Here is a 71848-nt window from a genome sequence, read left to right as displayed (position 1 = left end):
TTTCGGGTCGAAGTTATGCCTATGAATTTTCCGGACTTTCTATCAGGAAACTCTGTAAGTTAAGCTGCACTTATTTTTATTTCAAGTGTAACTTATATTTATATTCGTAGTTGTTATTATGAATCTATAAATAATATTTATCATTGATTCCATGTCATAATAGTGATTGATTTACTAGCGTGGTGATGTTTAGGCTAAGATTTAGTGAGGTTTTTAAAATGAGATTTCTAAAATTTATACTTTGTATATCAAATGGACCCTACCTCTGATATGAGCTTACCTGGTTATTCCTTGATAGATCTTGATGTAGATATTAGGATTGTTGAGAAATCTAAACTATCATTATTCACAACGAATATAAGGCTAATACTTATTGGTATTCGTACCTAGGTCATATCAAAGGAAAAGTTATGGTGTTAGGCGAAGCTTAATCCAAATCACAAGTCATCTACTTTTAACAAGTTAGTGCATAGTTACTTTCATCTTACACATAGATATGAAATATCTAGACAATTAAATGCAATGTGTCCCTATTATATGCGATTAGGACGTTCCATATTAGATGAAACAATGTGGCATGATTCACTTGATTAAATCGTATATGTATTTTATCGTATTTATAAAACACTGGGTAGAAAAGGGTTGAGAAATAAATAAAACAATGGTGTGAGACCAAGCCATAGATAAAATAATGGTGAGAGACTATGCCCAACTTTGTACTACTATACTATTGAGAGCAATCATCTAGTAGAGTATTGATGGCGACCACAGACTCTTCTAGACAGTTCAATGGAACGCTAGCAGACTCGCAATTTGTAAATGTTAATGGACTATGCTATCCGAAAGTATGGATTTTTTGTTCATATGAATACTCTATCCCCCTCATGGTTGCTTATTAACAAGTATTGCTAAGGAATCCCCGAGACAGAATAGAGATCCTTTAGGATAGGTCCCTTAAGATCATCATTTAAGATCAAATAGTGGGAATAAAGGAAATGAGTAATATGGTTAATTGTTTGTTATGAAATATATATTTAAAAAATATACTAATAATAATATTGTGGTTTGAAAACCCTCTACGTGCTCACAAGGCTCTCAAGTCTGACCCACTCAGTTTCTTTGTATCACAGGTAGCAATATGAAGGTACAAGGAAAGCGATATTTGAATATGTTGAGAGACTTAACGAGTTTTATGGCTACCGAATAAATTTATGTAATATATGTAAGGATTTAGTTTATGCTTATATTTTTGTATTAGTTATTACATCCAAAGCTTCTAAACATGAATGAAATACGTTTCTTCAGAAATACTCTTGATATTGATATCATTTCACATTAATAATGTTTTGAGACAAATTCTGCAATAATAAAAGAATATTATGTTTTAAATAAGCACAAAAAAAGTTTTTAATTGACCGTAAAATTAGGGATGTCACAAAAGAGAATGATATGATATGACTGAATGATTCTTGATTGAAAGATCAATGAGTGAACAAGGTTTGGGAATTACATGGGGTGATGGTCATATGTACACTATCCTAGGACCAATCACAGAAAGGAAACACTTGTACTAAAAGTTAAGTACAGATCAACCACCTGACATATCGTTGTGGTTGGCCTTGTTTCTTACATGTGTGACATTCAATAAGACAAAATACAAAATGACAAAATAGTACTAATCTCGGATCACTCAGTCCTCACTTCATCTCGAAATCTCTAACAACTTGGATAACTTCAGCCTTCACTACTTCGGATCTACAACCATCTTGGAATCTTGGTAATTCGGATTGCCTAAGGATCACTTGTCTTAAACTAACAATATTCTTACAAGAATTCTTTTGTTTTTCATTAATCTAATGGCCATGATTCATTTACACATTGACACAATAGATGTCATTTATATTTGAACACACACACACACACACACACACACATATATATATATATATATATATATATATATATAGAGAGAGAGAGAGAGAGAGAGAGAGAGAGAGATTTCTTTTAGATTCTAAAATAATTAGAGATCTTCAAGTTTCCAGCATACCGATGCAATGAGATATGCCTAATCTCATAAATGATTATATGGAGAAGAGGTATAATCATATATGCTTATACATGTTTATAAATATATTTCTAACCATAAATGATTATCGATATATACATGTTCATGAAGTGATTAATCATATATGATTATGGTGGTTGGTGGAGAGAGATGGTGATGGGTAATGTGGCGGTGGTAGATGTGACGAAGGTAGAAGTGGTGGGGTCTATTGTTTGTGAAGGTGGTGGTGGTGGAGGTGACGGTGACGGTTGTGGTGTTGGGGGAAAAAGGAATGGGTGGCGCCGTGTAATCTCTATTTTGTTTAGAATCTCAATGGAACATCTCTCTCTCTCTCTATCTCTCTCTCTCTCTCTCTCTCTCTCTCTATATATATATATATATATATATATATATATATATATATATATATATATATATATATATATATATATATATAGGCTTAGGTTATTTTGTTTTTACTAAGTATTGTGTGCCAGAATGCATAGATCTGGACCACCGGATGAAATTAATCAATGGACATGATTTGAGAGTGTATGATATTACAATGGGGTAACATGTACCATATAATCATACAATTTTTAGCAAAAGGGTATTTTGGACAATTAACTACATTTATAAAAGAAAATTTTCGGATTTTTAGGGATGATTAATTCTCCTAATTTAAAAAAATCTGAATCTTTTAATTAATTCAATTTTAATTCTAATGTAATTTGTAAACATAACTGATTTTATTCTGTCAGAATATTTTTTGTTAGAATGATGCTCTTTTAGAATTTTATTCTAATACAATATTATTAAAGAAAAACAAAATTCTTGAATCAGATATTGAAAAATAACAAACATTCTAATATATTCTTATACATTCGAACTTAAATACAAATTCATACGTATTCTTACAGACTAAAATCCTTATATATTTTAATATAATTATACATATTCTAAAAGAATATCAACAAAAATGATTAAAATTCTTAAAAAATAACAACATTCTTAAATTGTGAGTATGATCAAACTTTATTCATTCTTCAAGTTATTCCTATTAGGTCTTCAACGCCTTCTTCCAGCCATTTCTATCACAAATACAACAAAAACTAATAATTGTTAAAAACATGCTACTTGCAACTAACTATCAATTAATATATTCTAGTATAGTACATAGAATATGACAGAATACATATAATACATTCTGGCAGAATACATCGATTTTATTATGGTAGAATATATTCTGATAGAATACATAGAATACAATTGTAACATCCCATGTTCGAAGGACTACAACTCAGCCAATATTAATCCAATTAAAATGACATTGGAACCTAACTTGTAGCTAACACAAAGGAGAATATGCAGAAAAAAATTTCAGATCATTCCAAACTAGTATGAGAGAGATATGATAGTTCAAAGATTACAAAAAAATTGGCTGAAATATCTTATTCAAACATTTTAATAAACATTTGGCGGGCAAAATCAGATGCTCATATCTTTATACTCCATTTGATGAAACATACAACATATGTAATTAACAAATACATGAATATGACTAAATTTACAAAAAAAAAGTGTATACCTTCAAATACTAACAAGTAATTTCAGATTCCATGCCATAAAATCGAGATTCCATTATGACAGAATTAAATTTTGATCTTCCATTCCGATAGAATTGCTGTCAGATACGCTCATAATCAAAATTTTGTGGTAATTACCAAATCGAGACCATTTCTCTGTACATAAAAATTACACTGTTAATTTTTCGAAGTTCTGGTTGGAGCAAATTGTTTCCTTAATTGCAGGGATTTTATTAAATGACCCCATTAATTAAAAATGCAAAAAACCCGAAATACCATTTTTGATTTAATTATTTATTTATTTAATTATTTGCTAATTTCTTATTGGTGCATACATGCACATAATAATTGCTAAAAACATTTGAACCTAGCTCTCTCTCTCTCTCTCTCTCTCTCTCTCTCTATATATATATATATATATATATATATATATATATATATATATATATATGCACACACACACACTCTAATAAATAAAAATCTTTTTAGCATATGTCACATTGTCATCGATTTAACCAAATGTCTTTTTTATCGTTATTTTCAATTAAAATTTTTCCACATGTCATTTTTGTGGTTTTTTTTTTCCATTTTATTAAATTCCACAAAATATTTAATGTAACAATTGCAATAAATATAATAATAAATGCATGTTAATTTCATTAATTGACTTCCCTTCTAATTTCTAATTTTATAAATTAAAGCATTATTATTTTCTTTGTTTATTAACCTAAATTATTTGTTTAAATTTAAAAGAGAAAAAACACTTTAATTTTAATAATTTAATATTTTTATATTTTTTCTTATAAATTCAAACTTCTCAAATGTATAGAATTTCATATATATATATATATATATATATATATATATATATATATATATATATATATATATATATATATATATATATATATATATATATATATATATATATATATGGAGATGATCAAATAAGAACATCTAAAATGTTGAGATTACGAGAACAGTTCTGAACCAATCATTTTATAAGGATATATTAGTAATTTTATATTTATATTAAATTGTAACATAAATATTAATTAATGATTTCCTAAAATCTAGGGATAATAATTTTAATTACCTACAAAAATTAATAGTTCTTTTTAGTTAATGGAATATATATATATATATATATATATATATATATATATATATATATATATATATATATATATATATATATAAATATATTTTTTATATTTATCTAAAAAAAATAATTTATGATCTTTTCTTTTTTTTAAAAAAATAAAGGAAATCAATACAACTCAAATCACAAATGAAGCCACTTTTATTTATGATGATTTTTTTCAAAAACTAATACAACTTCATCCCATTTTAATACACTTCTATTCACAATCACAAATGAATATGCACTGTTATTCACAAATATCACAAATTGATATTGTTTTAATCACAAATGAATATAACATTTCAACATCTAAAAGAAAAAGATTAACACGAATATATGTTCATTCTCATTTATTTAGCCAAGATATAAACACCTCTAATCAATATTGAATGCATTTCAATCACAAACGAAATATACTTCTAATCAAAAATGAAATTACAATACATAAGTTAGTTGTTTTTCTATCAGCATAAAAGAATACATATATGAAACATCAAGCTCCCTTTTCTTGAAAATTTGTTTCCAATTGGTTTTTTGATTCCTTATTTCTTCTCAATGGACCTAAGACAAAAATCACTAGATTAATTCATCAGTTTCAACCTTTAATCAACGACCATTATCTATGAAGTGTGAAATTTTTTTAAATAGATATGATCTTACTTGTACTGTTAGTAGAAATTGGTGAGATTGAAAACCATATCTTTGAGTAGTCCTGCTAGTTCTTTTATCTTCTTTAGTATCCAAAACCTACATCAAGTCTTATAATCATTAATGATTACAACTCAACACTTACCTCTTGATCATCGGATCTCTAGTAATCATTAACAATTAATGAGACTCAGCCATCGATTTCAATCCAAAACAGAAAAGAAAAAAAGAAATTCATTGTTCTTCTCTTCTTCTTCTTCTTCTTCTTCAATTTTTGTTAAAATCAAACAAAAAAACGGAGAGCAACCTAAATCACTACAAGAAAAAAGGCCTTTTACGATGCTCATTGCGCGTCGTAAAACGCTCGGACGACGCGCAAATGCGTGTCAAGGAAGGCCCTGTCATAAAGAGAGACGACACGCTTTTGCGCGTCGTCTATAGACGATGCGCATTTACGACGCGCATTTACGACGCGCGGTTACGACACGCAATGCGTATCAAGGAAGGCCCTGTCATAAAGGAAGACGACACGCATTCGCATGTCGTAACCTTACGACGCGCGTGTTAATGACACGCAATGCGTATCAAGAAAGCCCCTGTCAAGAAAGGCCATGTCATAAATGAAGATGACATACATTTTTGCGTATCGTAAATTTAAATGTTTAAAAAAAAAAATTTATATATTTATTAATTTTTAAATTAAATTTTCATTTAATTTTTATAATAGAAATAAAATACCATATACAAAAAATACAATCCATTGCATAATATAAAATAAATTGCACAAATTATAATGTCATACAAAGAATCATTCAAATGTTAAACAAAAATAATACATTGCTAACATGTGTTATACATTCCTATAAAACTAACAAATAATCATACAACTCTGTTTCTTACTGGAAAGGAATGCCAAACATGATTACAAGTCTCCCTTAATCTTGATTATAATCAAATGTATCTTTAATTCTTTATATAAATGAAGCTTAAATGATGTCTTTAAATAATGAACACAATAAATGTTATAAACCTTTTGAGGCCCCATAACATCAGGATCTGAGTTTTCTATTTCAACTGCAGGACTACCGTTAGTTTAAGGATCACTTTTTGGACGCTTTTTCTTCTGCATACATTAACAAACATGTTAACTTTCAAGAAATATATTTAGTTTTTAGGCTCATAGTGGCATGCATATAGCTAAGGTGAGAGAAAGGTATACATACAGCTAGTAAGACATCCAGACTATCCATAACAGGTGGTTTCAAATTTTCATAATCAACTGCATTGTAAGATAACATGAACATAAGAAAGGTAATCAAAGGTTAAAATATTACATATTTACATGTTAAAAGTGTAAAGAAAAGATGATGTGGTTACACAGCTTACCATCAGAATTTAAGAGGTCGCTACTTAATGTGTGTCCTACTTGTGCCATAGAAATCAACTACAATCACCACACACACCGAAAAGGGTCATGTATACAGAAATGGTGGATAGAAGAGAAAGAAGATAAAGCTAAAAAACTACCTGCATTGTAGTAATAAACTCTTTGAAGCCAAGAAAGCCTTGTCGTCTAGAATCTGCAATTGCCCATACCTTAAGAAGTAGTATGAACAGGCGTAGAGAAATAGTTAGGGCAGATTGGGATTAAAAGAGTAGAAAAGCAGAAAGAGAACTATAAGCTAACTTCTGTGCCCTTATGAGCACACTTAGCAATCAAATTAATGATCAAAACTTGAGGAGGTAAAACACTATCTAAAAAATAAATAATCATTTATTTAGAGAGTTAAATGCAAAAAATAGTAACATACTCTTATTGATTTGTTCTAAAATAAAGAAATTCCTATGGTTTTGGTCCTAAGAAAGTTGAAATGACTATTTTTCCCTTTTACTTTTAATTAATAAAATATTAAAACAAATATGAAAAAACATAAAAAAATAAATTAAAAGGGCAAAACAGTCATTTCAAATCATTCAGGGACCAAAACCAATTTTGTAGTTTTGTCAAAAACACTTAACCTCTATTCAGCATCACTTCTAGGTAGAAGGGTAAAATGGTCATTTATTCAATAAATAACCAGTCTATATGTTCATTCATTACTTTCAAGAGACAGATATCATTTATCCATCCAGAAATTTAACAGAAAAAAATTAAAAAAAGAAAAAAAAAAAAAGGAAGAAAGCTCTTACCTGTTATGCAAAGGACCATACCATTAAGCAACAACCATCCCTCATGGCCATTCCTTGAGAAGAATTGATAGATATAATGTGGAGATATTGCCTTGAAAATAGAAGGGTAATGATATATGATGTTGTAAATTCCAATAAAAGGAGTAGTCAATGTCCATGCACCCATAATAGGTGAGAACAAAAAGCTCGCTCTTGCAGTTCCAAATTTTTGAACCAAAAAACAGAACAACAAGAACTAATGCAGACAGAGCTTCCACTAGAGCTGAAAAGTAAAAAAAAACATAAAAAAATATGACAAGATCTTTATAAATGTAGTTGAATAAACAAAAATCAGAGGAATGATGCACAGATGATGATGAAGCAGAGACAAATAAGAAAGTAGATTCAAAGAAGAAAGGATGGTTTTCATCCATGTTCCAAAGGTTAGTTTATAACTCGTATTTTTTTTTTCATTTTTAGCATTTTTAATGGTCATTTAGTCTCGTTTAGATGGTCTATTCAGTCTAGAAAGGCAACACTCCTTATGTTGTAACAGAGTTGGAAAGTCAATAAATCTTGCCAAGGTATAAAAAAATATTAAAAATTGAATCTTGGCATACAAAAAACAAAAAAAATAATATGTGAAATGTTGTGTGCATAATCTGGTAAATATATGTTGGATTAGTGTCTAAGTCCATAACTGTTTTGGTATGTACTTGACCCGATTATGAGCATGGTCCTTTTGGGTTGCCTTCACTATAGCAATATGTAGGATGATTTAAGGAGAGAAAGGTTTAAATATGATTTATTAATATATTATGAGAATAATATATTAAAGGAGAAATCATATTGTTTAATTAATATTAGTCAAGAATTAATTGTTAATTAATTTTGTAGCTAAAAGAGATTAATTAAACTTAGGGGACTGAAGTTGTAATTATAAGATAATTATAATTGGGCTATGGATCACCAAATAATATATAGGTTGGACGAATTCTATGGGTAGCCCATTAGAAATCGTCCAAGGGATATGTTTAAGGAGTCCATGGGCTGCTTAGGGCCTAAGCAGTCAAATTAGGGTTTCCTAGTTGTAAACCCTAATAGCCTACATGTATATAAAGGGCCCCTATGCCCCAAAAACGTGAACAAGTCTTCCATTAGGGTTTCCAGCCGTTTTTGGTGCCTCCCTTTCTTCTCCTCTTCATCCAAGTTGCATATGGTGTTTGTGACTCCATTAGAGGTACTACACTTGTGGTACTTGCTTTCAAGAGCTAAGGAAATTCAAGGAACTAGTTGTTATTGCTATATAACAACAAAAGGTATGTATTCTAGCTTTATATATGAATTTCGAAAATTATAGTAGCATGCCAGGTTTCTTTTTGTGTTCATAAAGCTGTATAACTAATAGTGAAAACATAGATCCAATACTAGGGTTGCATGCACACATAGGATTGTTTGTATTAAACCCATCAGTGGTATCAGAGCCATTGGTTTTTGTTTTCAATTAGCTTTTATTCAAATTTATGAACTTGACATATTAGGGTTTATGGCTAATGAACCCTAAAGGCTAGGTATTTTTCGCAATTAGGGTTGCTAAACCCTAGATGGCGATTTTTGCTAGGGTTTCCCAAATCCTTTCCTTAGCCTCCAAGATTTTGAAATCTAGGGTTTTCCAACCCATGGATTTCGAAATTACCTCCTTCCCCAAGGTTAGATCCTAAATTTTAGGGATTTGGATAATCCCATATCTTGTAATTATCTTTTAATTGTTAAATATGGTAATTAAAGATCTTGAATTATCCCATCCCTTATTTTCGAGATTTAGAGAGGGATTCAAGGGATTTGGATATCTTAGATGTATAATTGGTAATTATCCTCATGATCTAGATAATCCCTTGTGATTTAATAATTTAAATTAATTGTTTAATTTATGGTAATTATTAAATCAACAGTTTTAATATTTAAAATTTTAATTTAAATGTCTCAAATTCAAAATTTTAAGTGAGATTAAAACCTAATTGTTTTGAAGAGTTTCAAAACTTGCCCTCAAGTTTTGGAATTTAAATTGTTGATTAAAAGTTAATTTTGAAAGTCTAAAATCCAAAACCCTGATTTTGAAAAGTTCAAATTAAACCCTTATGGTTTTATTAAATTAATTAAGTGTATAATTAAAAGAGAGTTAATAAATCCATAATGATTTTGGTTAATTAAAAGTATAATATAAACCACCTAGTATTTTAAAAGTGTAAAATACACCCTATACTATATATGACATTAAAAGTCTAATATTATATATGTATGAGTAAACAGTCAGTCTTACCGTTAGTAGGCCTCATTCACGAAGCTGGTCTATAAGGGGTGTTTAAGGAAATTGCCTATAAAATGGCGATTGAATGGGTATCCACTCTTACCCACCGCACTCTTGACTAGTGGAGGGTCGTTAGCCGAACGGGTAGGATAGGACAGAAACCTTCCATTATAAGTATAATGAAGTACAAAGTAACTAAATGCTTTTTCAAATTCCCAAATCATAGTTACTTTAGAAAAAATGTGAAATTGTATGCTAACCCATGGAATTACACTTCGTACCCTTGTCAAACGTTAGTGGAGCGTGTGTGGTTAACCGGCACACTAATTTGGGGATGACATTGGTAGCGCAGGGTGACTCGATGTTTGTCATACATCAATGGAGCGTGTGTGGCTAACCGGCACATTGATTAGGTGATTGTAGCATTGGGTGCACCACGTGATTCGTATGGTTATTCACACCTTGTTTGTGATCCTCGGCATCCCAGTCACAAATAGTAGGGCATAATCGAGATTAAACATGCCATTGAAAAGTTCAATGAATCTCAAAAGATCTAGGAGTTTCAATTCATTTAAAACTTAATCTTCCTTTTCGTTTTTCATGGTGGAAATTGGTAAATCGTCATTTACCTACCTTCAAATATTCTGCAACTAGATTACGGCATCCCTCTTCTAGGTTGTAGAGTATTGTGTTGGATCCTAGCTTGGTGTTTCATTTGGGTGTTACATCAAGAATTCTAATCAACATAACTTGAATTTTCTCCCGTTTTGTAGATGTCTGAATCTTACAATGGTCTTCCCAAATCCTTTGGAACAAGCTTTCCAAATGAAGATGACGTTCCGAGATACGATCAAGGAAATGAGAGTCATGCTTCACTTCCTCCACCTCCTCCAATTGTTCTCCCTGACCCACAAGTTCAAAGGCTTGAAAAGTTCAAGCTCACTCAAGCCCTTTTGGCGAGTAAACACGAAGATGGGAAACCTGTGTGTGCACACGTCTTAGAGATGAAGTCACACATTGATAGGTTAAGCATGTTGGGTGTCAAGATTTCAAGCGAGTTGGCTGCTGACTGGGTTCTTCAGTCACTTCCTGAATCATATAGTGAGTTCGTTAGAGAGTACTATATGATGGATCACGACGTGACCCTTATTGATCTCACCTATTTGCTTATAGCTGCTGAATCATCAATGATTTGGCGTGCTAATCAAGCAAACTTGTCTGGTGAATCAAACTCCCAAACTTCAATGGACACTGGCAACATTGGAAGTGCAGAAAGAACTAAGTCTGTGATTGTCCGATGTGCTGTGCCAAAGGAGTCCATTTGCTTTTATTGCCAAGAGAAGGGGCATTGGAAACGAAGCTGCCCTAATTATCTGAGAGATCTAAGAGATGGGAGAGTCAAGACGTATGACTCTGCTTCAGGTAAAATCCATTAACTAACTCTTTTAAGTTCCTATTCTAGATTCTTAATACATGATGTGATAAGATTACATTTTGATGTTTTGTAGGATCGAAGAAAAGAGAGGAAGCTTGAGAAAAGAAGTGAGCTGAATCTGATCATGAAGAAATGGATTTCGATCGTATTACTTGAAGAATGGATTCTTGAGCTACTACTTGGAGTTAGAATAGATTGTTAAGAAATATGTAATAACATAGTTTTTCAATTGAGTTGAATTGTAAGGACAAAATTTTTTCCGCAATAAAATGAATTTTGACTTTATCTTATTTATTTATCCTTGCAATGGCATGTATGAAAGAATTGATGTTTAAATGTTTCTATTATTAGCAATAATGGATTTGATTCTTAATTGTGTTATTTGTGGAAATGTCAAAATTTTACCAAATAGGGAGAGTTTCTCATCACCCAAGTTTCAATTGGACAGAAACTTGGAATCATGCAATGTGCATTGTATGATGAATGAAAAACTTTCACATTTGGGAACCTTAGACTAATTCTTTGGCAAAGTGTCAATTGAAGGACTAGGAGATCGAGTACACTAGGTCGTACGTTGATCAAGTCTACCACAAGAGTGACAAAGATATTCGTCATGATTTACTAAAGTTTAGTAAATATGGTTATACTTATAAGATTAAGTATAATTCTAAGTTGATTGAAAGAGTTTCAATGAATAGTAGAACGAATAAAGAAGAATCAAGTAGGCAGAAAGATAAAAGTTTCTCTATTCTAAGAAGAAGGGAGAGTACCTTTTATTGTGTTTTATGATAAGTCTTTATGATTAAGAACCATGTCTCAATTGATCCTCTAAGTGAGTCTTAGTGCGATTGCATGTCTAAGAAGAGGAATTGAGAATTGTAGAAATGGTTAAATCAAAGAGTCAATCATACTTCGTTCTAATATCAAGTCTTAGAGTCAAGATTGTGACATTGAGTGAAAAGTCTTAAGTAGGTTTATAACACTCATCAAATGTGGAATTTGGAAAAGTTTTCTTATTCTTGCACATTTGAAATTGGTAAGTTGTGCTGTCTTGGATAAGACAAAGACCAACTAGGACCAATTGTGTGAAGTGTTTTGTCTTGATAAATGCTTCACTAACTATTGAATATTTGTTTGTCAAGAAATGTTTCTTGACAAGAGAATCTTATATGTCAAGAATTCAGTGGGAGTCTTAATGGTCTTGAAAAGGTTTCAAGAACAAATCAAGAATAAACCTTATCGATCATCACTAGCACACGACTTGAGGTTTACAACCTATCGTGCTGACATTGTTTTGTTTCTGTGTCATTCCAATTGAGTTAATTGTGTATATGAGTCCTATGAGTTCTCATGGAAAGTAAATTGATATGTAAGGACAAGTTACTAAACTACTTGGAAGGCGTGGTGGGCACTCGTGTTACCATAGGGCAAGAAATCAAGATTAAGAAAGTTCAGTCCATATGAGTTTGGATTTGTCGCAAACCTTGTTTTTGGCAAATTCACATGGATAGGAACTCATACACCATAAAATCTAAGTGTCATAAGATTCCCTCCTTCATGAAAATGACTGTGAGGAAATGCTTTCACTAAGAGAGATTTTAAGAAGATAGCAATTGTGAAAATTGTATTCTCAAATTCGATTATGGTTACGGCATCCCTTTCCATAGTTCGAATTGTGAGATTTGGCAATTAGTTTCAACATTTGGAACTTAGTAACATAAGTTATGAATTGTTTAAACACACATATGAGCTATCTAAGGCAAAGGTGTATAAGGTTAAGAAGCTTAGATAAAGGCTTATCGAAGCATCTGGTATTAGAAATATGGATTTCAGAGATTCAATAGGCATTGTTTTCTGAAAGTTCATTTGTTTTCTGAATACATGTCAAAGCTAGTGGGAGCATAAATGTTATGCTTATATGATAATCATCATGATAGTGGGAGCATAAGTGTTATGCTTGTATGATTGTTATGGCGAGTATTGCAAGTTAGCAATATTAATTATAGAAAAACAAAGATTCCATTTGCAAAGTTGCATGGGTTGAAAAGTTGTTTTGCTATAATTAAGGGAGAGAATATTATACTTCGTTTCAAAATCTAAAGCTTAGATTAAGAAATTTTAATATCTTCAGTCAAAGGATACATTGTGTGTTCTCAAATTTCGATTATGATTACGGCATCCCTCTTCATAGTTCGAATTGTGAGAACATGACACATAAAATATTATGACAAAAGATTGGTAAAGTATCATATCTTTATGTAAGACATTATGCATCGTGTCCCATACGCTTCGGGTATAGGATCGATTGTAAATGCTATAGTATTTTACCATTCTAAAATTTTCCAAATGTCTAGCGCATTAAGAGGGAAAAAGGAATAGAATTGGTTTTGACTGAAAGAATTTAACAACTATCAAATGATGATCCAAAGTTCGCTGAGGATTGATCGCTTGTAAGTAGTTGAAAGTATGGTATTGGATGGACCATATCGACATTATTATGAATAGATAAGATTCTATTAAGAATGAGTTGTCATATGGCAAATGTGGAAATGTTTCCATATTGGGAGTTGGATATTGAGAGTCTATGCCTAGATTAGAAACTTTTATGCAAGAAGGATGTTCAAAGGAATGTACTTTGAATGTGAGACTTCACATCTATGGAATTGTCTTGTAACAATTTCTAAGAAAGCACTTTGTAATTTCATTAGCCAAGTCTTGGTGATTTTTGTGCTATGACTTTACGAAAGGATCGTTGCGTAAAATGTTAGAATCTAGCATATTCTAGTAGTGGCAAGAACCTTGTGTTCCTACACTAATAATTAGGATTAAGGAATTGTGAAATGAGCATCATTAGAAAAGTTTTCAGGTGATCTATTTCACAAAGCATGGACCATAGGAAACAAAGTGTGCATGTTTAGAGCATGGGACAATTGTTGGTATGATTCAAGTAATGAGTTGATTATCCGAAACATTAAATGATAAATAATGAGTAATCAATATGGTGGATAAATAGAAGGGTTTTATTTACTCTCACAAGTTTGGGGCCATATAGGATTAAGTATTGTTGTCATGTTTCAATTGCATGTTTTGACTTCCAGAATAACTAGGTTATTCAAACATCCACAGTTGGTCATACGTTGGGAGTAGGTATGAATAAAGACTGTCATGAATCTGTCTGTAGATTGTCTGAAGTGTTTAGACATGGCACAAGTTTGCTGCAGAGTTCGTGAATGCTTTGATAAGATTAAAGTATTGGATTAAACCCACGCTCACTTGGATCACTTCACGGTTTTATCACGAGTGATTAGTGAGACGATAATATTGTATATTCTTGAAACCGAGACGTGTGAGTTGTTATTTGTTGGTCAGTTACACATTGATAATAAGTAAACGCACCAGTAACTTGGTGTTATAAAACTTATTGTTGTGTGTGATTCGATCAGTAAATGCAAGCGAGCATTTGAGTCGAAGTTTATCCATTCCTTTTACCCAAAGTGGGATAAAAGCGATATATGTGGGCCTCTCGATGATTTAGTGATGACATCTAAGCGCTTGGCCAAGCCGGGACTAAGTTGATGTGTTCAATTGTAGTCTGTTATCAGTCGTCATGAATCGGAAGTCGGGAAAAGGTATAGAGAGAATGATTGAAATTCATGTCTTTTGTCTATACGATATCTTGAGAATGGAGGAATATATAATCCCTTATCTAGAGGACACGCTATCTGATAAGATCAGAGTTGACAGTGGCTTTTGAAAGCTACGATTGCTGATCAGGTTTTGAAGTCATACGGAAAATAGTTATTAGACTTATCCAAGTGGGAGACTGTTGGATTAGTGTCTAAGTCCATAACTGTTTTGGTATGTACTTGACCCGATTATGAGCATGGTCCTTTTGGGTTGCCTTCACTATAGCAATATGTAGGATGATTTAAGGAGAGAAAGGTTTAAATATGATTTATTAATATATTATGAGAATAATATATTAAAGGAGAAATCATATTGTTTAATTAATATTAGTCAAGAATTAATTGTTAATTAATTTTGTGGCTAAAAGAGATTAATTAAACTTAGGGGACTGAAGTTGTAATTATAAGATAATTATAATTGGGCTATGGATCACCAAATAATATATAGGTTGGACGAATTCTATGGGTAGCCCATTAGAAATCGTCCAAGGGATATGTTTAAGGAGTCCATGGGCTGCTTAGGGCCTAAGCAGTCAAATTAGGGTTTCCTAGTTGTAAACCCTAATAGCCTACATGTATATAAAGGGCCCCTATGCCCCAAAAACGTGAACAAGTCTTCCATTAGGGTTTCCAGCCGTTTTTGGTGCCTCCCTTTCTTCTCCTCTTCATCCAAGTTGCATATGGTGTTTGTGACTCCATTAGAGGTACTACACTTGTGGTACTTGCTTTCAAGAGCTAAGGAAATTCAAGGAACTAGTTGTTATTGCTATATAACAACAAAAGGTATGTATTCTAGCTTTATATATGAATTTCGAAAATTATAGTAGCATGCCAGGTTTCTTTTTGTGTTCATAAAGCTGTATAACTAATAGTGAAAACATAGATCCAATACTAGGGTTGCATGCACACATAGGATTGTTTGTATTAAACCCATCAATATATATATATATATATCATCAAGGATATTAATTATTATTTATTAAAATCAAATAAATCATTTTAAAAGCAAAAAGTAGGCTACTTACCACATTTTCTGGAAGAGATGTTGTAACAGACTTTCCAATATCTGATGCAGCCATAAGTTCATCAGGAGGAGGCTTTTCCTTAAAGACATCCCTACCCTTGGTTGCATCATCAGGTTCCTCTGGTTCTCTTCGGCTATTTTTATTTTTATAACATATGAACAATCATAAATATATGATTTTACTTTTACACAAAATAATATATATATATATATATATATATATATATATATATATATATATATATATATACCTGAACAAATAGATTCTGTGTTTCTTAAAAGCACAGCATAACAAAGTAGGATCTGTCATGGGATCTTTGCTTTCATTCACATTTACAGCAGCAGCAGGAATTTTTCGCACTTTTTTACTGCTTTGATCACCTTGATACAAAGCAATTCTTAAAAACCTGTCATTATTTTCCACCTTCCCTAATATTCTGGAAACTTTGTTTGTGTGCAGATTTACAATCTATCACCAATTTATGAATAAAACATTAGAAAATAAAATCTTCGGATTACTGCATACACCTTAGAATTTGAGAAAAACAAAATGGCACAAGGTAAAATTTCTTACTTTAATACCAAGGAGAGTTGGATAAATAATGAAATTAGAGCTTTCATCAAATAGTGCATTTGGCTGTGGGACATTTTCTGTTTTTTCAATTTCTCTTTCAACTGCCATTCTTCTCCCAAAATCAATAGCTTCTAATCGATACAAAGGAACATCGCTTCTTTGAAGATCTTGAGCATTCTAAACAAACCAAAGTTAGGTTAAATCTTCAGAATAGTTAATGATATATACGTTTAAATGTCATGAAACCGAGGGCAAAAGAGTAAATTTACTTACCTCAAGTGATTCATCATAGACACGTCTTAGTTTACCAGTTCTATACCAAAATATACGTATTCTTCGATTTGGTGATGTGATTGCAAATTCTTTAATTTCATCATCAAAAAAATTAAGTTTTTTTAATTAAAATATGTTGATATTGAATGTTAGATACCTGTTCAGAATCACCCCACTGGCGGAAAGCAGAAAAGGATTGCAAACGAGTTCAAATATACTGGCCACCAACTGTGAGCCCAGGTCCCTCTACAATGAGAAAGAAAAATAGTAAATGAAAATGAAAATAGATTTATTATTTGTCTTATAAAAAAAAGATTTACCTGAGCCACATCATTCAAAAACCCCTCACGCACAAGACCACTGATGACCTCCATTTTTGATGTGACCTTCCTTGAAAAAAGATAATAGAAAAATTAAGATTGTAAAATTTTAACAAGAATCATGTATATGAGATACATCAAGATTGCATATGAAAGTGAATACGTGAGATCATGGGACAATATATAGTTAGATATTTATAAAATAACCAAAAAAAAAGTTGTTACTCTTTATGCAACACAAAACACACCTGGTTAGGCAATGCTCTTAGAGAAATGATCAATTCAGCAGGATGATCATCTCCGTCTCTACCTGCATGTACCTTTCCAGGTGTAGCATCTAAAACCCAAACCTTAAAAAATAATAACAACATCTTATAATATTATTTATCCAGACATCACTTAATGACAAGAAACAAAACAGGGCCTTACTCTTACAGGCCTTGCAAGTGGCTTTGCAGCTTGTTCGACCATGCTCAGTGAAACTGGATCATAATAATAAGTATGAAAACCAAGGAAAGAGAGCACTAGTATAGTTTTAACTTCCATTTTGCCCCACCAGCTTTACCAACCTGATAATTATACACAAGTGAAATCCAAATCAAAATCTAAAAACACAAACTCAACTCAATCTAGATACACAATACTTGAAACAAAGCTTAAGAAGTTTCGATGACAAAAGGCAAAAAGGAAGATCACTTACAGCAGCAACAGATTTGTTGTCAGGGTGATCTTCTTTGAACTGCTTTCTAAAGTCCTCCCTTTATAACATTAACAAGAGGAAAAATATTTAAACTTTGGAAATGGAAGTAAAACATGAAGGTAGTGATAAACGAAGAACAGCTACTAACATGAACACAAAGAAGGCGCTAGCGGGTCTCTTGGGTTTATTGGGATCCTTAGCTGCTTTCCCCTTGGCTGCAGTCTTCTTTACAGCCAACCTAAAATTACAACAAACAATTGTTAAAAAGTACCGAAATCATGATCCTGAGGAAGAACAAAAACCTAATTTCATTGAAGATGAAAAAAATACAACATTAAACCCTAGCAGATGGTATGTTTTAAACATAGTTAGATTAAATCGTACTTGGTATCGGCTTTCCTCGTAGCACCGCTTGATTTGCTTCCTTTCATCGTTTGATCCTGAATGAAACAACCGAAACAACAAACTAGGTCAAAAATCGAAGCGAAAATGGTTGTAAATGAAAAAAATTAGAGTCGACATCGAGGAAAAAGAGGAAGAAAACATACCTAGTTAGCAAAAAATCTAGGGTTAGGGTTTGATTCGTTTGCGATTGGGGGATACTGGGGTAAGGAAATCGACTTATAAATGGCTACGATACGTCGGCAATAGAACTATTTGGGCGGGAAGATTTTCATTCCAAGAAGGCTTGATTATGTTCATGATTTTGGGCCCATTTTGGATAAAATAATGGGGCTTCATTGGTGGCCATGGTGAACCAGAGAGAAGACGAGGGGTGGTGGGTGTCTAGGTTGTTGTTGAACAGTAGGGGTAGAGAGAGAGAGATAGAGAGAGGGAGAGAGACTTACAGTTGGTCGTGTATTACCTGCATCAAATTGAAATTAAGGGAATGTTGATAGGGTGGAGGTGGTGAATGAGATGTTTGGTGATACTGATAAGAAGGAGATCAAGTAGAGATCTGATGAACGAGATGTTTGACGATACTGAAGATGAAGATGACGGACCTAGGGCTTTTTCTTGCTAAGTAGAAGAGGCGGGGGGATTAATTTTGGGATTCAATAGGCGGGGGTAATTTTCGTCGATTTCATTTCCCGCCTAAAACGCGTGTTTCACTTAAAATTATAAAGCGACACATTCACATGACGCACATTTTATGAAAGGTGGCCTCCGCATTTCTTTTTTTTTCTTTTCTGACACTAATTTTAGGGCGCACAAAAATGCGTGCCCTCTATCCTTCAAATTTTGCAAAACTGACGCTATCTTTTAGGGCACTTACAAATGCGCGTCGTCTATCAACGAGTGTCATTGTTTGCGCGTCATTAAAGGGCTATTTTCTTGTAGTGAATGATTCTGACCTGTTTCCGTTCATTTTCACTCGGTTAGACAAGGATTTAACATTCCTAATCGATTATGCCGCCCGATCCCTGCTCCGTTCGTGAATCCTTCTATTCCGATCAACAGCAATTCGGAGATCCTGTTCCAAAACAGAAAATAGAAAAAGAAATCCGTTGTTCTTCTCTTCTTCTTCGATTTTTGTTAAAATCAAACAAAAAAAACCGAGAGTAGCCTAAATGATTTTGTAACGTCCCAAAATACAACCCCAAAATTTCTTTTAAAACATTACTAAAGCCATATTTATAAAAACCGTGTCATAAGTCATAACAAAATTTCCGAGTATTAATTCAAAACTTAATCTTATTGTCAGAGTAAAACATTCCTAGGCTAACTGACTATGGTGTGTGCACTACAACCTCTCCGAGATCCCCCTCTGAAAAACTAAGTACCTGAAACCAAAAACTGAAACCGTAAGCACGAAGCTTAGTGAGCTCCCCCAAACTACCCCATACCATACAATCACATAACATACATACTGCCAAGCAATTCTTGGGTGCCCGACCTGACCGGTACGACCATTCTGGGGTGCCGTCCTACCCGTGTCAAGCCATTCTGGGGTGCTGACTACCCTTCGGTCCTAACGACCGAACCTCGAGGACTATTTCACCCCTACTACTAACACTATCACATATCATATCATAACAGATTATCAGACCTATCTGGGGTGCTTGAACTACCCTTCGGTCCTAACAACCGAACTTGGGGACTAGTCCCCTCCTACTACCTCTATCGCATATAACATAACAAGCCAGCATGCAAACATATCATCACATACTGTTAGACGTATCTAGGGTGTTTGACTACCCTTCGGTCCTAACAACCGAACTCTACTACTATCACATACAACATATCATGCTAGCATATAACATATCAGGTAGTAGCGAACCTAGATGATATCACATAGACAATCATCTATCATACGTCTCCTACTGGTGGGCTGGCATTGTGGCCTTAGACCCACCACTACTGGAAGGTAACTCACCTGAACTATTGAGCTCTGCTGATAACCCTCTGGCTGCTAACCGACAACCTTTGAGGTGCTGCTCCTCTAGCTCTCTGAGCTACCAATATCAATATAACACTTAGTCTGATAGTCCTTCAAAAGTTAACTAAGTCAACTGTTGACAAAGTCAAGGTCCTGGTCAAAGTCAACCTTCCAGGTTGACCCTACTCGCCAAGTCAGCCTACTGACTCGCCAAGTTCATAAGCTCAGAAATGCTTTTTATTCGCGACTTGACTTGCCGAGTCAGACCATGACTCGCCGAGTCTACTGATTTCCGAGTTCTGTCCTGTCCAACTCACCGAGTCTCCACTCAACTCACTGATCCGAGTCTTAACTAGAAGGGTTTGGGGTTTCACGACTTAACTCGCTGAGTCCAAGAACAGGTTCGCCGAGTCCAAGACAATCTTCAACAGACTCGCCGAGTTGTTCTTCCAACTCGTCGATTTCCTGCCTATCTTCATCCAACTCGTCGAGTCCACCCATGTGACTCGCCGAGTTACTACGCGATTTAAGACTGGTATCTATCCCGACTCGCCGAGTCATCTCCCAGACTCGTTGAGTCCTTTTGTGTATTCTCATAATCTCGAGTCACATAGCTACTCCTTTGCTCCAAAAAATAGATCTGGGTTCCTAGAGTCCATTAGCAACATAAAGTTGATACCTTTACGTGCTTCTTGTCTCATAATACCAAAAACCAAGCTAGAAAGGAACTTAACTCGTGGGGAATGGCTTTTGCATAGCAACTAATAGGGCTTTCTGCATTCTTTGATCCAAATAGAGCTCAGATCTGGAGTTTCAACTCCAGATCTAACTTGTGCACCAATTTCTCATCACATACTCTCAAAGAAACCCTAAAACTCAATGAAAGATGGATATAGAAAGGACAAAGCCAAGGATAACGATTCATTACCTCCAAATGCTCTAAAAAGTTCCACCAAATCTGGATCCAAGGACTCCTCTTGCACCACTATGAATCTCTTCACTTCCAAGCTTCAAATTACTTCACCAAGGGTAGATCTTGCTCCAAATATGGTTATGGTGGCTAGGGTTTGGGGTTCTGGACTATAGGGGCCGCAAATGAGCCCTATGGAAGAGAATAAGATGCTTAAATAGGGTACCAAGTCCCGGAATTAGGGTTTCCCAACCCATACCAGACTTGCCGAGTCCACTTGCCGACTCGCCGAGTCGGTCACTTACTTTACACCCGGATCCCGCTCCGACTCGCCGAGTTCCTCCCTGGACTCGACGAGTCGACCCTCTTTAACTTATGGTTTTCCTTTCCTTTCTTGACCTTTCTGATTTCGGGTGTTACTGATTTCATTGTCACTCGATCATATGAGGATCGAAAATCCCCCAATCGATTATGCATCCCGATCCATGCTCCGTTCTTGAATCATTCTCTTCCGATCAACAGTAATTTAGAGATCCTGTTTCCCTTTCCTTTTTTTTTTGGCTTCATCGATTCCAATCTGCCAAACCATTCTTTTCCATTTTGGTGGTGGATCAAATGATGTAGGGTGGAGGCGTACCTAGGTTTACAGAGAGAGATGAAGAGAGAGACAGGAAATAGAATATATATATATATATATATATATATATATATATATATATATATATATATATATATATATATATATATACTTTGGTATAATGCGAAGTGCACAAAGCTAGTTTTATAATTTTTCATATTAATAAATTACAGTAAACTAATTCATAACTTAAAATAAACTAGTTTTATAATTTTACATATTAATAAATTACAATACACTAATTTTTTGAAAAACTTTTACACTATTTTAATTTTTAATTTATTTGAAATAAATGTGTAGATATTTTCTCTGGAGACCAGATATATTCTTAGAACATATTTGGAATATTTTTTAAAAATCTATGTAAACTTATGAAAATTATCTCCAAATAATTTGTCAAAAAAAGTTTATAACTTAATTCATAACTTAAAATAAACTAGTTTTATAGTTTCAAATTAATAAATTACTATAAAGTAATTCATAACTTAAAACAAATTAGTTTTCTAATTTTATAAATTAATAATTTACAGTAAACTAATTTATTTTTTTGAAAAACTTTTATACTATTTTAATTTTTAATGTATTTGAAACAAATGCGTAGATATTTTCTCCTAAAATCGAAAATGTTGATCCTGACGCCTATATATTCTACATTAAGAATATACTTCTAAAAAGAAGCTCCATAAACTTATAAAAGTTATCCCAAAATAACTTATCAAAAACAACTTTATAAGCTAATCCATTAATTAAAATAAACTAGTTTTATAGTTTTTCAAATAAATAAATTACAATAAACTAATTCATAACTTAAAATAAAGAGAAAATTGCAAATATGGTCCCTATGGTATGTATTTTTTCTAGACAAAATTGCAAAAATAGTCCCTGTGGTATGCATTTTTTTGGGGTTTTAGTCCAAACAACGACTTTTTTGGATTGATGGTCCTTTTGAGGTAGTTTCGTTGCGTTTTTGGTCCCTCGGTAAACTGAAATGACTATAATGCCCTTGGGGTATTTATTTTTCATTTTTCTTTTATTCTTTTAAAATCAAATCGTTTATTTATTTATTTTAATAATTAAAAAAGTGGGCCACCTCTCTCTCTCTCTCTCTCTCTCTCTCTCTCGTGAAAAAGAAATTCACCCCCCACCCACTTCTTCATCTTCCACGATTCATATCATATCTGATGAACACAGATACACATTTCTAAATCATATGAACACATGGAGTTTTCAGATTCGATTTCTCACACAAACACACATCTATATTTTCATATGAAGACGGTTTGCGATTCACATATATGGAAGCAGGTGTGATAATGACCGCAGGGGAACGTCGGAGGTTAGAGATAGCTACAAGACCCGTCACCTCCATTCACTCCGATTCAGTGGTAACCCTAATCTGATCTTCATAGCAACGACGACGAAACTCTAATCGGAGTTAGGATTTGTTTTGGCTCCGGCGACCTCAAGCTTCATCTCTATCCTTCTCCGATTGATCCAATCTCACTGCTTTCTACCTATTTCTCAACATATATACATACAGATAAATGTATATATTTCTGGTTTAATTTTCATCTTCATCCATTTCTAGTTTAATTATCATCTTCCTCACTTTCTCTTTTGTTCTCTCAACATGTAATGCTCACTGGCATTTGTTAGAATCAAATTGTTTTTGGATCTATTAATCTAATTTAAAATGGACTGAAAGTGAGTTGATTTAGGAATCGAGATTTGTGTTGATTAGGATATTGTTTCCTCAAAATCAGTTAAAACGGTAATGGGTTTAGAGAGAGAGAGAGAGAGAGAGAGAGGATAAATTGATTTTGGAGATGGTAATCTAACCAAGAATAGCAGCAACAACAGATGGTAATCTGTTAAGGTGCTGAAATTAATTTTGGAGAAGGATGAGGGTTATCAGTGGGAAGCGAGAGGGACTTCTTGATACTCACCGAAATGGGTCTTCTTCTCCTTGATCTAGTGTGTGTATGTGTGTTCATAGTGAAAGTGGGTGAAGAACTTTAAGTCTTTTTTTGTGGGTTAGTCCAAATTGCTGGAATCTGATGTTGAAATTGACTATGAACGATGTTTGGATCACTGATGGGCTTCACAGGAGAGAGAGAGAGAGAGAGAGAGAGAGAGATGTGGGTCCAATTTATTTATTTATTTTCTTTTTCATTTAAATTAAATAGAAAAAAATAAAAAGTAAATACCCCATGGGCATTACAGTAATTTCAATTTACTGAGAGACCAAAAACGCAACAAAACTACCTCAAAAGGACCACGAATCCAAAAAAGTCATGGTTTGGACTAAAACCCCAAAAAAATGCATACCACAGGGACCATTTTTGCAATTTTGTCTTTTTCTAGGGTTTAGTCAAAACCTTAACTTTTTTGGCTTTATGGACCTTTTGATTTACTTTGTTTTGTGTTACATCCATATAATTCATGAAAAAAATTAAACTTTTAAATAACCCAAAAACCATCATTTTTTACATATTGTTTTCAGAATAAGTTCAATATCAGAGAAATCCCAAAATCATAAAGTAAAACATGAGGAGGTGCACGATCACGCCTTCGTCTTCCCGCGATCCTCTGAGGTACCTGAAACATAATCCAAAATTGTAAGCCCAAAGCTTAGTGAGTTCCCCCAAAATACAAATACATAATAATAGCACACATACAAAACATCATACTATGGGTCCAATCAACCATCGGGTTGGAATACCCCAAGCCCCTCAACCTATCGGGTTGGAATGCCAACATACTATGGGTCCAATCAACCATCGGGTTGGAATACCCCAGGCCCCTCAACCATCGGGTTGGAATGCCAACATACTGTAGGTCTAATCATCGTCATGATGGAATACGCTAGGGCATCAACCATCGGTTTGGAATGCCCCGACCTGTTGGCTTACACACAAAGCAGTGAAGCCTCAACCACTAACCAATCATGTGAATATAATACAAATAAACATACTATTAACCAGCCAACAAACAAACAGATAGATCTTATAGATCACTAAGCATAGCATCATCTTATCTACCAGGATTCTGATCTAATAGATCACTATCATGTAACATCACGCACAACAGGATATCAATCCAAGGGGGGGGGGGGGGGCATTGGTGCCTTCGACCCACAAGTACAGTGAGGAAAACTCACCTTACAATGTCGAACCATACTGAAAACCTCCGACTGCCGACTCATGAAAATCCCAAACTATCACAACAAAACAAACATCCATTTAACAATTGGATTACCATCCTTAACTAAGGATCCAGACTTAAGGTAAATGGCCACTTTACCCTATCCCAAATTGGGCCAAGGCCAAGTCCAATTTTGATCCAAGAGGCCAAATTACTGCAAGACCCATAATTCGCCTAATTTTCCAAATTGGGCCTAAATCCTTATTGGGCCTTATCCTTAGGTCCAATTCTCAAACTAGCACAAAACACTCATACCCAGAAAGTCTAATGAGGGCCCAAGTCATTCAAGCCCAAAAAGGTGGCCCAAAACTCGAAGCCTAAACTCAAAAGTCCACAGACGACGTATGTTGGCGATACACTGGAGGTACGCAAGGCGTACACGAGCCTCACATTGACCACCATCGAGGTGGCTGACCAAGTACGCAATGTGTACTCCTCCCTACGCGGGGCGTACCCTCGTAGATCCCAAAGGTCCATTAAGTGCTAAATAGCTTAAGCACTTAAGCCCAAATTACATATCCATGGTCCAAATGCACCCTAGAGTCATAAAGTCTCCAACTTTATGACTTTACACGTCCATAAACTCTTAATATAAGGTCTTAATCCAATAAGACCCTTTTTCCAAATGTATAAGACACTTTTGGCCATTAGGACCTCATTTTTATGACTAAGGACCCTTCATAGGGCCTAGAAGGACAGCCCAAAACGTCCAAAATCAAACATGCACAACAATGAGACTTTTAAGGACAAAAGAACATCATAAAGCTACTAAGATGAGATCTAAGCAAACCAAACATAAAGAACATCATAAAGCTACTAAGATCTGGAGCTTCCAAATGAGATGATGATCTACGATCTACAAGCTTGCCTTCCTTCATTGACTCCTTAATACACTTTCTTCTCCTTTAAGCACACAAATAACACATTTTAAGCTCAAAACACTCTCTTATGGGGTTAGGGTTTGCTAAGAATGGCTCAAAGACTTGGAGGCTGAAAAAGTGAGGCTAAATGATCCATAAAGGTGCTTAAATACTCTTCAAACCCTAAAAATTAGGGTTTCACTCGGACATTAGTACGCCCTGCGTACATATGTGTATGCACAGTGTACTCACATGTACGCTCAACGTACTACTCATGCTCCCAAAAATTGTCATTTTGATGCGTACATATGTGTACGCCCAACATACTACTCATGCTCCCAAAAATTTCCATTTTGCCACTAGGGCTTCTTAAGGCTACATCTTTATACTCCAAGGGCCCAAAATGACATATTTAAAAACTAAAGGAAGGATTTGAAAATACCTGAAAGCCTAGGATGTTATAGTTTGTGGAATTAATCCCTGTTAAACATAAAAAAAAAAATACTAATCTACACTTTTAATTTGTTTTTGTATTTTCTTAAACATTTTCTTTTTTATTTAAAATATTAAAAGTAAAAACAAATAAAGAGGGGGCCCCACTTCTCTCTCTCCAGCACAACCCTGCAAATCTTTCTCTATATTAAACACTAAAGTACAAAAACAAGGCCGCAATTTTCTAACAAATGCTGATTGATTCCCTTTATTTTAAGTTAATTTGAGAGGCTACCATTACAATTACTATCATCGTCATCATCTTCTTCCATATGAACACTCATAAATCTATCTCTTTCGTATAATGGTTTGGGTTTTTTTTTGACGCATTCTTTTTGGGTTCATCTAGAATACACACTCTTCTGCTTGTATTCAAGCTCTCCTATGGGCCCTCTTCTCTACTTAAGACTTTAATGGTGAAAAAACAGTAAAATTAGTCTCCATTTTGTTTTTCTTTTTTCCACCATTTCTTGCTGTCTTGGATTTTGGGGGTTTTAGGTCGAAATTATCGTTCTTTGAGTTTCTTCATGATATCTTAGGCTTTGCTTCATGGGGTTTTGTTTTTTTCTATCTATAATTTCTAGGCTTTTGATTTTGTATGTGGAGATATGAGTTTGAGTTAGTATGTCTTTATTAACTTTGTTGACTGTTTTTAAAGTTTGTGCCTTTTGAATGTATTGCTCTTTTCTTTATCTTCAATCGGGTTTCAAATTCAAATTGTAGGTGCATCACTTCTGGAATCATAATCTTGATTTGAATCTTTAATTTGAAGAAACCCTAATCTCAACACAAGGCCCCATTTATGCTAATAACGTAAAGATTAGGTAAATGCTCTTGAAAATAACAAAAATATTCAAAAACTGAATCTTGAATCTGGATTCATCTGAAAATATGGTAGGATCAATACTTTCATTCGAAGCTTGCAATTGGAGACGATGATGAATCATGAAATCTTCATATAGTCGCCGAAATCTCAACAATGGAAAGAGGGATAACGATCTTGCCATAGGAGACTATGATGATTTATGAATCATGAATCAGGAAGAAAGAATCTAAAAATATTGAAATGAGGTTGAAAGATCTTAAAATGAATTGAAGATATTGAAATGTTTGTTTGGATTTGGAGAGAGAGAGAGAGAGAGCCCCTTTTTTATTTGTTATGAATGAAGATCTTGAAATGTTTGTTTGGATTTAGATTTGGAGAGAGAAAGAGAGGACCCCTTCTTTATATGTTGTGAATAAAGATCTTAAAATGTTTGTTTCGATTTGGATTTAGAAGAGAGAGAGAGAGAGAGAGAGAGAGAGAGAGAGGACCCTTCTTTATTTGTTGTGAATGAAGATCTTGAAATGTTTGTTTGGATTTGGATTTGGAGAGAGAGAGAGAGAGATATGACCTTTCTTTATTTGTTGTGAATGAATTATTTGTTGTGAATGAAGATCTTGAAATGTTTGTTTGGATTTGGATTTGGAGAGAGAGAGAGAGAGAGAGAGAGAGAGAGAGAGAGAGAGAGAGAGAGAGAGAGGACCTTATTTTTTTTATTTTTAAAAATTTAAATAAAATAAAAAAAAGTAAAAAGAAAATAGAAAAACAAATTAAAATGATAGATTAGTCTTTTCAAGTTTAATTGAGACTAATTCCACAAATAAATTACTTAAAAAAAACCATGAAGTTAAAAATCGAAGATTAGACTAAATCTCAGAAAAAATACATTAAATAAGGACTATTTTTGAAAATTGATCTAAAATAAACTAGTTTTATAATTTTACAAATTAACAAAATTACCATAAACTAATTTTTTTTTTCCAAAAAACGTTTACACCAATTTAATTTAATGTATCACAAACGCGTAGAAAAGGTAAACGCGTTGATATTTTATCCGGAGACCGGAGACGTTGATCTTGATGCCAGTATATTCCCCTCTCTTTAACAACCTCTCATCTTACTAATTTCAATGGCGTCCGCTTCATCTTCTGCTTCTCTGCTATATCATACCAGCTGCTATGATGTTTTTCTAAGCTTTAGAGGTGAAGATACGCGTAATTCTTTTACAGATCATCTGTATGCGGCTTTAGTACGAACAGGACTTCGCACTTTTAGGGACAATGATGAAATCGACAGAGGTCAACAACTCAAGCCTGAAATTGAGAGAGCTATTAAAGAATCAAAAGCTTGTATAGTTGTCTTGTCTGAGAAATATGCAAATTCCAGATGGTGCCTTGACGAGCTTGTGTTGATCCTTGAGCAAAGGCGGAGCTTTAATCAATTTGTTTTACCGGTTTTTTACCATGTCGATCCGTCGGATGTTAGGAATCAAAGACAAAGTTTTGCGATAGATGTAGATGAAAGAGCAGAAAAGTTAAAATGGACCGAGTTTAATGTCAATCGATGGAAGACAGCCCTTACCGAGGTTGCTGATTTGTCCGGCATGGTTGTTTCGGGGTATGCTTTCTCTATTCATGCTTATAGTTTAATCCTTTGGAAACCCTTTTTGATTTATTCAACTGAGAGTGTTAAATATGATAAGGAATCGTAATTTGTGCCTGGTAGATGTCCAGTTCAGGTATGCTTCTTAAACACATCAAGTCATGGAATTTTCTTTTGCTAATATTGCTTTAAATTTATGCAAAGAGCAGAACCAGATGATTAGATGCTTACCTGTTTGATGGTGTTTTCAGTAGTAATCTACTATTCTGTGGCCTTTTCCTTAGTAGTCTAAGGGTTTGGTTTACTCTTGCACATACTTCATTTCCTTTGCTCCTTGTCTCTGGACAAATAGCTGTTCAGTTACTTATGACAGACATTATGCCATTCTCTTCCTTATAGACGGTTTACTATAAATACAGAATATGCTGTGAAATAGTGAGTGGGAAGTGAACCTAAAACTAAATACTGATAACATAGCAGATATTCCGGTTTGACTTTGGGCCAACACGTATTCTCGCCAACCAACCAACAGATTAAACCTGAATAACCTGTCCGTTTTGGGAAGTTGTCCAACCTGATTCATTCAATTCGGGTGTATCTTGACCTTCACATTATTAAACACTTATTCAATCAGATTGCTATGTAAACCTCAGTTCATCATATAATTTATTAGGTTGATAATGGTAGCAGGAAGAATATTACATTTGCTAGAGCATTTGAATTTCATGCGCTATAACGGAAGCAGTTAAATTTTCTTTATTCTTTTCTTGCAGGTCTGAAACAGACTTTATCGCAGAAATTGTTGGTACAATCAACTCTGAACTAGATTTGAAACTAGTTAGTACTCCAGCTCATCTAATTGGAATGGATTCGCGAGCTAAATTTATCAACTCTTGGTTGGAAAATGAGCAATCTGGAGATAATGTTTTAGCAATTTGTGGCATGGGAGGCAGTGGCAAGACGACACTGGCCCAATTCATTTATAACTCAAACAAGCAAAAATTTGGAAGCAGCTCTTACCTTGAAGAGATCGGAAAGCACTATAAACAGTCTGATGGTTTGCTTGGGCTACAGAAACAACTTCTCTCAGACATTCTAGGGGAAAAGAATGCAAGTATATCTAGTGTATCTGAGGGTACAAGGAAGGTTGAAGAGGCCTTACAAGTGAAAAGGGTGCTTATTGTTCTTGATGACATTGATGAACATGATGAATTAGGTGCTTTACTTGGAACAAGGGCTTTTTATACACAAAGCAAGATCATAATAACAACTAGGCTTTTAGATATACGGGCATGGTTTGGGTCCATATCTTGGAGTTGCCGGGTGCATGAACTTGAATTGCTGAATGATCATGAATCATTAGAGCTTTTAAGTTACCATGCATTTGGATCCAAAATTCCCATGGAAGGTTTAAAGGAGCTCGCAGTACAATTAACAAAGTATTGTGGTGGAAACCCACTAGCTCTTAAAGTACTAGGTTCTTCTCTATTTGTTGATGCTGAAAACCCAAGCAAAAGAAGTAACATAATCGAGATTTGGAGAAGTACATTGAATTCACTGAATTCATTGAAAGGAGATCTTGATTGTAAAATCCAAGGTATACTACAAAAGAGCTTTGACTCATTGCCACATGCCAGTAACAAAGAGTTGTTTCTTCATATTGCTTTTTTCTTTGTTGGTGAATATGAGGGTTATGTGGTAAAGATATTGGAGCATGACTGGCATGCAAAGGCTGGGATCGTGACCCTCACTAACAAATGCCTTCTTACCATCTCACCAAGTAAAAAACTGATGATGCATCAATTGCTTCAAGAGATGGCAAGAAACATAGTTCTTCAGGAGTCCAGAGATCCTGCAGCACGTAGTAGAATCTCGCAAAATGATGAATCTTATCGTTTGTTGAGAAAAGGAGAGGTATGATGCTTCTTATGTGTATCTTTAATCCTTTTTTTCCCTTCAACAACCTCCTATGTTAACTTTCCTTGTCTCATTTCCTGTCTTTCCCCATTAGGGTTCGAAAACAATTGAAGGTCTAGCACTTGACATGCGAAAGCTAGAGGAAGGGATGACATCAAATGTAAGACAAAGTTGTGAATGAGTGTGGTACTCTTGATATTTTTGCTGCATTTACCTTTAATTTTACCTGCATTTTATGTTATACATGAGATATGTACCTAATTAATTAACTTAATGCTAAATTTGCAGCCACCAACCCTTAAAACAACTTCACTTGTAAAAATGGACAAACTGAAATTGCTCAAGCTCCGATATGTGAGACTCACTGGGTCCTACAAAAATTTTCCAGAATTAAGATGGTTACACTGGACTAATTGTCAATTGAAAAAAATACCCTCAAGCTTATTGGGGAGCAGCTTGGTGGCTGTAGATATGAGCAATGGATGGTTGAAGAAGTTTGAACCTCCCATGGTAGGAATTTGATGTCCTGTTTTTCACTTAACCTTTTAGCTTCCCAACTTTCTGACAGTTGATGTGTTAACATACCATGAATGAATCTTGGTATTCTTTAAATAGGTTCTTAATTCACTGAAGATCCTCAATCTTAAATGGTCGCTCAATCTTGTCAGTGTCCGCCATCTTTCCCGACTTCCTAATCTCGAGACTTTGATTCTCTCGTACTGTTTCAGTCTCAGTGTGACTCATGTTTGTGAAACCATTAGAGGTCTTAAGAAGCTTTCTCTACTGGACTTCGGAGGGTGTAATCAACCTGGAAAGGTTGCATCGAAGCAATTGCAAAGGCTAAAAGCTCTATGTACTGGTGGAGGAATGCCACAACCGTTGTTGGTTCCCTTGCCAGACTCATTAGAGTTTCTGTTTCTCAATGATAGCAACCTTGATATAAGCCATGATGATCCATCATTTTTAAGTAAACAGTCATCATCGTTTTACAAACACATGAATTTTGGCAGTAATCCGTTAACGCTTCTGACCAATTACACTAATCATAAAATGCTTCGGGTGCTCGATGTGAGTGGTTGTCCAAATATAGAGTCCCTCCTATGTCTCCCAAGTACGCTAGAAGAGTTGTATACTTCTTGGTGTTCTTCATTGGAGAAAATAACATTCGAATCTGCTAGGTTCAGATTGCGGAAATTTGAATATCTAGGTTGTGAAAACTTGTTTGAAATTCAAGGCTTTTTCAAATTGGTGCCATTAGCAAAGCTTGATGAAGCAGATTTGGGACATATGAAATGGATTAAAGCATATCAACATACTAGGGTTGACCTTGCAGGTGATGATGTCATTAGATACGATTGTCATATAATGGTACATTTCTCTCTCTCTCTCTCTCTCTCTCTCTCTCTCTCTCATGCATGAATAAGCAATCAAAAAATACATCTTGCCATCGGAAAATTGTTTAATATATGAGTAATTTGATAATTCTGCAATGTATTTGGCCAGGTGCTGTATGAATACGGTATAATGAGCACATATCTGGCAGGCATAAAGGGTCAAAGCATGCCAATGTCCAAGTATAAGTCATCATCCTCGTTCTTATCCTTTCGTGTGCCTTCTTGTCCTGAGAAATTCAGGATCCAAGGGTTAAATGTAACCGTGTCATACAGAATAACAGGCACATCACACAAGGATAAAGATACATGGGCTTTATTCACCAAAGTTAGCAATATAACCAAGGGCCTTACTTGGATGTATAACCCTGCGATCTATTGCAAACCGGGAGTAAAAGATGTTGTGTGGTTAAGCTATTGGCCCATTGGGAACGTTTTAGATGCTGGAGATGAAATCAATGTGTCCATCATTGTGGGGGATGGATGGATGGTAAACAGGTGTGGTGCCAGCCTTGCTTTCATAGATGATGGTGAAGAAGAGTTACAATACTACAAAAATTACAAGAAAGAGGAAGAAGTTATTGGAGGAGATCTATCTGAATTTGAGCTCACTACAGGAGCCTACTATCTTTGTCGTCGCGATTACTTCGAGTCAACCACCCATGATTGGTTAAATATATTACTTGGTGATACCATTCCTCGTAATTATAGATCCTTATATAACACTTTCATAGACTTACGTGGATGGAGAAAATCTTATCAAACAGACTACGGGGCATCATATATGGCGCGTAGAGCTTGGAGAGGTGACGCTTTTTCCGAGAAGGATCCAACTATATACTTTTAATCAGCTTGCTAACCTATGTAAATGAACACGAGCTTTGCTTATTATTGGAACAAAGACAAAACAGCAAAACTGGTCCCTGTTTTTTGTATTTTCTCCCGGTTTTGGCCCTAACCTTGACAAAAAATGGTCCTTTTGAGTTGGTTGTGGTTTTTGTCCCTCCCAAAACTTTATGAATGATGCAATTTTTTTTCTTCTTTTTATTGAACAATTAAAAAAAGATAAAATAAAATTCTCTCTCTCTCTCTCTCTCTCTCTCTCTCTCTCTCTCTCTCTCTCTCTCTCTCTCTCTCTCTCTCTCCGGAAAACAAGAAACAAATGATGGACCACCCGGCCAACCAAATTGTGAAAAAATATAGAAACACAATTTCCCAATATCATTATCTATTATATCATTTATATCATTTGAGGACAAATAGACAGATGGTTTTCAGATACATACAAATAAACCTCACTACACAATTCCTAATCTATTCTCTTGATGAACACTCATCCTAATCTATAACGATCAATAACTTACAAAAGAACAAAGAACTGATAAAGTTGTACAAAACTTAAAAACCGTTTTACAATGAGAGAGAATAAGAAGATGAACTGTAAAAATATCTTGTCAATTATGACCATTGACCACTGTAGCTTCAACTAAATACTTTGGGTAAACGGATCATATAACCCACGTGTCAACCCGTTAAAAACTCACACCTTGATCCACAACTTTTATCCAAATGACATAATTGTCCCAAAGTCACAAATGCACAACTAAATCAATCCAAATATTTTTACACAAAACATCTTGCACATTCCTGAAATGACAAGTTTGCAATACTTTGCAATACTCACAATATTTAACACCCCCTCCTCAAACTTGACATTTAAGGAAGAATATTAATTTTTATTAAAATGATTAATTAGACCAATTTCATTTAACAAAAAATTATGTTGTGAAACACTTAAAAACTTTGTCAAAATATCATCTCTCTATTTAGAAGAACTAATTTTTCCTACTTTTAAAACACCATTTGCAATCTTTTCTCTAACAAAATGTAAATCAATTTCAAAATGCTTTGTTTTTTCATGAAACACAGGATTTAATGCTAGTTTAATAGCAAACCCGTTATCACAAAAAACTATAATAGGTATTAAACTTTTTATTCCCAAATCAAATAACAATTTTAAAATCCAAATAATTTCACAAGTAACAGATCCTAAAGCTCTGTATTTAGATTCTGTTGAGGACCTGGATACAGTAGCTTGTTTTTTACTTTTTCAGGATACAAATGAATTTCCAAAATAAACTAAATACCTAGTAACTAACTTCCTTGAACTGAGGCATTTTGCCCAATCAGTATCTACATAACCCATTAAGTCAAAATTTTCTGCCTTTATAATTGAAATACCTTTCCCAGGACTACCTTTCTAAGTAGTCTGAATGCTATTTTTAAATGTAACTTATGTGGTTTATGCATAAACTGACTGAGTATCTGAACACAATAAGATATATCAGGTCTTGTAATAGTTAGATTTATAAGCTTTCCAATTAGTTTCTGAAATCCAGTAACATTTTCAAGTAAAGGAGCATCACCAATACAACTTCTTTTAGGGACAAAATTTGCCTCTAAAGGAGTTGAAACAGTTTTACAACTTAACATTCCAAACTCATGTAAAAGTTCAAGGCAATATTTCATTTGATTTAAACACACACCTTTATTTATACTTAAAACTTCAATTCCAAGAAAATAGCTTAATTTTCCTTATTTTTTATTAATATTCTTGAATTCAAAAAAGATTTCACATTCTGAATTTCAGTCTCATTACTACTTGTTAAAATAATATCATCTACATACACTAACAAAACAATAATTAAATTATTATCCTTTTTAACTAACAAAGAGTAATCATTTATGCTTTGAGTAAAACCATAGCTAAACAATTCAGAACATAACTTCTCATTCCATTTTCTAGGAGCTTGCTTTAACCCATATAATGATTTAACCAATTTACATACTCTAGTATCACATTTAGTATGATACCCTTGAGGTAAAGTCATATACACATCCTCAGTTAAGTCTCCATAAAGAAAAGCATTATTAATATCTAACTGATACAAAGGTCAAGACTTATTTACTAGGGATGAGCAAAAGGACCGAACCGGCCGGAACCGGGAACCAGCTTCGGCCAAAATCAAGAACCAAACCGGCCCGACGGTTCTTCTGGTTCGTGGCTCCTACCGGTTCTTGTCGTGTCTTCAAATGTTGGAACCGGTCTTCGAAAAATAGCATCATACAGTTCCAGTTTTTGCCGGTTATATCGGTTCCGGTTCCTACCGGTTCCCGGTTCCAAAAATCTACAAAAATAACATCCCGGTCCCGGCCCGAACGGTTCCATCGGGTTCCGGTTCCGGTGCCGGTTCGGGTTCCAGTACCGGTTCTGGCCGGTTCCCCGGTCCATATGCTCATCCCTATTATTTACAGATAGTGAAATAACTATACAAACAATAACTATTTTTTCCATAAGAGAAAATGTTTCCTGATAATCAACCCCTTCTCTTTGATGATAACCTTTGGCTACAAGACAAGCCTTATATCTTTCTACTTCTCCATTGGGTTTATACTTAATTCTATAAACCTATTTACATCCTATTGGTTTTTTTTAAGAAGATCTACAATATCCCAAGTATGATTTCGATATAAAGCTTCCATTTCATTATTCATTGCCTCAACCCAATTTGGGTCTATAGAGGCATCTTCAGAGCTTTTTGTCTCAATTGTTTTATTTAGATTAGAACAAAAACATTTATTTTCTGTACTAAGAACAGAGTAATTTAATGTATGTTCAATTCTATATCTATGCGTCCCTTCAACAATATAATCATTTAACTTCACAGGTATTCGAGACTCTCTTCTAGACCTAGAAACCCCTATTGACTGTCCTAGAGAAGGCAATGAGTCTAAATGACTACTTTCCTCAGTTGAATCTGAATGACTTGGCATACTCCTATCAGATGAAGATTCAGGTACCTCGCTAGTCTGGTCATCACTGTCAAATGTAGTATCAAAAAAAGTTTCATCCAGATTCTGAGCTGCACTAGAATCATCCATCTGATGGTTAACACTCAAGTTATTTAGATCAATCAAATCATTCACATATTCAGAATTATGTTGATCATTTTAGGAAAAAGGGTCTACTGAATTATGAAAATCAAATTGATTATCAATAGTTGTTGATCTCAGTTTAAATGGAAAAACTGACTCATAAAACTTCACATCCCTAGAAACAAAAACAAAATTTGTATCAAGACTTAACAACTTATAACCCTTTTTCTTAGAAGAATAACCTAATAAAACACATTTTTCAGCAGGTTCAGAAAGCTTATCATGATTATTAAGTTTAGTGGCAAAGCACAGACTACCAGAAACTCTTAAGTGATCAAACACAGGTAATTTCTTAAACACAAGTTCATAAGGTGAATGTCATTTCAAAACAGAAGTTGGCATTCTATTAATCAAAAAAACTAAAGTTAGAATTTCTTCTCCCCAATACTTTATAGGAAGACCAGACTGGAAAAGTAAAGATCTGGCAACATTAAGAATATGTCTATGTTTTCTTTCAACAACCCCATTTTGCTGGGGTGTATAAACACAAGAAGTTTGACGAAGAACACCATTAAGTTCAAAAACGATTCCATCATATGATTTAAAAACTCAGTTCCATTATCTGAACAGACTATTTTGATTTTAGAATCAAACTGAGTTAGCAAAATATTAAAAAATAAAGTAAAGCAGCCATAAACTTCATCCTTACTTTTTAACAGATAAACCCAAGTAGCCCTTGTGAAATCATCCACAATAGTCAAGAAAAACCTAAAGCCTTCTGTAGTAAACACTCTATAAGGACCCCATACATCTAAATGAATCAATTCTCGAAGTTTGGTTGAACTATGAACACTAAGAGGAAAAGATTCATGAGTTTGATTAGCCTTGTGACAAACATCACAAGGAGGATGAGAAGAACTATCAAGATTAAGTGTATCTTTTAAAGAATTTAAATATTGTTCAGAAGGATGACCTAATCTACTATGCCATGTAAGTTTAGAGACACAACACTTAATGAAACTATAAGAGCTAATACCTGAGGGAAAAGCATCAAGATAATACAATCCCCCAGACTCTCTACCATTCTCCACAACCTTCTTTGATTGTAAATCCTGAACTTTGAAACAATTTTCATTAAAAACAACTTCACAATTTGTATCTTTACACAATTTGTGAACAAAAAGAAGATTTACGTCAAAATCAGGATCGGCAAAGACATCAAACAATGTTAAGTTTTCAGAAAACTGCAAGTTCCCAATTTTTTCAATCTTAGCAGAAGAGCCATTTGGATGATTAACAAGAAGGTTTAGTTTAGAAAAATCAACAGTGTCTTGTAAAAGAGACTCATATAAAGTCATATGTTGATTAGCACCTGAGTCAACAACCCACTTTTGATGACTAATAGTAGAATTACATGACTTCAAAAAAAATATCTGCCATATTAGCACTGACAGGAGTATCCTCAGATGCAGAGGACCTTTCATTGATGAGACTTAAAAGTTTATTATACTGATCACTCTTAAAAGAATAAGCTCCACCATTCCCAGAGATACTAGAAGAAAAGGAACTTCTAGATGGAACAGAAGAAGAATTAACAGAAAAAGTTTTATTCAGATTTCTTTGATTTTCATTGTTAAACTCATTCCTAGGTTTAAAATCTTTTGGATAACCAATCAATTTATAACACCTATCAATGAGATGTCCCTTAAGACCACAATTCTTACACTGTAAATTTTGATTTCTTCTTCTATAGAATTAGAACCTTGACCCTTTTTTCATTAAATCTACTGTTAAATGCAGATGATTGAGTTTTAGACACGCTAGAAACAAAAGTTGATGTCTCATTCTTCTGATGAGATTCCTCTTTAAAGACAAGTGAAGATGCAGTTTTAACATTAGGAAGAGGATCCGTCAGAAGAATATGACTCTTTACTTGATTAAAAGATTCACCAAGACCATTTAAAAACTGCATTAACTTCATGAGTTTTGAATGATCATTATACTTAGTAGCAGCTTCACAAGTACATTCAGCAACATTTGTAAGACCATCAAATTCTTTCCAAAGAGTGTCGAGTTTATTAAAATACTCATATAAGGAAGAACCATCTTGTTTGAGTGAATTAATTCGTTGATGTATATTAAAAATAACAGACCCATCAGCCTTGTTATAGGTTTCAAAAAGTTCATTCCATATATCTACAGCAAACTCTGAGTATGCGTGTCCAGAATAAATTGACTCACACAAAGACCCATGAATCCAAGAACACACTACATCATTAGCACGATCCCATTTTAAAGATGTAAGTTTATTAGTAGAGTCCTTTTTTACAGTCCCTTCTACAAACCCTAACTTATTTCTAGCCTTAAGACTTCTTATCATAGAGCTACGCCAAACACGAATATTTTCGGTCCCAATTAGTTTAAAACTTACAATTATAGTTACAGTATTATCAGATGGATGTATATAAAGAGGGTCACGTAGTTTACAGGATCAACCTTAGAACCACTACTCTCAAGCGGAGTATCAGACATAGTGTTCACACAAAAGACAACCAATAAAAACACACAACAATCAAGAAGGTAACAGACCACTATGTTCCTTTGCGTCCAGATGGTCACCACAGTATGTTGGGGCCCAAGACAGGAACATCGGAGTCAAAACAATCACAAATATTAAAGAACTAAAAACACAACAACTTGTGTACTCAAGACAACCAGAATCTTCCACATCTATAGCTAGAACATAGATAGAAGGGATCAAGAAACGCTTACAGAGCTATAAGCTGAACAGGCCGAAACAGATCGACTCCCGTTACTCCGTTCTCTTTTGGAAAAGTTAATGGTGATGAAATCCATTAACAAGAGTTATTTTGGAGAACAAGATTAATCGATCAAAGAACCAGCAAATATTTAATTCGTCAATCAAGGATTTCCACTTGATGACGATGAATGTCTCTCAAGGATCTCCACTTGAAGTCAAACTTGCACAATCATAAGAAAAAAACTTGCAGTACCAATATCTTAACAGAAAACAATAACAAGAAGGAATCAGATCAAATAAAAGAAGCCTAGATGTTCACAGATGAGTAAGATGAACTGAGATTCCAACAGAAACCCCAGTATGAACTCAACTATGAAGATCTACAAGGATCTCAGCCGAAAAATAAAGGTAAACAGATGTACCTTTATGAAACGATCTTCAATGACAAATCGAAGCCCTATAGCTTTGATACAAAGTGAAAAAATATAGAAACACAATTTCCCAACATCATCATCTATTATACCATTTGAGGACAAATAGACAGATGGTTTTCAATTACTTACAAAGAAACCTCACTACACAATTCCTAATCTATTCTCTTGATGAACACTCGTCCTAATCTACAACGATCAAGAACTTACAAAAGAACAAAGAACTGATAAAGTTGAACAAACCCTAAAAACCCTTTTTACAACGAGAGAGAATAAGAAGATGAATTGTAAAAATATCTTGTGAATTATGACCATCGACCACTGCAGCTTCAACTAGATACTTTGGGTAAACATATCATATAACCCGCATGTCAACTCGTTACAAACTCACACCTTGACGCACCACTTTTATCCAAATGACATAATTGTCCCAAAGTAAAAAATGCACAACTAAATCAATCCAGATATTTTACACAAAACATCCTGCACATTCATGAAATGACAAGTTTGCAATACTCACAATATTTAACAAAACTCGACACCATCACCAGCGATCGAACCACCATGAGGTCTGATCGAATCCCGCTTGGTCGATTCCTTAATCGGCCACTATCACCGTACTATGCCTTTGGGTGCCGCCTCGCCAAAGTTCATTTTTGGTGACCATTGCAGACGAGATCCCCAATGGTAGACTCACCTCCATCACCTACGTAAAACACCCACAGAGAACCACAAAAAACCTCGTTAGAAACAAAACAGGCTTGACAGCCACCTCCAGCTACCACCATTGTGTTCATTGTCACCCATTTTTTGCCTTTGTAAATTTGAAACCTAGAAAATCAAGATAAATCCTCTTTAAATCAAAATAAGGAACAATTAATTCCTACATCCAACCACCATATATCATATATGTATAGTCTTATAGGGCCAAGCCCATCATTGCACTTCTCTCTATATATGTTATACGTTGTAATGCATTTCAATCATTAGGAAATATGCAAACATACAATCAGCGGCATCCCAAAAACATCGAGGTCGAAATATTGCTTTCAAATTATGTCCCAAATTAGTAGATGCTGCTAAATTAAAGGAACGGAAACATCATAAGAAAAAAGGAAGAGGCTCATAAATCGTTTGAGGCAAATAGACCTTTTGCGCATTTTCGTTAATCCAATAACAAGATCTATACTTCTCGATCAAAACATCATCAAGAGAAAAAGAAAAAAAAATCAGAATTGATTGATATATTTTTCGAAACAAACGAACTAAGCCTTCTCGGGGACTTTCATAAGAATAAGAAAGAAGAAACTCATGTAAATACCATGAAATAAGGTTTGATAATATTAGTGGAGATTCCATAAGTATTTCATTCTAAAAATGGGAACAACTATATATTTTTTATAAATTAGATGTAATTACTACTTCATCATATGGAATGTATATAGTGAAAACTTCATTCTCAATTCCATGAGATTTTTATGAAATCCTTTCATTTGCACATTTTACGTTTATCCTTTCATTTGAGTGCACATAAATAACTTATTTAGTCCATAATTTTTAATAAATGCTATTATGATGCTTTAATTTACTACTTTAAAGTCTTATCAATTAGTTATTTAATTACTATTTAAGTTTTTCCATTCTTTTTACTAAAAATAGAAAAAAATTCCAAACCCAAACTAGGGATGTTACATTACTCCAAGCGTAGGGTATCATAGAGAAGCATTATTTGATATAAAACCTAAATATATGTCAACTATACAACCTAAAGCATATTAATCATCTTGTGGCATAAGTTCCTCGAGGGGAACCTAATTACTTCTTGCATTCACCAAAATTTTATAACTTTTGCATTTTGGGTCTAATAGTTTTGGGTTATTTTTGTAAAAATAAAACAATTAGAATATAAAAATAAAAAAAAATAGTTAGTTAAATAAATTAATAGAAATTTTTTATAATGAATAACTGGATATTTATTGGGATAAAAAATTAGAAATTTTGTTACAAGGACCATACTTGTCAATTTATGAAACTTAAGCTTTATCCCATATTACTAGTTAGGATTTTATCATTATGAATTAGATGTAAAAGGGTTAGTTATGAAATATGTGAGGCAACTACTAAGTACACTGTGGCTTGTTGGATTTCTATACTCAATCATCATTTTAAAATGATATTGCTAATAATATATAATTTTATATGATCAAACATTTATCAGGTAGACATTTGCTGAGTATTTATTATAATTACACTATTAACTAATAAATATTATTAACTCTTTTATTAAATTGAAAAATTATTAATTTATGAAAATAATATTTTCTAGGAGTGTAACTAACTATTATATTATAAGGTATGATTTTATGTCATGTACAAAACTTTGAGCTTATTTAATTTCATTTATGCAATGTTTATAAAATAATGTACATATGAGAAATAAGATTGAGTGTAGGGATGACAAAAAAACTCATACCCGATGGAAACCCAAACGGGATAATGACTTAGGAGGGTAATTAGGTTTTCAGTTTGTCCGTATCCGTATTAGGTCGCTAAAGTTTTTTTTTTTTTTTTTTTTTTTTTTTTTTTTTTTATGTGTATTAGACCAATATGGTTGTTATTAACGTTTAGAAATAGTCCTTTTACCAGTTTTAACCAGTAAAAATGACTATTTGTAAACGGTAATAACAACCATATTAGTCTAATACACACAAAAAAAAAAACCTTAATGACCTAATACGGACAAACTGGAAACCTAATTACCCTCCTAAGTCATTAATCCTAAATTTTTGGGAAAAATACAAATCTAGTCAAAATCCTTAATTATTTATCAAAAAATAGCCAAAAAAACCACTTAGCCAAAAATAGCCCACAAAAGAGTAGTCAACTGTAGGTTGACTACTGTTTCGCCAAATCGTCTACTGTTTCGTGCTTTGTATATTTTTTTTTCATTTTTAGGATACAAAACCGTAGGCTTTTTAAAACATATGGTTTCCCCTTTTTTTTTTGTAGTTAAACCCCCCCAAAAACAGTAGATTTCAAAAAAAAAAAAAAAAAAACCATATTTTTTCACCCAAATCCGTATGTTTCGAGAGGAAACCGTAGGTTCTAAAAAACCTACGGGTTTGTATCCTAAAAATGAAAAAAAATTATACAAAACACGAAACAGTAGACGATTTGGCGAAACAGTAGACGAATATCGAAACCTACAGTTTCGTGGGCTGTATTTGGACATTTACCAATTTTTGGCTATAAATTGCTAATGACTTCCTTAATTTGGCTAGATTAGTAATTGCCCATAAATTTAAAGACATTGAGAATATATGTAACGCCTCGATTCTCAGGTATCGATGTAAATGAAAATTTATTTGGTTTAAGACCTACTCGACGAGTTGGTTGCCCTACTCGTTGAGTAGCAACGAGATGGATCGCGTGTTTAGTGGCCTACTCACCGAGACCATGAAGGAACTCGATGAGTAGGGGCTGACAGATGAAACCCTAAAATTTCGGGGTTCTGCACCTTATTTAAAGAAGCATAAGCCCCCTTTGGCCTCTTTGCAGTCCTTTGAGAGCTCAGAAAACCCTAATTCGTGTGGTGTTTCATTCTTGTGTATATTAAGCTTTAGAAAGGAGGCTCTTGGAAAGGAAGAGCTTGGAGGGCAAGAGACTAGTAGCAAGGAAGGCATAGGAATCAAAAATCTACCTCAGCCTGCATCATTTGGAGGTATCAAGTCGTCACCTTTACTTCATTTTCCTTCTAGACCACTTTTGGTTGAGATTTAGGGTTTTTATGGGTTGGTTGAGATGATAATGTGGGATATAGGCTAGATCTGAAGTTGTAACTTCAGATTTGGACCCTTCTTGGGTTCTAGAGTCATAAATCTCTGAGTTTGGTCATGTATGAAGCCTCTTCGAGTATGAAACCCCATTGTGAGCTTGGATTTGTCATTAAGAGCATTTTTAGCTATGTATGCACTTAAAGTTTGCAACTTTACATGAAAAATATGCCTTAGAAGCTTAGATCTGTAATTTAGAGCCACTGCATGGCTTAAAAGAGTTTGTATGGCTTAAGGACTGAAGGCACTCGGCGAGTCGCAAGGTTGACTCGGCGAGTCACATGAAGATGAGCCTGGAACCGACAAGTTGGATGAACAACTCGGCGAGTCGCAAGGTTGACTCGGCAATTCTAATAAAAATAGGTTTATTCTTATTATTTGTCATGTGTGATCTATTGGGTCTCCTAATTAATATCATGTCACTTGTCGACCTACTGATTTTTCATTTTGAATTTCAAATTTTAAATTTTCAACTCTTATTAGATACAATTTATTAACATCAGAATAAAAATTAAAATAAAAGTAACATAGATTATAAGTTCATGGATTTATTTAAATCAACGATTACAATTTTATATAACTAAAAATATCTTTTACTTAATAGTAATTTATTTAAAATATTTGATTAGTAATTTTGAATTTTTATAATAAATATTTAGTTAATTATATAACCATAATTACCATATGTTATAAACTAGTATTCTGATAATAAAATAAATAAATATTAAAAATAAAAACACATACATAAATACAAAATTATTTTTTTGATATTTTTGGATTATTCAAAGTAATAATTGAGCTTTCCTAAAAACAATTCAAAAATCGGAATAGTCTTATTTGACAATTAGGTTTTAAAAAGCCGTAATCGGCCTGCCTTAGATAAGCTTGGGTATAATTTTGGGTAGTTGAAAATTTGCCGTTGACTTCATCTTGCATCCTTGTCGATCCAGTTTCAATGGCTTCCAGTTCTTCTTCTAGTGCTAACGCTAGCAGCTATGACGTTTTCCTAAGCTTTAGGGGCGAAGATACTCGTCATTCTTTTACCGATCATCTTTACAAAACATTAATGGGAGCAGGAATTGGTACTTTTAGGGATAACGAAGAAATCAGGAGAGGTGAAGAAGTGAAGCCGGAGATCGAGACAGCAATTAAACAATCTAAGGCTTCAATTGTCGTATTGTCAGAAAACTATGCAACTTCCACCTGGTGCCTTGACGAGCTTGTACTGATCCTTGAACAAAGGAAGGAGGTGAATCATTTCGTTTTACCTGTTTTTTATCATGTTGATCCTTCTGATGTGAGGAAACAAAATAAATCTTTCACAATTGAAGTGAAAGGCTCTTCAAGGTGGACAGATCACAACGTGAACATGTGGAAGAAAGCTCTTAAGGAGGTTGCTAATTTGGCGGGCATGGTTCTGTCGGGGTATGCCTCACTGTCTTTTTTTTTTTTTTTTTTTTTTTTTTTTTTTTTTTTTTGTAATATAATTATTATTGAAATAAAATTTAATTGATGCTATTTGATCCAATAATTTGATGATTATTATTGCTAATTTCTAGCCAAATTTGGTTCTCCACTTTTGAAGTTAAGATTCGGTCAAGTTTTTGTTGATGTATGGGTCAATAGATTAAACCTTTAAATCGGTATGAGATATTTGTTTGATAGAGAAGTTTGGAAAGGTGAAAAGTAATTTCCTTAAAAATGAATGAAAATGATGGAATCGATATGATCATTACCATAGAATGAATGTGGGATGGCTAACTTTCTTCTATTCTTATTTCAAATAAGTTATAGGAAAAAGTATAAAAATCGGTATGAGCTGTATGCTTTTTGATATATCATATACAAGTTTGACTCTTGACAAGAGCTACGCGAGTTTCTTTTTGTTCTTTCTGGATAACCTTGCCCCTAATTCTCTCTCTATGTTAATTTCTAATTTATGCACTTAAATTATCCTTATGACATGACTATAAGTGCTTTTATTTACATAAATCTGTTTAATCTATCAATATATGTTTTATTTTGATTTGATTTTCTATTTCAAATGCATTTGTAATTAAATTAGAAGAATCTTCTATTATACCAATCTAAATACTTTGATCAGGTTTTGATTGAATTTTGATATTTCGTGGAATTGGAAACTTTAATGGAAATTAATTTTAAATATCTACTAATAGTACATTACATTTAATTACTGAATATTATCATTCAGTTTTATACTTTTATATAAGAATTTCTAAATTTCATCTCATGAACTTGTTCATGTTTTTGTTGTTCCAGGCCTGAAACAAATTTTTTGAAGGAAATTGTTGACACCATTTACAACAAACTGGATCGCAAAGAAGTTCATCTTCCACCCAATCTAACAGGGATGGCCACTCGATACGAGGAGATCAATTCCTGGTTAAATCAATCAAATATCGAATTTTTAGCAATTTGTGGCATGGGTGGAAGTGGCAAGACAACTCTGGCCAAGTATATTTACGATTCAAATTGGAGATATTTTGAAAACACGAGTTTTGTTGAAAACATTGGTCGCAGATGTAAAGAATCCCATGATTTGCTTGAGCTACAAGAACAACTTCTCAATGATATTTTAGGTGGAAAGAAGAGAAAAATACCTGGTGTTTCTCAGGGTACATGTAAGATTGAGGAAGCCTTACAAACTAAAAGGACGCTTATTGTTCTTGATGACATTGCAGAAAAAAGTCAGTTAGTCGCTTTACTTGGAACTGGAACGATCAATGCACAAAGCAAGATTATAATCACAACAATTAGGGAAAATACAGATAATTGGTTCAAGTCCACATATTCTAGGTGTCAAGAGTATAAAATAAAATTATTAAATGAGGATGAATCGTTAGAGCTTTTAAGTCGTCATGCATTTGGTTCCAAAGCTCCCATGGAAGGTTTCGAAGAGCTTGCAATGCAAGCAATACGATATTGTGAAGGAAATCCTCTCGCTGTTGAAGTGTTGGCTTCTTCTCTATCCAATGAAAATACCATTTTATACTGGAAAAGTCGATTGAATGTATTGGATAAAGATTTTGATTCTCGAATCCAAAGTGTACTAATAACGAGCTATGAGTCATTACCATCTATCTTAGAGAAAGAATTATTTTTGCATATTGCTTGTTTCTTTATCGGAAAAGACAAGGATTATGTGGTAAAGATATTGGAGCCAGATTACTGTGCATTATCTGGGATCAAAACCCTATCCAACAAATGCCTTCTTTCTGTTTCCCCAAATAATAAGCTGATGATGCATCGATTGATTCAAGAGATGGGAAAAAATTTGGTTCGTCAAGAGTCATCAAAATTCCCTGCAAGACGTAGTAGAGTTTGGCTTAGTAGTGATTCTTATAAGATATTGCGCAAGGGAGAGGTAAGAAGCTTCTTATATGTATGTGTAATCCTACTTTTTCTTTCACACCATTCTATTTCATTTGAATTATATGGTTTATCTTTATCTTTATTTTTTCTTTTTCTTTTAGGGTTCAGAAACAATGGAAGGTTTAGCACTTGACATGCAATTACTAAAGGAAGATAAGGTTGCATTCAAGGTAATATTGACTAACTAAAATTGACTTTTAGGATTTGATTTAAATTTTGGTTTAGGTTTGATTATTTTTAAAAATTAATCATCTTTTTAGATTTTATATTGTTTCACGTATATATTTAAAAGTAGAAGTAAAAGAGGAAGATGAAAAAGATGAGGAAATTTGTTTATGTTAAGAAAGTAATTTTTTGTCTTTTTGGTCTAAAGGACAGACTTGTCGTAACACATTAAGAGCGTGTTTGGCACAAATTTTTTTAGAGTTTTAGATATTAAGAAAAATCTCGGAAATCACATATGTTTCACTTATAGTCGTTCTCCATCATATTTTGTGACATTTAAGTTCTTATCATCTAATGTGAACTCAATTAGTCAAACTCATCTTTCATCAAGTTAGACACATTTAACCACTTTTCTCAATTTCTCTAATAATCAAATATTATTACTTCAATTGTCATTATTAACAAATAATATAACATTATTTATTATTTTTATCAATTTATATTTATCTTACCTATTTATTTTCTTATTTTAAAATAAAATTATCCCTAAATCTTTATTTTCTTATTTTAAAATAAAATATTTATTGTCGAGTTGGTATGTCAGCATGTGTTCTCAATTTTTACATGTGTACATAGTAAATTTTAAACCAAGTAATGTATTTTAAAAAGATATTACCAAAATGGTATGGTTTTAAAAATATTTACCATTTAGTTCAAATTTTATACCAAATCAAAATTAGAAGGTAAAATAATAAAAAAAAAAGAGAGAAATTTACTTATCAGGGTTATTATATTTTTGTTTTGTTCACATTTAGGTAACTTTTTTTTGGTATACATTTATATAACGAACTTACTGGAAGTGTTCACATATGACCATTATGACTGGATGTAACTTGCTACAGCCGGTCATAATGGTTATACGTGAACACTTCCAAAAAGTTCGTTACTTATATATGTACAAAAAATAAGAAATTACGCAAATGTGAACAAAACAAAAGGTAATTACCCTGATAAGTCTATTTCCACCCTAAAATTGGGTTGTTACAGTGTATTTGTCTTCCAATATTCAAGTTCAATAATTTTATAATAACCGGGTCTCACCGCGGTAAGTGTGCTCCCCCACCCCCAAGAAAAGAAAAGATTTTTAAGATATTTTGTAATTTCCCCAAAAAAAGAAGAAAAAGTAAAAACATATGAATTTATCGATAACAATATAAATAAATAGTTCAAGTAACATATATAAATATTTTGTGAATGGTTTTTTTGGTAAATTGGGGTCCCCTACTACTAGACATATTTTTGCCCCACTTGGAAAAATACCTATCCGCCCCTCGTTATACCCAATCACTACACAACCATCTAGGACATGGAAATCGTCAATTGGTACTCAAGGCATGGAATCTTGTTACTTAGAGAATCTTTGGTAAATTCATTTATGGATATGATGTCATCTTACCATCCTTCTTTATGCTAACTTTCCAGTCGCTAGACCTCAAGACAGATGCACTTAAGAAGATGGATAAACTAAAATTGCTCCACTTGAATTTTGTGTATCTCAACGGGTCTTACGAGAATTTTTCAGAAGATTTACGATGGCTCTGCTGGCTTGGATTCCCTTTAACAACCATACCCCCTGACTTATTCATGGGAAACTTGGTGGCTATTGATATGAGCTACAGCAAATTGGAAGTACTTGATCCGCCCATGGTAGGGAATTCGGTATCCTATTTATGTCGCTTTTCCATATAGATTCTCAATAGTTAATGATCTTTAAATTGACATTGAACGATACATAAATCATGTCACTTTTGCAACAGGTTCTTCAGTCACTGCAAATTCTAAATCTTAAGGACTCGTATGATCTATTTGAAATCCGCAACATGTCAATGATTCCTCATCTTGAGACTTTGATTCTTTGGAACTGTCACAATCTTGTTCGTGTTTGTGAAACCATTGGAGACCTGACGAGTCTTGCACTACTAAATATGACAGGGTGTAGAAAGTTGTTATTAGGAGTTACTGAACAGCATACGTTCTCCCTCCCACATTCATTACACCGATTATTCCTCAAGGACTGCAATCTCGAGTGTACCGATTCTTTCACTCTGAGTTTTAATGTTCAACTATCTTTGCAGTACTTGAATTTAGGCAATAGTCTATTTGAGTGTCTGCCCTGTTATGATCATCTTAAATATCTTCGGGTCCTTGACTTGAGCTTATGCTCAAGACTTAAATGGCTAGTATGTCTCCCAAGTACGCTTGCAGAATTGTATGTATACTACTGTTTGTCATTGGAGAAAATAACTTTCCAAGAACACCGATTCACATTGCAAGAGTTTGGCTATGAAGGATGCATTAGTTTGTGTGAAATTGAAGGCTTTATTAAATTGGTGCCTGTAACCAAACTTGAAGAAAATGATCTGGGACACATGAAGTGGCTAAAAGAATATCAAAATCAGGAGGTGTGCCTGGTTGGTGATGATGAGCTCACCAAAGGCAGAACTCCGTGTGTTGAGGTACGTTGTTTCTCTCTCAATTCTCAAACACATGCAGAAGCACATACAATCACATTGATATGACACCTAAAAACCGACTATATGTGACTGAATTCTAGTGTTTTTGGCACAGATGTTGTATGAATTCGATATAATGAGCACATCTCTGCCAGACATAAAGAATCCAAACCTGAAGCCTGAGTATGTATCAGCATCATCGGCTTTGTCCTTTGATGTGCCTTTGTGTCCAAGGAATAGGAAGCTCAAAGGACTTGATGTAACTTTGAGATATAAAATATCAGGTGACGATGATTTGGCATGGTTCGTTAAAATCAGTACGAGCAATGGTGTTGATTTGATGTACAACCCAAAAGTCTTTGGAAAACCTGGATCTGGCAATGTTGGTATATGGTTAAGCTACTGGCCAATTGGAAACACATTGAATACTGGAGATAAAGTAAGTGTCTCTATCTCTGTGATGAGTGGATTGGAGGTAGAGGAATGTGGGGTGAGCCTTGTTTATGTTGATGAGAAAGTAGCTGAGGAAACCTTGGAAAATAACATGGGATGGGTAGAAGTTCTTGGAGGAGATTTGTCTAGATTTCAACTACGCACAGGAGCATACTATCTTTGTCGTCGTGATTTCTTTGAGTTAATGGAGATTGGCAGGCTAACTCCTCATTGGTTTAGCATTTTAGTTGGTGATACCATCGACTCTACAGGTATGTCACTCTTGTGAAGCTAATTATGGGCATTTGTAGCTAGATTTATGCTGAAAATAGAGACAATTCATCTAATCACACATTGTTACAGAGGTACGAGGATGGAGAAAGACAGGTCGACCAAAGCAGATGAATCCATCATTTACAGAGTTGAAAACTGTTAGATGCATCATCCATGGTCCTGAACTGGTAAATTTTCTCTGTGATATTTCTTTTCGGGCATGAAGTTGCTACATGAATGCTAGCGTATGTTTCATGCTGTGAATTGTTCTTGGATTCGTGTCACCATTTGATTATCCTACGAATCCAAATCTTTCATAATGGGAACAAATTAAAATTTTTCGATTTGGCTTTCATCAACCGTAATCAATAAATTTCTCAAAGCATTGTCCAAGTAATCACAATATCGCCTCAACCCATGTGTACAATACATCAGAAATCATAGGTGAAGCTTCAATCCTTTCACATCGATTTGCAGTAGTCTTTTTGCATCGGACCAGCAGAGGACACCCGCCCCCTATGGTTCTGGCACCTGATCCCTATGGTCATTTAACATTCCCACTCTGCCCTACAGTTAGACCTCTACACTCAATACGTTCAACTTATTCTCATCCCATAAATTGCTTTGTGATTTTGCATCATGAGCACCACAACAGTCCAAACACACCCCCCATATCCTTCAATGCAAAAAAACACCTCGAATTTTACAGAGAATTACTATAAAATTAATAAAATAAAATAAAATCAAGAGTCGATCCAAAAATTTATGCGAGGTTTTATAAGTACTTGTGAATTTTTGTCCTATGACAGCACATGGAGACTTGTTCATAACTAAATAGTCACGATAATCCGTCTCTGTCTACATAGTTGATGGCAGTCAAACTGGTGGACATGTCTCCACTTGTCACTTGTCATTACCAAATTTTGTTCATGTTCCAAACTTATCTCTTGTTGTATCAGTTGCCAATTATGTGACTCTAGTCTAATTGTTCTTTTCACCAATCCTAGTTGTCTTGTGTAGGATCCAAAGACCAAGGAGACTCTTAGAATAGGTCATAGAGTTGCAACTTGCAAGGTTGTTTGGAGTGGTCAACCTTTGTCTTCCAAGTTCATTTTCACAATTTATATAGCTTCTATATCGAGTTTATCTTCGTTTTGTATGTAGCATGCTGACCTAGATCATATATTTGTGTCTTGACCTAAAACTACTTTAACACCAAAACAATTTCTTTTTTGTTGTGTCTACTTGGAAAACACCATTATTTTCTGTCTACTGCAAATGATTTCACTCCTTTAGCAGCTTTTGACTTAGTTTAGTTAGGTTTTTGGACCTGCAACTCATCCCACTATGGAGGTGCTAGGTACTTTGCTATCTTTGTTGATAATTGCACTCGTTTTACTTGGGTTCACCTTTCCATCACTTTCGTATGCATTGTTGAAACTCAATTTTCTAATCCATCAAAATAGTATGTGATGAAAATGCCATGGAATACAAAGATTCTTAGCTCCTCTCCTTCTTGTATGAACATGAACCGAGCCTTAATACTCGTGTCCTGCCAAATCACAACAATATGGTCGAGGTTAACGCAAACATAGACATTGTTCATACATTGCTCATCGTATCTCAAGTCCTAGAACAGTACTGGGGTGAGGCATCTGTTAACCTGTATATCAAACAACTTCTAGTACACAACTAGGATGCTATACAGGTATTTGGAGAGAGTATAGAATTGACACACAACTGCTGTATATTCTCACAATGTATAACCAAGAACAAGAGGCCTTATCAAGGCTTACAAGAAAGGAAAGAAATCAGACTTTACAAGAACAAACAAAGAGACAAGTAGACCACTAACCTATGTCTACCACTATCTACTAAAGACAAAACAACAACACTAGACACAAGAAAGAGGCTAAAATAAACAAAGCATCAAAAGCAACAACTCCACTAAGCTAGTTGCATGCATGAAGATGAAAAGGACCTCTGTCATTTAGTTTTATCATAACAATTCTTACTACTCTACATTGTTCCAAACTAAGGGAAGTTGCCATAACATTTGTATAACGTACAACTGTTATGCTTCTCAAATCATCCATTGCCATTGCATACTACTCATATGACACTTGTAAAATTGATAGAAATGTCTTTTTTTTTCAAGTATTACAGGAATTCACATACGTGGAAATACCAACCACACTGTTATAATATAATTTAAACTATTGGTACTTAATGCTAATTTGGATATAATTAGTGTAATAATTGCGTTTATCTAATCTTGGTTCTGGTGTTTGAAAAACATGAATAGGAGGAAGTTTACAAGATCCCACAGATGTCAAAATCATCTTTTTTAGATAAAACTTTGGAGTTTCCGTCAAGCATCCTTGGGGAGTCCATGCAATCTACCACCACATCTAAATTTGGAGCTATAGTAAGAAAGGTAAATGAATATTACTTTTAGTGGATAAAAGAAAAGAGTTTTAACGTTTTTGTGTTTGGAAATTATTAACCCACTTCCATCAACGTACAAATCTACGACCAACAGGCTGAGGACATCTCTGAAGATGCATCGATATATATGAAAGAGATATCTGAAATAAATGTAAGGAGCTTAAATATTTCGTCACATATAATTAGAACTTTTTCCGCAAGTCATCGACACGACATAAAAAAGCTTCAACTCTTTCATTCTCATTCTGAAATGATTGCCCAAAAACCATGGAACTTCACTTTGAATCTTTCGTATGTCTTAAACTTCTTTTGGTCTTCAGAGGACATGTAATTGAATTTAACTATACTCTTTTCTACATAGACTTTAACATGTAGTGTCCATCAATTTTATGAGCTAATGTTCTAAAATTACATACTCATACTTTCATACATCAACATCAGACAGAAAAACAAAGCAATCAGTAATATCTTTCTACAGTAAAGTTCACATAAAAAACCGATCAACTTTCACTCTGCAATTAATTTTCCTCTTGAACTACAAATCTTCTGAAAAGAAAGGTGCATTGGATTAATATATTTTTTTTCATTTGTTACATGGCACGCCAGATTCATTTGTTTTTTTAGAGAAAATGACAATATTAGCAAACTTTTACTTTATAACTTGTTTTCCCCTTAACTTGATTGTTCTCAACACCACATGTTGTGAACATAAGTTATCTATTTTTCCTCTTGTGATTTATTCAGGAACCAAATGAGATTGACCAGCTACACCTTACGAAAAACATGTCTGAAGAACTTTCTGATGAAATTCAGGAGTACTCTACTTCAAGCCTACATGGGGACAAACTGAAATCAGTTAGTGGCCAGATGAAGGTAATTCAACATTAAGCTTATTAGGTAAAAGGAAGGAAAGCAAACATTTCCTGTACACTCCTAAAGAAGCTGGACCAAAGTTACAGCATGTATTTCTCATTTGCTGCTCTAACCCTCCGGCGTACCAGCACAACGAGAGAGTTTATAATCATAAATGATTATGCCGCGCCGCCTGTTCCTTTTACCTCCACCGCTTTCACCACCACCATAACCACCACCGCCATCACCACCACCACCACCACCCCGCCACCAACTGACCACATTATTGCCACCTCCGTCAACGATACCTCTACCACCACCACCACCTCCTCCCTCACCAACCACCATAATCATATATGATTAATTGCTTTCAGACATATGTATAATCATTTATGATTAGACATATGTATAATCATTTATGATCAGACATATACGTATACACATGTATAATCATATATGATTATATCTCTTCGCCATATAATCATTTATGATCAGACATACCCCAATGCTTGCTGCGTTGGAGCGTTAGAGCGGCAAATGAGAAATATGTGGTTGAGGTTGAATCTTAAGATCTCTATTTTTTTAGAATCTCAAGTAATCCGTCTTTGAAAACTACGTGAAATATTTTAATAGAAAATTACATTGTAAATATTCAAATAGAATTCCTAGATATGTTACAATATTCTAATATTCTACTATAATTGTTAGAATATTCCAATATACTGTTGGAATTGTTTGAATATCTATAGTCTAATATTTTATTACAATATTTCATGTATATATAAAAATAATATTTCATGTATTTATTTTTTATTTTGTTGTATAATCTAAATGATAAATAATATTTAATTTTTTTTTTCATATTTTCATTTATTTTGCATTTAAATTTTTTTTATCTCCAAAATGAGTGGCTAGGATTGCGTCCCATGTCTTATAAAATATGATGGTCTTATATGCACCTAATCCTCTCTCTCTCTCTCTCTCTCTCTCTCTCTCTCTCTATATATATATATATATATATATATATATATATATATATATATATATATATATATAAGATCACTTTTTCAACCCTCATTTTATAGCTTATCTTATATCGAAAGAAATAAATAAAAATATATAAATTCATGATTTTTCAACCTCTTTCCATATTGGTATTCGAAAAAAAAATGTGTAACATATGCATCACATGCACATTATTTGGAAAAACGTTTTTTAGAGCTTATTTCTATCGAAAAACATAACTAAAAATATAAAAATTTATCATTTTTTAACCTTTACCCATAGTTATATTCGATTTTTTTTTTCTTTTGCATATAACGTAAAATGTGCACTATATGCAATTATGCACATAAGTAGAAAAACATTTCTTTTTTCAAAAATTCACCTTTTATAGCAGGGTCCTAACTTATCAAGATGTTTTTCATCTGTATATTAATGTGTATATATGCAGATGTGCATATATGCATATTTTCATTTTATGTATATGTGGATATGGTGCACATTTTACGTAAAATAAAAAACAATTTCCGAATACTATTATGGAAAGAGGTTAATAAATGATGAATTTACATATTTTTAGTTATTTTTTTCGATGTAAGATAAGCTCTAAAACCAAGTTTGAAAAATCATGCACATTTGAGTTTTTGCATATATGCACATTTTTTAAACTTTTTCTAGATACGTTTTTTTTTTCTAAAAATATTTATTTGACTAGGATGTTGATATAAAAGTTGAATCATTAAAAAAAAATTCAAAAAAATGCATTTTTTTTTTACAAAAATGTGCATATTGTACACATTTTTCATAGAAATTTTTTTTATTATTATATTTCTCTTCTAATATCAATATGGAAAGAGGTTGAAAAATGATGAATTTACATATTTTTATTTATTTTGTCGATATAAGATAAGTTCTAAAATGAAGGTTGAAAAAGTGATCCTATTGATCCTAAAAAAGTTAGTGATCTCATTGGAACTTTACTCTCTCTCTCTCTCTCTCTATATATATATATATATATATATATATATATATATATATATATATATATTGGTAATTATCGTGTATGTTTCAGAAAATTGTGCTGGGATTCAAATCAGGCAGTCCAAGTAAAAGAGCGGAGGTGATGAAGGCGTTATCAGGGTTGGGTATCCAGTTGATTGATGTCGTTATAGAAGATGGAAACCTAACTGTTATCGGGGATGTTGATTCCATGGATGTTATTCAACATGTGAGCAAGATTGAGGGCGTATATAGCATAAGTGTTGAACCTGAAAAAAAAATCAAGGAAGAGCGGGAAACAGGCGTTGCACCTTCATACAAATCCGCAAAAGAACATAAACATGTAATCATAATTCGTTTTAATCATCCCGCCCTCCCTTTTTTTTTTTACGTTTTTTCAGTATTATTACCTGGTCTTATATATTTTTCTTTGGTAATTATAGCGAAAAATTCAGAAAATTGTGCTGGAATTTAAATCAGGCAGTCGAAGTCAAGGAGAGATGGTGCTGAAGGCGTTATCTGCACTTCAGGGTATCCAATCGATTCTTTTTGATTTAGAAGAAGGGAGTGTAACCGTTATTGGGGATGTTCAACCGGCGGAAATTTTTCACAGAACATGGATGATTGAGGACGTATATATTATAAATGTGAACGATACATTTGAACCTATAAAAAAAATATATGAAACCGGTATTAGTCCAGCATTCAAATTTTCAGAAGAAGAAAAAGAGTTTCAACAAGATAGAAAAACCTGTTCGGTGATGTAAGGATGAAGTGGATTGTAGCTAGCTGCACATGATTCTGGATGCAAATGGGAGGTGAGTGGGACTGCATTGAAGTTCCAATTTCATTGTGTGCTTTGTCCTATGAAATTCCAACTATAAATAGTTATTGATTTGATTGATATGAATTGGATTCATTTAACTGACCTAAAACCAGAAACTAGATATGGAATTAATCTGGTTCAAATTTAGTTTTTGATTTTCAGGCTTCAAACTGGACTAGGATACTTGTAGAGTGTTTAATTTTTATTTGACCTATCACAAAAAATAATTTATTTCTGAGCATGTCCACCTTGGCTCATCGGGATGTACCTAGTTCTTCTCATTACTGAATTAAGGTTGCAGTCAGATTGCATATACATTTACAACGTACACCTTAGTTCCTCATTTTTTGTGGTTTGCTAAAGTATTTTTATTCATTGCACTATAACTGAAGCACTTAAGTTCTTAAGAAGTTCAAATGGCAACCTATGAATCTTCTCATTTGCTTTCTTCTTTTGTTCCAGGTTCAAAACCAACTATCGCAAAATGTGTTGAAATAATCGACTCTAAACTACATTTGAAACTAGCTACTACTGGACCCACGAGCTAAAGGTAGTAAGTGGACTCTCGCAAAATAATGAATCTTATCCTTTATTGAGAAAAGGAGAGGTAAGATACTTCTTATGTGCATCTTTAAGCTTACTTTCAATTTCACAACATTCTATTTCAATTAGCCTTCTCACATTTTACATATTTCTCTATTAGGGTTCAAATTCAGTTGAAGGCCACCACTTGATATGCGAATGCTCAAAGATGGTATGAGATCAGAGGTAAGCCAAAGAAGTTAAGTTGTGCTTGGTACTTATGAAGTGAGAAGTACAGCGATTATCTTAATAGATAAAAAATGCTATACATCAATATAAGCAGGAAATTTGTGAGTCCTGAATCCTGATAATCTAACGTGTTCCTGACCAATTGAGCATTTATGTACTAGCCAAACACATGAAAATGGAAATGTGGCAGTGAAGACAGCAACCATTTATGAAGCTTCCAAACTCATCAAATGAGAAATTATAACATTAACTTCCCTCATGTTTAGGGCAGGAGCTATCAATCATAACTCTCTTTTTTTGCCACCTCCACCATGATGGTTGAGTCATGCTTGCATTATTGCATATGTTGAAGGTAGAGGAGGTATAACCGGTACGATTGTTGGTCCATTGGCATGTCCTTGTGTTCAAATCTTTCTACTACCACCATGTTTTCGATGGTTGAATGGTGCTTGATATGGAGCTAGACAGATGCCCAACCAATATGAACTTGATTTCTTTTTCTCACATTCATGTTCCTGAAAAATGTCGATTTTAACCCTCATCAAATTGATACAAGAAATAGCTTTTAGATTTCTTCCTCATTTGTTCATCAAAATAAATGTGTGTTTTATTTTTGTTGTAGTTAATTTAAAGATTGTACAGGACAATCAGTTACGTGCATGTGGGCTTTCATTTGTCTACTTATTTATATATGTTCTGATAAGTAATAGGACGGAATTGCTGATTTGGTAAAGGGTTCGAAACTCTAACCGATCTAGTGTCAAGGTTGGTGAATCATAAGCAACTCTTTTGATACTTGCACACCTTACTTAACTATGCTTTGATTTTGGTTTGAAATTGCGGGTTTTGATTCAACAACAAAACTAAATGGCGCAAAGGGATGTATTATATAGGCTATCCTCTCCTCCTCGCACCATGGAGTCTAACCGTCTCCATTCTCCTAAGCATAACCATCGGTTGCTTCCTTTTGACACATCGAAATCATCACTATCTTTATTCTCTTGATTTTTCGGTAATTGACGTCACTCTCACCAAAAATCAAAATGGTGTGTTTTATATCTTGTCTTACAATATTCCACTGCATGTCCATTGTACCATCCTAATTTCGCAATTTCCATTTGCCTCTCTCATGGTCATTCTTAATCGGCCAACATTTTCATTCGTATAACATAGTTGGCTTTAAGGTCTATTTGGTAGGATCTGAATTTTTAAGATCTAATATCTGAATTTTTAAGAGGTCTAAAATTTTAAGAGCCGAATGTTTAACATGTTGTTTGGTAGGGACCTCTGAATTGTTGTGTTGAATTAATAAAATGATTATTTTACCCTTTTGTTTTATTTTTTATTGAATTCAAGTGTTTGTTTATAAAATAATCTAATCAATTTCTTAAATAAGTATAAAAAAATATAAACACCATATAAAATCCAAATTTAGCATAAATTAAAATTAAACACAAATCCAAATCAAACATAAATATTTTTAAATCCACAAAATCATACTAAAATCCTAAAAATTTAATTTGACCCCAATTGATTCGCAATCTGGTCACCCAAATTATCTATGTATCTGTTGCCTTGTGAACCCCATTCCATATCGTGAACGTTTTGGCCATCATTCTCTCCCCCTTGTGCGTGACCATTGTTCTCCGTAAACGTCATAAATAACTCATCAAGAATATTGCATTTCCTATTGTGGACTGCAAAATAAGCAACGACTATGTCTCTTTGCACTGAAAAAGGAAAATGAGTCATTTGCTTTAGGATTGGGAATCTCGTCTTCAAAACACTGTAGCGCGTTCAATAACATTTTTGAGTTGCGCATGTGCATGATTGGACTTCTCTTCTTTAGTTAATGCACGTCATCGTCGATAATCGGATAACCAATACCTCGTATTGCGGTAAGAAGTCATAAATCCACGAGTGTTCAGGGGTGGATCCACATTGGAGCCTGGGGTATCCCGGGTACCCCTCAAAATTGATCTAGTAGTAACACTGCATTGCTTGCACTTGGAATCAGAATAGACATTGGCGGTGTGGTTGTGCTTGTGTTCGGTTTTTTCGTTATTTGGTACAAGAGACAGAAGAGAAGTCGTCGTGCCTTATCAGAGTCTTCCGCTCCATTAGGGTTCAAAGGTTAGGTGTTTGATGATGCCATGTCTTCATTTGATTTTTGATAGGTTATTTTAGTATTTTGTGACGTTAATGGTTGTTTCGATGGTTGATTGTGGATACTCCCTCTTGCTTACTATCGATTATTGATATTCCCAGACATGGTGTTTTTTGTATCTAAAAATTGATAAGAAAGCACATTAATTAAATATGGACTGATTATTTGGGGGCAAAGTTGATTTTAGATAAGATGAGTAGTTTTAGTTATCTATTGTTCGTTCCACAATACTCACTGTCAAAGATGAAGTGCTAAAATTTGAATTTTGATGTGAACTAATTAACTTCATAGTGAAATTTAAATGCATTAGAATTCATAGAATAATTGCTTCATATTTTTCATTGAGTGAATCAGACTCATGATGCAGAGGATTAACTGATGATGTAGAGGATTAGATGTAGAACTCAATGTTAGAGTTTATATATAAAATGGACTAACCTATTTAGTGCATTATTAAGTTATATTATGAATTTTTGACTTCAGTGGGAAAGGGCAATGAAACTCTCTTAGAAATTCAAGTGTTGTTGTTGACTCTAATTTCTAAATGAACAATGATAAGGTTTTCTTAACCTTACCCAAACTATGAGTTGATATCAATCTTAACCTCTTATAAATTAGGGTTCAATCCCACCCTTAGATTACACGCTTAAATTAATATCAATCCATCATGAGTGATGGAATTAACTAGAAGACAATCAAACATCCTAACCTAAAACTTCATAAAAATGATTGTATTGATGCTCTTATATCGTTTCATATGCTAATTACGTGTTGATATGCATATCATAATCAACATTACTAATTAATCCCAATGTCTATTTAGAAAATTCCGATTTATTTTGCAATGATACACTGGAAAAGAAAATTAGGCTACCTTAAAAAAAATCTATGCTACCCCTTTACTTTGATCCTAACTCCGCCACAGCGAGTGTTGGTGTATGCAGCATCCCAAAGGTAATATTTATCTATACACGTTAGTGAAGTCATAAATTTCCATTTTCCCAGAATGCCCCAGAAGTCAATTAGTCAACCCTTGGTCAAAGTCAAAGTCAACGGTCAAGGCCAACAGTCCATGTTGACCCGACTCGTCGAGTACAGTCACTGACTCGTCGAGTCCTTCCAGAACTCGAGTAGTCGTGAAATCCCCCACTAACTCGTCGAGTTTCCTTGCAACTCGCCGAGTTCATGCGTGTCCAGATGTCGGGAAAAACCTAGTTGACCTGCTGAGTCACCCTACTGACTCGCCGAGTCCATGCAGAAGTCCTTGCACGATAATCTTCATCGGACTCGCCGAGTTAACCATGTAACTCGCCGAGTCCCTTCAGTCTTTTATCCATTTAGATGCTTTTTAAGCCATTTTAAGGTTCCGTATTGCAGATCAAGATTCCCAAGACATGTTTATCACGTAAAGTTGCAAACTTTACGTGCATGCAAGGCTCTAAAGACTTAGAATGTCAAATCCAAGCTTATAATGGAGTTTTATAGCTAAGGAGAGGTTTATAATTGCTAAAGCTGGAAGCTTTATGGACTTAGAGACCAAAGAGAGTTCAGATCTGAAGTTCAACTTCAGACCTTAGCTCATACCCACGAATAGCTTCCTAATATGCTAGAAAAGCCCTAATCTTTAACCAAATGAGATCTAGAAGGAAATGAGGTCAAGATAACAACTTGATACCTTCAAATGATGCTAACTGAGGTAGATTTCAGATCCACACACATTCATTGCTGCTAGCTACTTGATCTTCAAGCTCCTCTGACTAAGATCCACCTTCCAAAGCTTAAAACAAACAAAAATGGAGCATACACACATATTAGGGTTTGCTGGACTCTCAAGAGGCTGTAAGGGGGCTAAAGGAGGCTAATGATCCTTTAAATAGGGTGCAAAACCCCGAAAATTAGGGTTTCATCCTCCAACTCCTACTCGTCGAGTCCTATCTTGGACTCGGCGAGTAGGTCACTTAAACACGTGGCCCAACTCGCTGCTACTCGACGAATCAGGGCATCCAACTCGTCGAGTAGAACTTGCAATTATGAAAATTAAAGCCATAAATTAATATCTGAGAATCAGGGCGTTACATTAATGGTGTGGATGAAAGGTGCAATCAAACCTTGCTAGACATGGTTCGTTCCATGATGAGTCGAGCTCCATTACCTATCTCATTCTGGGGGTATGCCTTAGAGACTGTCGCCAATATCCTTAATCTATTCCCAACTAAAAAGGTTTCCAAAATACCTCACGAGATGTGGACAGGGAAGGTTCCCTCGTTAGCACACATCAAAGTTTGGGGTTGTGAGACTTTTGTGAGAAAAGAGACTCACGCAAGCTCGAACCTCGAAGTGAGCATTGTATTTTCATCAGTTATCCACAGAAATATTTTAGATATCTCTTATATAGACCGAGTGACAATGTTGTCTTCGTTTCAAGGAGAGGAGTCTTTTGCGAGAGAGAACTCATATGCCAAGAGGATAGTGGGAGGCAAATTGACCTTGAAGAGCTTCAAGAGTTAAGCGATGAAGGAACCTCAAACACTAGTGCTCAACCTGAGGATGAAACTCCCGTTGAATCGATTGACGAGTCCTTACCTCTAAGGCGTTCCAGTAGAGTTAGACAGGCACCCGAGTTTTATGGTTTCCATATTTCTACTGAAGGTGACACATTTATCAATGATAGTACACTGTTAAAGTTGGATGAACCTAACAACTACAAGGAAGCTATGGCAGGCCCGAGTCTGCAAAATGGAAAGAGGCGATGGACAACGAGATTTAGTCCATGTATGACAATCAAGTTTGGAACTTGGTTGATAATGTATCGGGTCATAAGACAGTCTGGTGCTAATGGATCTTCAAGAAGAAGATCGACATGGATGGGAAAGTACACACTTATAAGGCGCGATTGGTTGCGAAGGGCTTTACTCAAACTCCTGGATTTGACTATGATGAGACCTTCTCACCAGTAGCGAAGATTAAATCTATAAGGGTTATGCTAGCCATAGCTGCATTTCATGATTATGAAATATGGAAAATGGATGTCAAAACTGCTTTCCTTAATGGGAAGTTGGCTGAAGATGTTTGCATAAATCATCTAGAGGATTTTGTCAATGCAAAGTACCCTAATGGAGTGTGTAAGCTTGAGAAATCCATTTATGGATTAAAACAAGCATCTCGTAGATGGAATCTTTGTTTCAATGAGAAATTCAAAGAGTTTGGTTTTTCGAGAAGCGAGGATCAGTCCTGTGTATATGTCAAAGCTAGTGGGAGTGTATTTAGCTTTCTGGTGTTGTTTGTGGATGACATACTGCTCATAGGAAACGACATTCCAACCTTGCAGGAGGTTAAGTCCTGGCTTGGGAAATGTTACACTATGAAGGACCTCAGAGAAGCTGCTTACATTCTAGGGATAAGGATATTGAGAAACAGGAGTAAAAGACTGATAGGACTTAGTCAAAGTACCTACTTGGATAAGGTGTTGAAACGTTTCAGCATGGAGAATTCCAAGAAATGAGACTTACCTACCCAGAGCAATAGCAAACTGAGTAAAACTCAAAGTCCAAGTACAGAGGCTGAAATAGCATAAATAAGTGGCATACCATATGCTTCTGTAGTTGGCTCGATCATGTATGCTATGACATGTACTCGTCCCGATGTGACCTTTGCTTTGAGCATGGTCAGCAGATATCAAGGGAACCTTGGGAGAGCTTACTAGACTGTTGTAAAGAACATTCTTAAGTACCTTCGGAGGACTAAGAACTGGGTCCTTACCCTCAGTAGGAGTGATGAATTGAGAGTGACAGGGTATAGTGACGCTAGCTTTCAGACCGACAAATATAATTTCTGCTCTCAGTCGCGCTGGGTATTTACTCTTAATGGAGGAACAATAACATGGAAAAGTTCCAAACAAGAAACTGTGGCTGATTCAACATGTGAATCAGAGTACATAGTAGCAAGCAAAGCAACAAAGCAGGCAATATGGTTGAAGAACTTCATTGGAGACCTTGGAGTTGTACCAGCTGTAAAGGAGCCTATGGATATTTTCTGTGACAATGAAAGTGCAGTTGCCTTAGCCAAGGAACCAAGGGATCATGGTAGATCCAGGCACATCAACATAAAATATCACTTTATACAACATCAAGTAGAAGAAAGACAACTCGTAGTAAAGAGGATACCGTCAGAGAAGAACCCAACAGATCCCCTTACAAAGGGACTGAGCAGGGATAAGCACTTGCTGCATGCAAGGAGTATTGGGCTGAAGGATGATATTAGTTTTAGTGATTAAATAAATATTTAGAAACTTGTAATAGCTAAAATGTAATTGACATTTGGTGATTGAATAAAATGAGTTTTATTTATGAGTAAAGTTACTATCTTGTGTCAATTATTTACTATTGTTTCACTTTTGCATGTTTTGACTTCCAGAATAATAAAGTTATTCAAACTATCCACAGTCGATCATACTTAGGAAGTAGGTTATGAAAATAGACTGTCATGAATGGGTTTTGTAAGATTGTCTAATGTGTTAGACATTGGAAAGGTTTTCTACAACATTCATGAGTGCTCTTGAAATAAGATTTGAGTATTGGACTAAACCCGCGCTCACATGAATCACTTCATGGAATTTATCACAAGTGATTGTGAGACGATAATATCGTATAACTTTTAAACCAAAATATATGAGTTGTTGATTATGATTTGGTTGTACACTAATAGTGTGAAACCGCATTAGTAACTTGATGTTATAAAACATGTTGTTGTGTATGATTTAACAAGTAGTTAGTACAAGCATATATGTGGAAGTTTATCTGTTCCTTTTATCCTAAGAGGATTGAAAGCGATATCTTGGGCCCCTCAATGATTTTTTTTTGAAATATGTGTCGGGCCAGGTCAGGACTAAATTGATGTGTTCAATTAAGTTCTATGTGAAATAAATCAGAAATCGGGAAACAAACTGCTGGACAATAAGTATGACTATGTTCCATGTATTTTTCCGCATGATATCTTGAATAACAGATGATTATATGATCCCTTATCTAAATGGTACGTCAAGATTCGATAACCGCTTTTAGAGAGCTACGATTACTACTCGGATTTTGAAGCTACATTGGCAGTTATAGTTATTAGACTTATCCAAGTGGGAGACTGTTGGATTAGGTGTCTAAACCCATAACTATAATTGCTATGTGGTTGACCCGATAATAGCATGGTCCATTTGGGTTGCAACATTCTAGAGTAATTTGATAGGATGGATATTTGAGGAAGAGGTTATTGTGATTTATTAATATATTATAAGTATAATATATTAATTGAGAAATCACATTATTTAATTAGTATTGATCCATAATTAATTCAGTGATCAAAAGAGACTACTTAAAGTTACGGGGAGTGATTAGGTAAATCAATAATACTTATAGTTGGACCCATGATCCATGTTGACTAGGGTTGGACAAAACGTACATGAAAGTCCATGAAAGGTTTAGCCCAAAAGGCCTATGTAATATGAAGAGTCATGGTGAATTAGGGTTTGCATGGTTGTATGGTAAAGTAGAAGCTAGCCGATTTTGAGCTCCCGAACTTCTCTCTCAAGTCCATTATCTTGTTCTTGTTTTGTTGTAAGACATTTGAGAAATCACACTTGAGGTGCTAGGCTCCTAAAGGTCAAATACAAGCAAGCTACTACACAAGATAATCTTCTAACTGTTTTTTATGATTCAAATGTTACATTGCATGCTAGTTAAGGCTTTATGCTTTGGAAAAACAATGTTGTATGTTGTTGGGTCGTGTTTTGTATATAGTGTGGCGTCTATTGGGCTCGTTAGCTAGTCCGTTTTTTATCTCCGGTATGGGCCTGTCCATCCATGAGTTTAATAGGGTTTAGTATAAATATAGGTGCTTGCATGCATCTTAGAAGTTAACGAAAGAATAGATCGATCAGAGAATTATTTAGAAGTTTATTGTTATCGTTCTTGTAACCCTAAATCCTCTATAGCGGAAGTTCTTAGTCGAGCTCTGCTGAGGATTGTTTGATCTAATCATTCGACATATTTTGATCCACACTTGTGTTATTTATTGTTTTTGTGTTCATCGCAATACCTGTTACAAAGATCTAATCGATCTTCAAGTTTGTTTTATAACTTAACAATTGGTATCAGAGCAGGAGGCTGTGTAATTCATACACATCTTTTCTGTGAAAAAGGTTACGATTAGGGTTATTCCGCATTAACTAATATTTATTGAGCCGTCATCCCATAATTGACGTAACTCAGCATTTATTTGTGTTGCCCTAATTTAATATATTACAAGTCTGGTCTTTCAAACAGGTTTTATGATCAAGCATGGACGAGTCACAATCAAATCCCATTAACATCTCAAACAGCATTGGATCAGTGACGAAGATTCCCATCCTTTACACCCAGGATTACGAAGTCTGGGCACATCACTTTGAAGATTATGTCATTGGATCTGAAGACAATGGAAATCTTATTTGGGAAGGAATCGTGTCTGGACCATTCGCTCATTCAGCAACGTCAAGAATCATTAAAACTTAGAAAGAGTATAATGATCTGTTGAAGGACGTAAAAGATATTGCCCAAGACGAAAAGGATAAGTTTCAGTGCAATATTAAAGCATTGAGATTGATCAGATTCGCTCTTCAATCTGATACTTTCAGGCTAGTGAGTTCATGCAGCACTGCTAAAGAAATATGGGATAGGCTGCGAGAGCTATACTCCACAGAAGAAGATCTGGAGCATTCCATTCAAACCTTGCTTTTGTCTGAGTTTGGTGAATTTAAGCAGAATCCGGAGGAAACTGTTACTCAGACATTCGATCGCTTCAATCATCTTCTTAGTAAGATGATTAAACACGATATTGAAAGGAACTTGATTGAACAAAAAGTCATGTTTTTAAACGGTCTCAGATCTGAGTGGAGAGCGGTTGTGTCCACTGTCAAAGCCCATGAGCAATTCAAATCTTATTCATTGGCTAAGCTGGTAGGGATTTTGAAATCCCAAGAAAAGATTGTCTTGTAGGAGAAAAATGTGGTTTCAAGCTTGGGTACCTTGGCCCTTCTTTCTAAAAGCAAAAGTGTGATGGAAGATGAAGACCTTAACTTAGAAGACTATGACCTTACCTCTGAAGACTATGCAATGATGGTGTCAAACCCAAAGAGGTTCATCAAGAAAAGGTTTCCTACCAATAAGAACCGAAATTGGCAGGGAAGTTATAGTTCCGAAAAGGTCAGGGAAGAACCGAAGGCAGAAGAACCAAAGAAAGAACCGAAAGCTAAAGGAGATTTGGGTGTGAAGTGCTATTATTGTGAAGGAAAGAACCACTATGCCAAAGACTGTGTCCTCAAGAAAATAGCAGAAAAGGATGAGGAGAAAGATGAAGAAGTTGTGTTGATGAAAAAGCTGGAAGAGATCAAGAGAAAGAAAGTTGTCACTAACCCTTCAATGAATGCTTTAATTGTGCAGGGTTTGGTATCAGATGATGAGTTCGGTGGCATGGAGGTCTGGTCAACCGACTCTGAGGATGATGAAGTCAGGAAGCCATCTCATGGAAAGGCTTGTTGCGAAAGGTGAAGGAAGCGGTGGAAAGTGCTTGATGGTGTCGGATGTATCTCATATGAGGGGATACAACACACACGGTGGGAATGAAGACACGAAGGAGCGAGAGGACTTGTGCTTCACAGCAAAACCTCTCAACATGCAGTTTAATGAGCTTGATGAATTAATCAAGAAGGTACAATCTATTTTTGTTTCATTCAAAGTCCCACAAAATTCATATGAAAAAGAATTAAAAAACGTAAATTCAAGAATTTCTCATCTAGACAGCAATTTAACTCAAACACGGGTCACCAATTCTAACCTAACTGACCAAATAAGCAGGGTGTCTTCAAAGAGTGAGGAACGGCGGATGTGGATAGAGCTGAAGGAGTCGGAGTTGATCAAATCCAAAGACGAAAACATTTATTTGCAAAGAGACAATTTAAAACTTTTGAAACAAAGAAATGTGTTTTGTTTTATTGCTAAGCGTCTTTATTCTAACATCACTCAACTTCATGTTAACTGTGAAATAGGGCAGAAAATTCATCGCATGATTTTGCCCTTCCTTGAGTTTAAAGAAGATGAAATCGACGCTGAAGCATATAATTGCAAAAGTGTAGTTTCGTCTGAGGATGTAAATCCGACTTATATGTATGGACTAGACAAAATCGAATCTTTCATAAAGTCCGAGGACAATAAAGACATGCTGAAAAATCTTTTGGATGAAAATGATAAACTGAAACTAAGAACCGAAACCATACAAAAGTTTGACTCATTGGATGCCAACTTGAGCTCAGAAAATAAAATTGATGTTGAAAATGCATCTGAGCTTAATGAGGATGATGATATGAGTGAAATTTCTATAGAGGATGAAGTTGACTGTTCTGAGTTTGTCAAGAGCGAACCCGAAAACCACAAAAATCTTATTTCAGAAAATTCTGTGGAGTTTGCTCGTCTGTCCCAACAAAAGTCCCCGATCCTTGAAGAAAAGGTTGTTGTATACCAAAAGGTAAGGACGACTCCAAATCAGGTGTATAAGGTCACAGGTGTAACCGAACATCAAACAGCCGAACTCACAGCCATAGTAAACGAAGATAATGCTGATGGTTGTGATGAGTTCTTCTGGTCTGCCCCTATCGACAATGCTGACGAAACCGTTGGTCTGTCAGAAAGGACGTCTTGGAAAACCAAAGGCAGATATGTGCCAGAACCTTTGAACACGCCTGATAACTTCGACATGCCAAGTACTAGTGGTACAAAAGATGTTCCTGAAGAAAAAGGAGTTTCTGCAAAAGGAGTCACTCCTTCAAGCGAAACATCATCAGTTCAAAGTGAACCGGCTGACAAAAAGCAAAAGCAAAAAAGCCAATATCCATCGACAGTCGAAGCAAGTGAAGAATCAAAAACAACAAAGGAATCAGAGATACAAGAAGAATCTCTATGAACGAAAACAGTTTTGTCAATCTCAAAACATCCATTTCTCTTATCATGACAGAAATTCGAAGTCAGAGAAAAATGCTGTTAGACCGCAAGAAAGTAGTGACAACCGAAAGGAGAGGTTCGGTTCTGAGGATCATAACAACCGAAACGACAAGTTTGGTTCTGAAAAATATGACAACCGAAGGAAAAGGTTCGGTTCAGAGAACACAAGCTACCAAAAGCAGAGGTTTGGTTCCGAGAGCAAAAGCGACCAAAGTTCTAGGTTCGGTCCCACAAATGACCAAAAACAAAAGTGTCACTCAGGACCTCAAGTTAATAAAACTTCTCAGTCTAACTTCTCTCGTTCTAATTCTTCCAATTCCTCTCAACCTCATTCTAAATTCAATTCTGTTCATACTCAAAATCCAAAATCTTCAATAGATCTGAAAGGAAAATCGAAGGTTTTATCAGTCAAGACAGATCCAAATCATCCCAAAGTCCAAATACCTAAACCTGAATCCAAACCGACAGTAACAAATCCCAATAAAATTATGGTTTTCACCATTAAAAAGAAAGATGAAACAACGTTAATAAAAAGAACATATTTTGTTGACATCACTCTTACTATTCCTGTTCCTGTGAAAGGCTCACGTGGACCCAAGAAACTTTGGGTTCCTAAATCTGCTTGATTTTTGCAGGTTATCAGTGACGAGCAGTTCGACGAAGAATGGTATATTGACAGTGGCTGCTCACGTCACATGACAGGAAGGAAGGAAGAGCTGAGAGAATTTCGGTCTCTTTCAAACGGTGGAAATGTCAAGTTCGGGAACAACTCATTCGGCACAATAAAAGGCTATGGAATGATTACAAATGGAGACTTCACGATTAGAAAGGTTGCATACGTTGAAGGACTACAGCACAACCTCATCAGTGTATCTCAGCTTGTTGGAGGTACCGGTCTCAAGGTCTCATTCAACGATGAGGGTTCGGAAATAATAGAGAAGAAAACAAAAAGAGTTATTCTCAAATCGGAGCGCAAAGGCGAAATGTTTCCCCTGAATCTCAAACCAATAAAAGGAAATCTAGCTATCTACCTGTTATCCAAAGCACAATCTGACGAAAGTTGGCTGTGGCACCGAAGGCTCTCTCATCTCAACTTCAAGGATATCAACAAACTTGTCACCGGAGGTCATGTTTGAGGTCTTCCATTGCTCAATTACGATCGAGAACATTTGTGTGCTGCGTGTGAAATGGGGAAGCAGAGTCATCAAAGTCACCCATCGATTGTAGACACTAAAGTTGTTGAACCACTAGAGTTAATTCACATTGATTTGTGTGGTCCATCATCTATCGAAAGTATCGGCGGTAGCAAGTATATTCTTGTCATTGTTGATGACTTTTCGCGTTTTACATGGGTGTTCTTTCTGAAGCACAAATCTGAAGCAACTCTCAAGCTAAAGATGTTTATCAAGCAGGTTGAAGTGCAGCTGAGGAAAGTCGTTCTCAACATCAGGAGCGACAATGGGCTGGAATTCAAAAATAAAGAATTCGAAGAGTTCTTGGCCAAAAAAGGAACCAGTCACAACTTCTCAGCTCCATACACCCCTCAACAAAACGGGATTGTCGAAAGACGAAACCGATCTTTCTGTGAGGCGTCCCGAACCATGCTAAGTTTTGCTTATTTACCTTTATATTTTTGGGCTGATGCTATTGCTGCAGCATGTTTTACGCAGAACATGTCCTATCTCAATAAGCGCTTCACTCTCACTCCTTATGAGATCATCAACAACAGGAAGCCAAATGTCAAATTCTTCCATGTATTCGGCTCACGGTGTTTCATCTTCAATTCTAAAGAACATCGTAACAAGTTCGACGTCAAAGCCGATGAAGGGATTTTCCTGGGATATTCTCTCACTTCGAAAGCCTATCGGGTATTAAACAAGCATTCGAGGAAAATAGAAGAAACTTATTATGTGACTTTTGATGATAGCTATGTCAAAAAGATGAAGGCCACTAAAGACACAGTTGGAGAAATTTTTCCTCAAACAGGCCAAGTCACAGCCTCGATCGCAAATATATTTGAAAAGTTTGTTGAGTTATTCGATGAACCAGAGAAGGCTACGCTCTCGGAAGCTAGTGCAGTAGACAAAAAAGTAGATCATCTGAAGCAACTCATCGAAGATGCTACTAAGCAAATGAATGAAGGAGGATCAAGTCCAAACGAACCTCCACAGCACGATGCTTTAGTTGAGGGGGAGGATCCATCTTCTTCAACACAGCAAGGCTCACATATTGAGGGGGAGAACAGTTCTCCAGCTACACCCGAAAGCCCGGCTGTACCCAAAAGTCCAGATGTACCCGAAAGCCAATCTGCACCCGAAGGTACTACAACACCCGAAGGTGCTACAACACCCGAAAGCTCGACACCACCCGAAACTACTGCAGCTCCGGAAACTCAAGATATACCTGAAAGCTTATCTGTCGAGGGGGAGAATGCCGATGTGTCTTATGACGATGATAGTCAATCTGAACTAGAAGAGCTGGTAAATGTCGAATTGGATCCATCCTATGATCCAAATTACCCTCCTCTTGTCAAATGGACCAGAGATCATCCTGTTCACAGGTTGTCGGTAATGTCTCTGAAAAGGTCCTGACCCGATCACAACTAAAGGCAAAACAAACTTCCTTATTTTCAAAAGTAGAATTCTGTATGTTTAACTCCTTCGTCTCAAAAGTTGAACCAAAGACAATTAATACTGCTCTTGATCACTCCGATTGGGTTCAAGCTCTGCAAGACGAACTTAATGAGTTCGAAAGAAATAAATTTTGGTGCCTCATTCCAACTCCTTAGGATGCCTCGGTTGTTGGTCTCAAATGGGTCTTCAGAAATAAGATGGATAAGGAAGGCAATGTGATAAGAAACAAAGCCCGTATAGTGGTGAAAGGATACTACCAGGAGGAAGGCATCGACTATGAAGAAACTTTTGCTCCTGTAGCTAGGCTGGAATCTGTTAGAATATTTCTTGCTTATGCTGCACACAAGAACTTTGAGGTCTACCAAATGGATGTCAAGTGCGCATTTCTAAATGGAGAACTTGAAGAAACGGTGTACATGGAGCAACCTCCTGGATTCGTAAATGAAAGGTACCCCAATCACTGTTATATTTTGGACAAAGCGGTATATGGACTGAAACAAGCTCCGAGGGCCTGGTATGAAACGCTAACCAAGTTTTTAAAGATGTCCAAATTCAAACAAGGTTCGGTTGACCCGACCTTCTTTCGTAAGAAGGAAGGTAACCACCTTATGATTGTTCAAATCTACGTCGATGACATCATCTTTGGCTCAACGAATCCTAGCTTAACGGCTGAATTCAGAAAACTTATGGAGACTAAATTTGAAACGAGCTCAATGGGTCCGATTAACTTTTTTCTTGGTTTAAATATTAGACAGGGACCCGAAGGCATCTTTATTAACTAGGAAGCCTACACCAAGACTCTCCTTGCGAAATTCGGCATGATGGGTGACTCAAAGGTTAAAGTTCCAATGGCGTTCGGCACCAAGCTCACTCCATCCTTGGATAAGCCAGCAGCTAATATTACGCTATATCGCCAGATGATCGGCACTCTGATGTATCTTACTGCTAGCAGGCCTGATATAATGTTCTCTGTTTGTTACTGTGCTAGATTTCAGGCGAATCCTCGTGAACCTCATATGCTTGCAGTGAAGAACATACTCCGGTATCTCAAGCGAACTACCTCTCTAGGCTTGTGGTATCCATCCAACTCAGGATTCTTTGTTCAAGCCTACTCCGACGCAGACCTTGGAGGTTGTGGACTAGACAGGAAAAGCACCACGGGAGGCTGCCAATTCCTTGACGGGAAGTTGGTTAGCTGGCAATCAAAGAAACAGACTTGTGTATCTTTGTCTACCGCTGAAGCAGAATACATCGCAGCTGCCTCCT

At 34.8% G+C, this 71848-nt stretch overlaps 6 protein-coding genes across 13 annotated transcripts in view; 3 read left to right on the top strand and 3 right to left on the bottom strand.

The window, feature by feature from the left end:
- Positions 1-1308, top strand: part of LOC145061694 (disease resistance protein RUN1-like) — a 20780-nt gene extending 19472 nt beyond the window's left edge. For 4 of the 5 annotated variants that reach the window (XM_079009235.1, XM_079009237.1, XM_079009236.1 and 1 more), the window contains one exon: positions 1131-1308. The gene's annotated coding sequence lies outside the window, so the exon portion shown is untranslated. Of the gene's footprint in view, positions 1-390; positions 1111-1130 lie in introns of those variants that run through there. The other variant, XM_079009234.1, reaches the window with a different exon arrangement.
- A 14677-nt stretch (positions 1309-15985) lies between these two features.
- Positions 15986-17682, bottom strand: LOC145064071 (peptidyl-prolyl cis-trans isomerase CYP71-like). Its single transcript, XM_079011590.1, has 8 exons — positions 17647-17682; positions 17437-17561; positions 17212-17281; positions 17110-17137; positions 16892-16980; positions 16619-16795; positions 16296-16513; positions 15986-16178 (listed from the first exon to the last, which is right to left on the bottom strand). Exons 1-8 carry the CDS (start codon positions 17680-17682, stop codon positions 15986-15988), a joined length of 936 nt encoding a protein of 311 aa, XP_078867716.1.
- LOC145062593 (HMG1/2-like protein) lies at positions 17641-18556 on the bottom strand. The gene is made up of 5 exons (XM_079010174.1): positions 18460-18556; positions 18296-18351; positions 18060-18149; positions 17912-17969; positions 17641-17780 (listed from the first exon to the last, which is right to left on the bottom strand). The coding sequence occupies exons 2-5, from the start codon at positions 18340-18342 to the stop codon at positions 17736-17738; spliced, it is 240 nt and encodes a 79-aa protein (XP_078866300.1). The 5' UTR covers positions 18343-18351; positions 18460-18556; the 3' UTR covers positions 17641-17735.
- Positions 18557-28283: 9727 nt separating this feature from the next.
- Positions 28284-33168, top strand: LOC145062535 (disease resistance protein RPV1-like). Its single transcript, XM_079010125.1, has 6 exons — positions 28284-28834; positions 29593-30733; positions 30831-30896; positions 31025-31246; positions 31352-32104; positions 32240-33168. Exons 1-6 carry the CDS (start codon positions 28347-28349, stop codon positions 32972-32974), a joined length of 3405 nt encoding a protein of 1134 aa, XP_078866251.1. The 5' UTR covers positions 28284-28346; the 3' UTR covers positions 32975-33168.
- Positions 33169-35607: 2439 nt separating this feature from the next.
- On the bottom strand, positions 35608-38443 carry LOC145064070 (uncharacterized). The gene is made up of 8 exons (XM_079011589.1): positions 37852-38443; positions 37574-37721; positions 37257-37461; positions 37100-37175; positions 36789-37000; positions 36525-36716; positions 36157-36414; positions 35608-36069 (listed from the first exon to the last, which is right to left on the bottom strand). The coding sequence occupies exons 1-8, from the start codon at positions 38441-38443 to the stop codon at positions 35608-35610; spliced, it is 2145 nt and encodes a 714-aa protein (XP_078867715.1).
- Positions 38444-43951: 5508 nt separating this feature from the next.
- On the top strand, positions 43952-57422 carry LOC145061693 (disease resistance protein RML1B-like). Of its 4 annotated transcripts, XM_079009230.1 has the most exons (15): positions 43953-44513; positions 45369-46491; positions 46583-46651; positions 48129-48353; positions 48464-49162; positions 49275-49863; positions 49955-50052; positions 52170-52301; positions 52407-52463; positions 53057-53185; positions 55239-55508; positions 55609-55983; positions 56454-56598; positions 56695-56759; positions 56924-57422. In XM_079009230.1, exons 1-12 carry the CDS (start codon positions 44044-44046, stop codon positions 55930-55932), a joined length of 4185 nt encoding a protein of 1394 aa, XP_078865356.1. In that variant the 5' UTR covers positions 43953-44043; the 3' UTR covers positions 55933-55983; positions 56454-56598; positions 56695-56759; positions 56924-57422. The 4 variants fall into 4 exon arrangements, with proteins under 4 accessions (XP_078865358.1, XP_078865356.1, XP_078865357.1 ...); XM_079009231.1 differs by having other exon boundaries at positions 45369-46473; positions 56695-57422; XM_079009229.1 differs by having other exon boundaries at positions 56695-57422.
- Positions 57423-71848: the final 14426 nt, after the last annotated feature.

The sequence above is a fragment of the Lactuca serriola genome, chromosome 7 (genome assembly GCF_051521515.1).
Source record: "Lactuca serriola cultivar US96UC23 chromosome 7, Lser_US96UC23_V15, whole genome shotgun sequence".
NCBI classification, from domain to species: Eukaryota; Viridiplantae; Streptophyta; class Magnoliopsida; order Asterales; family Asteraceae; genus Lactuca; species Lactuca serriola.
The sequence above is the reverse complement of the archived record's forward strand: the minus strand, read 5'-3'. Positions and strand labels throughout refer to the sequence as shown.

What these genes read in the sequence shown, in the direction of transcription:
- LOC145064071 (XM_079011590.1), bottom strand. Translation starts at nt 17,682, where the DNA reads ATGGTCGAACAAGCTGCAAAGCCACTTGCAAGGCCT. An exon ending in CAACTCTCCTTGGTATTAAA is followed by an intron (nt 16,514 to 16,618) that starts GTAAGAAATTTT and finishes AATTGGTGATAG; the next exon opens with ATTGTAAATCTGCACACAAA. An exon ending in CACAGAATCTATTTGTTCAG is followed by an intron (nt 16,179 to 16,295) that starts GTATATATATAT and finishes AAATAAAAATAG; the next exon opens with CCGAAGAGAACCAGAGGAAC.
- LOC145062593 (XM_079010174.1), bottom strand. Translation starts at nt 18,342, where the DNA reads ATGAAAGGAAGCAAATCAAGCGGTGCTACGAGGAAAGCCGATACCAA. An exon ending in AGCGCCTTCTTTGTGTTCAT is followed by an intron (nt 17,970 to 18,059) that starts GTTAGTAGCTGT and finishes AATGTTATAAAG; the next exon opens with GGAGGACTTTAGAAAGCAGT. An exon ending in ACAACAAATCTGTTGCTGCT is followed by an intron (nt 17,781 to 17,911) that starts GTAAGTGATCTT and finishes TATAATTATCAG; the next exon opens with GTTGGTAAAGCTGGTGGGGC.
- LOC145062535 (XM_079010125.1), top strand. Translation starts at nt 28,347, where the DNA reads ATGGCGTCCGCTTCATCTTCTGCTTCTCTGCTATATCATACCAGCTGC. An exon ending in AGGAAGGGATGACATCAAAT is followed by an intron (nt 30,897 to 31,024) that starts GTAAGACAAAGT and finishes CTAAATTTGCAG; the next exon opens with CCACCAACCCTTAAAACAAC. An exon ending in AGAAGTTTGAACCTCCCATG is followed by an intron (nt 31,247 to 31,351) that starts GTAGGAATTTGA and finishes TTCTTTAAATAG; the next exon opens with GTTCTTAATTCACTGAAGAT.
- LOC145064070 (XM_079011589.1), bottom strand. Translation starts at nt 38,443, where the DNA reads ATGATAAGAAGTCTTAAGGCTAGAAATAAGTTAGGGTTTGTAGAAGGG. An exon ending in TCTTGATGCTTTTCCCTCAG is followed by an intron (nt 37,001 to 37,099) that starts GTATTAGCTCTT and finishes ATTCTTTAAAAG; the next exon opens with ATACACTTAATCTTGATAGT. An exon ending in AATTTGATTTTCATAATTCA is followed by an intron (nt 36,070 to 36,156) that starts GTAGACCCTTTT and finishes GTTAACCATCAG; the next exon opens with ATGGATGATTCTAGTGCAGC.
- LOC145061693 (XM_079009230.1), top strand. Translation starts at nt 44,044, where the DNA reads ATGGCTTCCAGTTCTTCTTCTAGTGCTAACGCTAGCAGCTATGACGTT. An exon ending in TCATCCATGGTCCTGAACTG is followed by an intron (nt 50,053 to 52,169) that starts GTAAATTTTCTC and finishes AAACATGAATAG; the next exon opens with GAGGAAGTTTACAAGATCCC. An exon ending in AAGAGATATCTGAAATAAAT is followed by an intron (nt 52,464 to 53,056) that starts GTAAGGAGCTTA and finishes TGATTTATTCAG; the next exon opens with GAACCAAATGAGATTGACCA.